The sequence below is a fragment of the Malania oleifera genome, chromosome 6 (assembly GCF_029873635.1).
Source record: "Malania oleifera isolate guangnan ecotype guangnan chromosome 6, ASM2987363v1, whole genome shotgun sequence".
In the NCBI taxonomy this organism is placed as follows: Eukaryota; Viridiplantae; Streptophyta; class Magnoliopsida; order Santalales; family Ximeniaceae; genus Malania; species Malania oleifera.
The window spans coordinates 18917522-18989610 of NC_080422.1; the positions used below are offsets into that span (position 1 = coordinate 18917522).

General features: G+C 35.9%; 2 protein-coding genes across 2 annotated transcripts; both read right to left on the reverse strand.

Annotated features, from left to right (window-relative positions):
• Window positions 1-25234: 25234 nt before the first annotated feature.
• LOC131158417 (putative disease resistance protein RGA3) lies at window positions 25235-28254 on the reverse strand. Its single transcript, XM_058113271.1, has one exon. It carries the CDS (start codon window positions 28175-28177, stop codon window positions 26177-26179), a length of 2001 nt encoding a protein of 666 aa, XP_057969254.1. The 5' UTR covers window positions 28178-28254; the 3' UTR covers window positions 25235-26176.
• A 3454-nt stretch (window positions 28255-31708) lies between these two features.
• LOC131157254 (uncharacterized) lies at window positions 31709-57499 on the reverse strand. The gene is made up of 7 exons (XM_058111246.1): window positions 56881-57499; window positions 46551-46686; window positions 44948-45029; window positions 44055-44230; window positions 32981-33118; window positions 32758-32897; window positions 31709-32159 (listed from the first exon to the last, which is right to left on the reverse strand). The coding sequence occupies exons 1-7, from the start codon at window positions 56996-56998 to the stop codon at window positions 31897-31899; spliced, it is 1053 nt and encodes a 350-aa protein (XP_057967229.1). The 5' UTR covers window positions 56999-57499; the 3' UTR covers window positions 31709-31896.
• Between the last annotated feature and the right edge of the window lie 14590 nt (window positions 57500-72089).

Below are 72089 nucleotides of genomic sequence, written 5' to 3' on the forward strand. Positions count from 1 at the left end.
TGGAAAACTAAACCTCTAAAAAACTAGTTTATGTTATTATGTATGATTTAAATGCTTATTTGTGAAATTCTACCGAATAGAAATGCCGGTTTGACGATTTTACGATTTTTGGTAAAAACGAGGATTTCGACGTATGATCTCCAAATTTTACAAACATCTTTATTTGTGTTTATACTATAGTAGGAGAGGCTCGATTCCTTTATTTATTTAGTTAAACTATGTATATTGAATTTCTATCATTTAGCGGGTTTTTATATTAAACTTGTGTGATATATGTTGAAACGGAAATGAATGTATTTTCTATACTACTGATATAGAATATGGGAATGTAATTCCAATTTGTTATGCTGACAATGTGATAAACAGAGGCTGGTGATACACCGAGCCGCATCAGTAAACAAAGAGGGGAAACTGAGTGGAAAGACGCCGGTTTGAACCCGATGGAATTATTTCTATACTATTGATATAGATTATGGGAGATAAAATCATATTTGTATAAATTGAATTTATGATACACAGAACCACAGCTTGAGAGTCCCGGGAGGGTTGAAAAATACTTTCTTTGCAGGGTGAAATGAAACCACTATTATATGATACGGCACGATATCGTAGCTAGATGTACACGTGCAACCACACGTACTAAACGATGTGGGTACCAAGATGGTCGGCTAGCAGGGTGAAACCATTGGCTGATATTGGGCCAATGGAGGCAGTCGGATCGTATGTAGGTACTCGGCAGTGTCTGCACGAACAGGGCGTTGGACGAGTACTAGTGCACAACCCAAGCCACGAGGTAAAACTAGTTATAGGGATATTTTGCTGTTGGTCATCTGATAAATCATTAAATGGTCGAAAGACAGATGTGGGAATTTTGTAATATGAATAATGATATACCTGATGCATTACTGTATTGAAAATATTTGATTTATATTCCAGATGTTGAATGAAAATATGCATGTATGCAGTCACACACTGTTGTAACTCCTTCTTCCTTACTAAGAGGTGTCTCACCCTATCTTACAACCTTTGTTTTCAGGTCCATCCATGCGTCGGTCCTAGTAGATAAAAGAACTAGGGAGGTTATTTTGGTTAGCTTACGTAAGCATCTAAATTTTTGTACTAAACTTGATGAAAGCCCTTTTTGGAGGGTTGTAATATGACGATTACTCTAAGTCCGAATGTATGTAAATTATGGATGTATTAGTGAACTCTGGTATAAGGCTAGTAGTAATCCCAATGGATGTTTATGTTTTTCCGCGACATTTACATCATGATTACGTATGTTTTACACCCGTATGTCCCTGTTTAGGGCGGGTTGTTTCCATATCTTGAACAGGTATAGGTATTTGATGTATGTGAGTGACACCTGAGTCCGTGTAAAGGGCCGGGTCGTTACAATCTAAGTATCCATTTTACAGCTTCCTAATGCCGCCTTCCTGGATTAGAGAGAAACTTACTTACCACGCTCATCGCATGAGCCAAATCTGGCCTCGTACACACCATGACATACATTAAACTTCCCACAGCACTAGCATAGGGGATCTTTGACATAACCCAGATTTCCTCATCTGTACTTGGAAAACCTGTAATAGACAACTTAAAATGATTCACTAAAGGTGTACATACCGGTCTTGCATCAATCATGCTAAACCTCTCCAACACATTCCGTATATAATCGCCCTGAGATTGCCATAATCTCCCTGCAATTCTATCACGGTGAATCTCCATCCCAAGTATTTTCTTGGTCGAGCCAAGATCCTTCATGTCAAATTCCTAATACAACAGGTCCTTTAACTAATTCACCTTAGTTAAGTCTTTTGCAGCTATCAACATATCATCGACGTATAGTAACAAGAAAATAAGAGAGTCATCTTCAAGTTTGTTCACATATACGCAGTAGTCATACTCACACCTCTTGTAGCCAATCTTGATCATGTAAGGATCAAACTATTTATACCATTGCCTTGGAGACTGTTTCAGCCCATAAAGAGATTTCTTCAACCTGCTAACAAAATTTTCTTTTCTTAGTTTAATGAATCCCTCCGACTATACCATGTAGATTTGTTCCTCCAAGTCACCATGAAGAAATGTCGTCTTCACATCCATTTGTTCCAAATGAAGATCATAATGGGCTACCAACCCCAACACAATTCTAATAGAAGTATGTCAGACCACTGGAGAAAAGATCTGATCATAATCTATCCCCTTCTTTTGTGAGTATCCTTTTGCCACCGACCGTGCCTTGAATTTCTCTCCTTCCTTTTCTAAAATTGCTTCCTTCTTCCTGTATACCCATTTGCAACCTATCGATCTCTTCCCATCAGGAAGCTTCACCAAATCCCAAGTTTGGTCCTTATGTAATGATTCCATCTCCCCAATCATCGCACCCATCCAGCTGTCTTTTTCCTGGCCGTGCACTGCCTCTTGAAATGTAATTGGATCGTTGCAACTAGTAAGGAAAGAAAAAGATACTAACTCTTCAAATCCATACCTTGGTGAAGGTCTAATAGTACGTCTGGATCTCCATATAGGAATATCGTCGACTTGCTAGTTTCTCGAGCTAGAGCTCCCTACAACCATAGGACCATGATCATTTCCATTGTCCTAAGCTTCCAACTCCACCTACATAACAAGTTCATCACTATCCTAACTTTCTAGCTTCTATTTCTATTCATCACACTCTTGAGTACACTTCACCATAGCCTTCTCATCAAAAACAACATCCCTACTTATCACCACCTTGTTTGCCACTAGGTCCCATAACTTGTACCCCTTTACACCCTCTGGATATCCCAAAAAGTTGCAATGACAAGACTTTGGGTCAAGTTTAGACCTCTCCTCACTAGATACGTGAACATAGGCTGGACACCCGAATACCTTCAATCTGGAGTAGTGTACTGCATTTCCAGTCCAAACCTCTTCTACCACTTTACCCTCTAGTGACGCCCTTGGTGATCGTTTTATTAGAAAAAATTCATACTTACTGTCTTGGCCTAGAAGTTCTTCGATAGCCCTGCATTTAATCTGAGACACCGAGCCCTTTCAGAAAAAGTCCAGTTCATCCATTTTGCCACACCATTTTATTAAGGTGTCCGGTGAACTGTAAAGTGTCTCTTGATGCCCTACTCTGCACAAAACTCCATAAATTGAGAATCAGCTTGCTCGGTTCCATTATCTGACCTTAAGTATTTGATTCTCCTCCCTGTCAGGTTTTCCACTTCAACCTTCCAAATCTTAAACTTGGCAAATGTATCTGATTTGTGATGCATGAAGTAAACTCAAACCTTCCGTGAGTAATCATCAATGAAACTCACATAATACACATGTCAAGCCTTTGATGCAACTCTAACTGGGCCCCAAACATCTGAATGCACACAATGAATAATACATTTTGTCTTGTGCATAGCTGATTTGAACCTTACCCTGTTCTGTTTTCCAAGAACACAAATCCTAAAAATTCCAGATGACATGATTTCAAGCCTTTCAACAATTTCATTTCATGTAGTTCTTTCATTCTGTGTTCCTCTATATGCCCAGAGCATATATGCCACAAGACGGTCTCATCTAATTCAGCATCTATAGCTGTAGCTCCACCTACAACGGTAGTTTCCTGCAATGTGTATGTTGACTTTTTGAGTCTGATCCCTGATTTTGATAATGACAAACTACAAGTTACTTATGTATGCATTCAGTACTTGAATAGATCTTTAATTCAAACAAACATATAAGGCAAGGCAATGGTAGCTAGAAAGGACGTAAAGCGCTCATATTCCTAGCATATTCTATAAAGTTTCAGAAGAGCAAAGAAGAAGAAGACTTGTTGTTTATTTTGTATAATGCATTTTGTTTCATTATTTGGTCTGTAATATTGTGGTCTCTAATAATTGCATCTTGTGCATGATAGGCTTTTGCTCAAAGGCCATAGTATGACCACAAGGAACTCAATGACCATAGAAAGTCGACCGACACAAGGTTTTTAGGCTAAATTAAAAAGCCTTGGTCGTAGACTGACCCTAGGTCCTTACACATCACTTGGAAAATCCCTTCTATCTTACAAATCATAACCATACAAACAGGGATAAAACTACACTCAAAATCAAGACCTAAATAAATAATTGAAAGTCACTCGATCAACTAACCATAGCTGGTTATATTCAGCTTAGTCAACCGAACCATTCAGAGGTCAACAGTTTAACCAAGTTTCAGTCGACCAAACATATTATGAACGTATCTTCCATAGTCGACCAAACTGGCTCATGTCTGACACCCAACTGTTTAGTCAACCGAACCTCATATTCATTTATGATTGAGTCGACTAAACCATATGAATAGCAGACTAAACTTAAAATATAGTTGATCGAATCTCGAACGCTTTCAAAATCACCTTAATTCAGTTGACTATATCTTTAGTTCAAAAGTGCCTCGATCGACCGAACCTGGCAATTGGGTCGACCGAACTTAAAATATAGTCTACCGAAACTCTCAGGTTGTCTTTTTTTTAACTGCGGTAATTGAGGTTAATTAAGGGTAATTGAGGTTAAAAATTAATTAAACGTTTTTAATAATTCCCTTTGTGTCCTAACGGTTATATTTTTTGTGAAAACTATATATACCTTTCATTTGCCCTGATTAAACAGAGTTCTAGCAATTTGATTAGGAAAATTTCTCTCGAAGATTTTTATACCCTTATTGCTTACATACTCCTAAATTTCAAGCATATTTTACATACTTTCATTCATTTGTGTTTGCGTGATTATTTAAGAAAAAAAAAAATAGAGCATCATCTTCACTCTCCTTAATTTGCAAATCAATTGCAACTTGAAAGGAGTTTAGATATTCATTATTGGGCATATTCATATATCATCTCTTGGCATATACTCTCACATAAACATACACATTTGAAAAACTTTCTTGAGAGTTTGCTATTGTGATTCTTCCCATATTATTTGATATAGATAAATATTGATTGGGAAAATATCATCCTTGCTTCTGATTCTTAGCATCTTTATTGCAAGAGTCAAAAGCTTGCATATTATTCTTTTGATAAAATCTTTTGCATGCTTAAACCCTAAGATCTTTTGTGCTTGATACTTGAAAAACATTTCTAAGATATTTGCTTAGGGTTTCTGAAGGTCCTTTGATTATTCATTTGTTGAATATATTACATTGAATCAAAGGTATCACTCTCACGTATATTCAAATATATATAGACACATTGGTTGAGAGCTGACATATAGTTTGACCTAATCTCACTTTAGCATAAATCCTATCATACTTGAGTGCATTGATCATACTATGTGTATTGGTACAAATTTGCTTGTGTTAAAATCATTGAAATTGTACACAAAATTGTATTGATTATCGGTTGTATTTCAGGCGCGACCAGAGGGGGTGTTAATTCAGGTCGTAAGGATTGGTTGTAAAGGTTGAGGTCAGCCCTGGTAATTTGACCTGGTATTGTAACCAGTGCTGCTCCACCCATTAACTGAGCATTAGTGGAATCCTCGGGCTTGCGAGATAGAGGCGGGAACGTAGGCAGTATTGTTCAAACCCCGACAACACATTATGTGTACACTGTTTTAAATTTTTGCACATTATATTTATTTGTGCATTTGGAATTTGCTTAGAAAGACCCTATGTTGTAAAATACTGTTGTTTATATAAATTGACCTAGGAAATTTTAAATTTCCAATTCACCCCCATCTTGGGAATACACCAATTCTGACAGTGTAGATATTCCCATCTAGTTTCTGCCCTTTCATTATAGTCAGATTACCTTTCCATACAGTCAAAACTCCACCTTTGGACTTGTAATTAAAGTCATTACAATCCAAAGTACCGAGTGATATCAAACTCTTCCTCAGCTCTGGTATATGTCTTATATTACACAACGTTCTTACAGCACCATCAAACATTTTTATCATTACATTTCCTATGCCAATGATCTTGCAAGAAACATCATTACCCATAAGAACCGAGCCAAAATTCACTAACTTGTAAGTGCTAAACCACTCCTTGTTCAGAGTCATATGATGAGAACATGCCAAGTCAAGTATCCAAGAGTCCATTAGATTATCCGACCCCGCTAAAACTAATAGAACATCACTATCACTACATGTTGAACCTCTTTCTTAAACAACATTCATAAATTTTGAAGTACCCTCGTGTTTCTTAGAATTTTCCTTTTTCCAATCTGGACACTCTGGTTTCATATGCCCTTTTTTACCACATTTGTAACAACGGATTTCTTTCTTCTTCTTAGATTGATTTTGGGATTTCTGACTTGATCCATGCTTGGATTTTCCTTTGCCTTGCTCATTATTACCCTTTACCACAAGTTCTTCTCTTTCATCACATATTTTCAATCTTTGATAAAAATTTAGCAAAACACTTGTTACATCTTCTAGATCAAGAGTTTCTTTTCCACATGTAAGAGTGGTCACAAGATTTTCATAGGTATGAGTCGAGGGCAAAGAGTTTGACAACATCAATATTTTATCATCCTCATTAAACTTAACATCAACTCTCATCAACTCACTAATAATTTGATTGAAAGCATTAATACGTTGATCTAAATTTGATCCTTCAACCATCTTAATCCAATACAAACGTTGCTTAAGAAAAAGTTTATTATTGAGAGATTTGAACATGTACTGGCTCTCTAACTTTCACCGTATAGCCGCTGGAGAATCCTCCCCCATCACTCGATAGGGTACTTCATCGGCCAAACACAAGTGTGTTGTACAAGCAACCTTTGCTTGCAAATCTCCCCATGTTACCTCATTTATTCCATTCGGTTGAACACCAAGTAATGTCTTTCTCATTCCTTGTTGTACAAAAATGTCTTTCACTCTCCTCTGCCATAAACCAAAGTTTCCGATTCTATCAAATTTGACAATGTCAAATCTTGCAGAAGACAATCCCGATGGCATAACAACAATCACTCTGATACCAATTTGTTGTGATATGGAAGGGATAATTAAGATGTACAGCGGAATAAATATAACAAGTAAATGAAACACAACTAAAAAGTGATAAACAACAAGAACAACAACAAGATTTATGTGGTTCAGCAAAGTTTACATTCACAGAAGTAATGACACAAGAATTTCACTAAGGAAATCACAAAGTACACAATATACTTCTCATATGATCACACATACTCTCAATACATGCCCAGAATGACATATATAATAGTCTGTCAGAAGTTTCCCTCCGATTACCCAACCACCCCAACGTTCAAATTCAAAATTCAAAAAAATTGCTCACAGCCCAGGCGCATTCATCGATGAGTACAGGGGATTCATCGACGATCCATAGAAGGTTACTCTTCAATGAGAATAGGGCATTCGTTTTGAATTAGAAAAAAATATATTTTTTTAATATTTTTTAATTAAAGGTTATGTGTGTGTGTGTGTGGTGTGTGTGTGTGTGTGTGTATAGTAACTATATCAAATTTAAACAAATTTTGCATGAGAAGAAAAGAATCATATGAATTCTTAGATAAAAACATTTACAAAGAAGAAAATTATGATAATTCATTAAATTATATTACGAGATATAAGTTGCTAACATAGAACACTTTAATTAAAGAAACTTGGAAGGACATCAAAAAACTTATCGCTAAATATATATATATATATATATATATATAATAAAATTTAATGTATATATATTAGTATTAATAGCTTAAATCATTTTATAGATCAAAATAGATATTTCTTTTAAAAGATCAAACTTTTAAAATAATAAAATCTAAACAAATTTAGATAAATTAGTATTTAAATAAATAATAAACCTAGCTTCTAAATAGTAAATATGAATAATGTCATAATTTTTTAAGTACATATTAAAATAAAAAAAAAATGAAATTAGTTTTGAATTAGAAAAAAAAAATAAACTCACTATTCAACCATCAAGTAAAAAAAATAATGTCATAAATTTATAAGTATATTTTAGATAAAAAAATAAATTTAGTTTTAAATTAGAAAACATTAACTAACTAACCATCAAATAAAAAATTAGTTCTAAAGTTGTTAGTTAACGAGTCACAACAAACTTAAATATTTAATTGTTGATACATTAAAAAAAAGTTGGTTATCAAAATTATTGTACTAATCATTGGTTGATGGGTATCTTCATCTAGTAATCATGTATAAACCAAGTAACACTTATATTTTATAAATCAAAAAAGTATAATTCATAGAATGAAAAAGAAAGAATGAAAGAAAAAATGTTCGACATAAGGATATGATAAGGCAGAGATACCAAGGATACTTTAAGGTTAGATTGGCCTCTTTTTTGCCTTCACTTCTACTTTTTAAGAGTAAAAGTTTAGTCTATCGTGTTTGGTAAATAATTTTTTTACATTTTAAAAGTATGCTTTTTAACCTTTTTAGAGATATTTTAAAATTTAGGAATTTAAAGCTTCTAAAAGCAATAGGCCGACTTTGTTTTGGAAAATAATTATATTCCATGGATGTTCTTAATAATTTTTTAATATTAAAAAATTACCCACTCATCCCTTCCTCCCTCTCCTGCTCACATTTTTTTTCCTTTCTTTTTTCAAAGCTCAAATAAAAACTTAGGGCTCATATTGGTAATGATACTGTTTTATACAAATAAATTTTTGATAAATAATTTAATAACCATTTAAAATCATATTATTAGTATATGTTAATTTCTAAAATTTATGTTATTAATGTCAAAATTAGTTTTTGTCAAATAATTATACTCATAAATTAACATACATATTTTAGTCACTTTAAACATTTCAGTCAGCTAAGGTATTTTTCATTCACTCATCCTCACCGTCCGGTTCAAGTATGTAGGCAATAGGCCATTTTTTCATAATACATTGTTCACTAATACAATCATAAATCCAAAAAAGAAATGATAAATACATGCAAAAAATAATTAAAAAAAAAAGGGGGGAAGCCACAATCAAAATTCGTGTGCCTTTTACTTTTTTCAATTTTAATTTTAGGCATAATTAAGTTATTTTTGTTTTGAAAAAAGTGTAAATGCCATCTAAGGTCTTGTCTTTGCCTAGGAACGATCTCTCGTTTCCATTCACTCATCTCACCGTCCAAGTTCAAGTAGGTAGGCAATAAACTTTTTTTTTTTTTACCATAATACATTGTTCACTAATACAAGTATGTAGGAAATGTTAAGGGCTGTTGGGGAAGGTAAAGGGAGTTCTTTTTTCTTATTTTTTTCAACAAAAAAAAAGTGTTTTTAAGAAAAATAGAATATCAAAATAGGACTATTTTGAAACATTATTATTATTATTATTATGTAGAACTAGGCATAATTGCATTTTTTTTTAAAAACGATTTTAAAAATTAAACAAGTAAATATGTATCAAGACGCAGAAATAGGCATATGCCTATATATTTTGCCCAGATTTTTAATATCTTTAAAGTGAGTAAAATTCTAATGTCGAAAATATAGATTCAAAAAAATGAAAAAAAAAATAATAAAAAATGTAGCCCTCTGTTTGGAGGGTCTTGGATTTGAAAGTGTATTAAATTTGGATAAGATGTAATACAAAATTGCATTGAAATTTATCCAAATTCACCCAAACTCAAATCTAAGGCCTGAAATTCATGCATCGAAACACAATGTAAAGGTTCCCAAGACCATCGATAAAGTTTGACGCAGTTAGTACTTAATGCACTAGTAGTCTTGTTAGCATTGAAAATATATATTTAATAAAATGGCAAAATGAAAAAGAGAAAGTTTTAGGACCACGCGGTTAGCAACTTAATGCAATGACTGTCTTTTTAATATCGAAAATTTGAATTGACCAAAACAACAAAATAAAAAAAGAAAAGGTTTTCAAGACCAATTAGTTTAAGTTTCATGCGGCTAGCACTTAATGCACTGTCTTATCTTTTAACCGACCAAGCTGACTCAGCTCTCGCTCAATGCACTGACAGACTTAACTTTTAAACGATCAGGCTAATGCGACCAACACTTAATGCTGCCTTTAATCGGTCGATGCGCAGCTACCTTCACCCTTCCTTTTTTGACAAAAAATTAAATATTAGATTTGACATCTTTTCAGAAACTTTAAGTCATCATCTTTCTTTGTGTTTTTATTAGTTTATTTGCACCCAAAAATTTGTTCACTATTTTCAAATTTTCTTTTTCAAATAATGCAAAAAACTTATTTGATAGGGCAATCTTAAAATTATTTTTCAACAAGAATTGTCAAAAATTGGATATTTAAATAAAAAATTATTTTATTAATTTTTAAATAAAATTATCCCCTCACTAATTTAAAACAATCAAAATATGACAATATTTTGAGTGTTCTCTATATTATTAATATTGCCATCACTCCATCATTAGGCATCAAAAAAGTTTTAAAGTTTTGTACATTCAAAATGAAAAGAACAATATGGGATACATGGTGAGTTTGGCCATGATAGATGTTTAGCCTTAAAATATGATATTTAATGCAATTTAATTTAATTTTTAACAACTAAATAAGTAATTCAAGAACAATAAAACTCCCCATTAGCTAATTGCTACTATTTTTTATTTAATTCTCAAAATTTATGCAAACACAACCTTATCCGAAAAAAAAAAAAAAAAACATTTTCATTCCCCTAAACAATTAATCCATTAGGCATCTCAAAAGTTAAAGTTTACAATTTTTATGTTGATGTTTTCATTTCTAACCTTAAAAGGAAGCGAGAAGAGATATATGTTGGGCAAGTAACAAGACAATTAGCGTAACTGATAAATCTTTCCCAAAAATTAAATTTAGGACAAGCAAAAATAACCAACCAACAATAATAATAAATCACACACCAAAATAGGAATACCACGATTTTAACATGAAAAAACTCATCCAATGTGAAGGGTAAAAATCACAGGGCCTATTAGACCCAATAAAATCTCCACTATAATAGAGACAAAAATTACAACAGTACAATTATTAAAAATACTCTCAAACTTATAGCAAAAAGATTCTCAAAGAAATCGCGATAAAATAAGAATGAGCGGAAAGAAGTCACCCGAACGTAGTTACTGTCAGTACTACAAAATCAGGTCCTCCAAAGCTCTTCTCCACCGTCCAGATCATAGGTCGACTAATCCTGAACATGCTCTCCAAATTTCAGCAAAATCAGATCACAAAAGACCTTCCGATATCGAGTTGATAAAGATTGCACTCTGCCTCACACACTGCCACACAAAGGAGATGGCTACCCACTTTTTGTTTCTTGTGCGGCACAACTCCCCAAAGAAAACACACTATGTGGCTACCCTACAAAGCACACATTGCACAACCTTTTTTTTTTCTTTTGTTTCTAGCGGCAGCTCCACACACTACCGCCTTATCCTTTAATTTGCCCTAATGGGCTTTACTCATATGGGCCCCTTCTTTATTATTATTATTATTATTATTATTATTATTATTATTATTATTATTATTATTATTATTATTATATGGGTTCGACCCACCAAATCTCCCCCTCCAGCCCATAAGAGGAAGGAGACATTCATTAAGATTATCAAACAATTTTGATATCGGCTGCCTCGACACACAACTCAAGCTTCGCACAAGGCACCACCTTTGTCATCATATCAACAACATTCTTATCAGTGTGGATCTTCTCAAGTTCAAGCAACTTAGAATCCAAAACATCTCGAATCCAATGATATCTCGCATCAATATGCTTTAATTTACCATGAAATGTTGAATTCTTACTGAGATGAATAGCACTTTGGTTATCAAAAAATAACATATACCTCTTCTAAGTGATCCAAGTTCATGAACCAATTTCTTCATCCACAATAACTCTTTACATGCCTCAATAGCTGCAATGAACTCAATTTATGTAGTAGACAAAGCAACATTGATTACGCATTTAAACTGCGTAATTAGGTATTTTAATTCATGCATTGAGGCTTCTATTTTTAATTAAATACCTAATTATTTTCAATATTTTAGCATGGCGTCCTATTTATAATATTTGGGTTTTATTGAGTAATTTATGAATTTTTGGCATTTTTTTATCGCGGGGCAATTATCGGTAGCTAAAACCAGCACTACTTCGTAATTCACAGATAATTTTTTCGTCCAAGTTCTGATCAAGACGATTCAAAATTTTAGAGAAAGATGAGAAAATTATCTACAACTTTCGTGTTTTAAGCTTTGAGTGATGTGAGCTCAAAGATGGTCAAACTCAGGCTTGAAGAAAAAGAAGAAATATATATATCACTTACCTTGATGTGACCCGACCATGCAGCCGGGTTCGGATCCTCCACGCGTGCGTAGGGCAGCTTCCCCCTCTCCCTATATAATTTCTTTTTTTTTTCCTTACACAATATGCACCCGCCCCCTCTCTCTTGGCTCCCCCTCTCCTATCCTTTCCTCTCTTCTCTTCCCTTCTCTTTTCTCCCAAATTCCCTTTTCCTCCCAGCTCATTCCCTTGGCCACAAAGCAACCTGACCCCCTCCTTCTCTAATTCTTTCTAACTCTCTCTTCTCCCTCTTCTCTTCTCTTCCCTATTCTCTCTTTTTTCCCCCTCTCTTCCTCTCGGTTCCACGGCTGCCAAGCTCTGAGGACAAGGTACCATAGTTTGGTACTCCTTATTAGTCTCAGCCTCCTCATTAACTGACTTCTTCACTTCTAAGCCCGCTTTCTCTGATTTTTCTTTGACTTCATCTGTCTCAGCCATAACTTCAGGTGTCAGGACAACTGGTTGTCTATCAATGAGCATCTCAAGTTGAGAAACTTCTTTCCCACTTCTCAAAATAATAACGGCATTCACTGTCTCAAGAGAAACATTATGTATTTTTTGCTGTTGTTGCTGGTATTCTTAAGGACTAGGCTGAGGTTCTATCGAAAATTCCTTTTTTTCTAAGATATCCAACAACGTGCTCATCACATTAGCTGTCCTGCAATTCATTTATGGCCTGAGTATACTGATTGTTAGTTGTGATTTGAATCTGCATGAACTGCTGGAAAGCATCCTCAAGAGACATCTCTGGTGGAGCAGGTGCTGCGTTAGATTGAAATTCTAACGGTGCAAAGCTCTGAGGGATCTTTTGTGACTGATACTGAGGCGAAAGAGTGTTTGGATAATATGTTGGCTCATATTTATCTCCACCATTGTTTGCCCTGATAAGTTGTACTGCCATGGTTACCTGATCGCATCGTTTATTCCATTGTTGGACACTTTCAACTAAGTAATCAAAGAATGATAATGTCTGATCTGGTTCCTTGTTAAAGAGTTCTCCATTACACATGGTCTAGATAAAGTGTTTGCAATCAGGAGTAAGAGCTATATAGAAACAATAAACTAACATCCATGATTCAAACCCATGATGTGGACAAGTACTTAGTAGATCCTTGAACCTCTCCTAGCAAGCCCAAAAAGTCTTATCACCCTTCTGCAAAAACTGAATGATTAGTTCCTACAAAAATTGAGTTCTCTGTAAGGGACAAAACTTACGCAGAAATTCACGCTTCATATCAGCCCAATTAGAGATAGAGTGAGGTCTCAAAGAATTAAACCACATCTTCACCCTATCCTTCAAAGAGACAAGAAATAAACAAAATCTAGTAAATTCATCAGTTCTAACACGAGAAAAAAAAATATTGCAAGTCAACTCAAACTCCGTCAGGTACCGATAAGGACACTCAAATTCCGTCTCGTAGAATTGAGGTATCAATGACGTCCTCTCGCGTTGCATCATAAAGTTAAGTTCGTCATTAGGTAAAACAGTGAAAGATGGTGCAGTGGTGTGTGTAAGTTGCAAAAAATCCATAACCGTGCGTGGTGCAGGTGCAGCCATATTTTTTTCAAAAGTCAATTTTTTTTTCATGAGAACAATGAAAATAATGAAAAAAAAAAAACACTAATTTGAAACTAAGACTAACATTCCCTGACAACGGCGCTAAAAACTTGACTCACTTGAAACATGAGCAGTTCGGAAGCTATCCCAAGTATAAGAATTATGTCATATAATATTTAGTCCAAGGGTCAGATCGACTCCTTAGAGAATGCATTTTAATTCCAAACTCGTGTAATTCCAAAAGAAATTAAGAAAAGAAAAATTTACTGAACATAGTTCAGATTTAGTTTCCTAAGATTTTTGAGATTTTGTAATGAAATTTAAACTCTAACTAAAAATTAAGCACGCACAAAATAACTGTTTAAATAGTAGATTTAAATACCGGAATAACAAAATAAGTAAACCCTGAAATCATCCAACTAAATAAAAATATTAACTTTAAACGTAAACTCAAGTAAGAATACACTCTAAATAAAAACATCAACTTTAATAATAAAAACATTCAAAGAAAATAATTAAATCGCTATAAAAACTTTAAATAAGAAGACAAATTGAAATTAACAATAATAATGCTCAAACAAGAATTTAAATGCAAGAAGAGAGAAAATAAGAGAGATAGAGCAAAAATTTATCTAATAATAATATTCTTAAATTAAAGAACTAACTTAAACAAAAATTTAATCCCAAATTAGAATTGAAATAAACTAAATTCTTAACAAAAATTAATTCTACGCTATTGAATTCAAAGAGAGAGAGAGTAAAAAAGAGCCGGCCGTGAGAAGCTTCTTCCGTATGGATCCAGCTGCTGCCCCCCTCAGCCCCCCCTCAGCAAAACTACTCCCCTTTGAAAAATATCCAACCCTACTTTTTTACCTTGACTTTTCCCTTCCCCTTCTTTCTTTCCTTTCTTTTCTTTTTTCTTTCTTTCCTTTCTTTGCCTCACCCAGCATATCAACCACGCCCACTAAGAGGACTCGGCTGCATACCCGAGTCGCATCACCTTTTATATATTTTTTTTTATTTTATTTTCTTTTTTTTTTTCAAAAGCACCCGATCTGTCCTCCACTTTCAAGTCTGATTTCGACCATACTAAAGCCCATATCTATCAAAGTTCAAAACACAAAAGTTGTAGAGTTCTTTCTCAGATTTCCCTATAATTTTGAATCATTTCAATCGGAGCTCAGATGAGAACATTACGCCCAGATTACGGAATAATGCTGAAATAGTCCATAAAAACAACGTATAGTAACTTCAAGTCTAATTTAGACCTTGATGCAATTAGTATTTCTTAAAATGTAAAACATAAAAATTGTATATTCTTTCCTTAGCTTTCTATAGCATCTTGAATCATCTAAATCAGAGATCGTATGAAAGAGTTACGCACAGATTACGAAGTACTATTGGTTTTTGGCTTCCAATAGTTGCCCTACAATAAAAAATACCAAAAATTCATAAATTATTCAATAAAACTCAAATATCATAAATAGGACACAATGGTAATCTATTGAGAGTAATTAGATATTTAATTAAAAATATAATTCGTAATGCATGAATTAAAACACCTAACTATGCAATTTAAACGCATAATCATCTAGAGAGAGTCAAAGAACCATATTATCCCAATCCAACAAGAATCAAAAGTAGAAAAATGGTATGGGTTGCCAAAAAGGGAAACTCCTTAGGACTTAAGGATGAACAGATTCAAATTGGAATTACATAAATGCTTTCCTTAGGTTCTAGGTTTTGGGGGAGTGATGTCTATTGGCCTACGAAGTGGTCTATGCTTAAAATGTTAAATCTTAGTATGTGCATTCATTATACACTTTCACTATATGCTAAGAACATTAGAAAATATAGCCATTATGCAATCTCAGATAAAATATCCAATTTAATCTTAACACACACACACACACACACACACACACACACACACACATATATATATATATATATATATATATATATATATATATATATCATAATGATTGGATAAAATATGAAAACATTGGCTATAACATACTTGAATGAAAAACCACTTCCAAATGGACAAGGCAATTGTGCCTAGCATATTATTCTCAATGCTTAATTCATTCTTGAATATACAAATCTTAAGTTAAGAACATCATGTCCACTCATAATGAAGACTCTTTGAACATAGCATAAATTTTAATCTTTCAAGAGTAATCCAAAATTCATTTTATAAGCTCTCATACATTAAATCAAATCCATTAGAGCTTCAACTTTTGGAATTAAGTTAAATGGCTAATATTATTGCTATTGGTTTCAACATATATAAAATGCAATAACTGAGAAACCTATGCATGAACAATAAGAAAGACAAGTCATTTGAACTTAGGTCTCTTATGTATTGTAAATCATAAGAAAAGAGGCAAATATAGGCTTAGAACTCTCAAAGAAATATTCATTGTGACTTTTTGGTCTGTTAAGCTTAAGAACTCAAAGCCAAGCTAGAATCACTGAAAATATTACAACTCTTGGTTATTAAACTTGAAGATGGAAAAAAAAGGCATAAAATGAGTTGAGCGCATAACTCAGGGGGAGCATATATTCTTTCATGATTATATACATTAAAATGCTCTCAATTTTTATTTATGCTTATATGTCTATATGCTCTTGTGAGAACAACTCTGCACTAATCTTATAACTATCCATTGTTAGTTACTGGTCATGTCAGATGTTGGATAGTTCATTTCTTTTATGAGTTGTTGATTGAATTACTAGAAAGCATGCTTGTGTTGAAAGCCTCCTACATGGCGTATGCAATGATATAATTTGCATGCTAGTTGTGGATATTAGGTTGTGGCTTGTTTTATATGATTTATATGTTGAAAACAACCCACTATCAGGTACAAGTTTTATAGGAAAATGTCCGATTTATGGACAGTATGTTGCCGAAATTTCGATAGGAATTTTCCCAACATAAAACTTTGTCCAAAGATGATTATAATAAAACTAAATATAAAATATTTTTTGAAAGGATGAATGAAAATCAATTAAATAATTAAACTTCATCCTAACATAATCATCAAACATTTAGAGGAGCTCAGCTCCATCCCTATAGAAAAGGCTCAAAGAACTTATACGCATCATTTCACTTTTTGAATATTGAAGCTTTTTTGATATCCTTGAACATTGTATCATGCACTTAAAGTTCTATGATTTGATATGAAATGTTCTTAAGTCATGAATTGCATAGAATATCTTAATATCTATTTCTGATGCACTTGTTGTCTATAGGGATGACTATACTGATTAGAGATAAATATTGTTAATAAATATCTACTATAGTTATTGAAGAATGGTTCGTGTGCTCACTTATACTTTGGCATATTCAATGAAATCAATCCCTTGCAAAGTATAAGTAATTTATTTCATCTAAGCTATGGTTCAAATTGATAGGGGGAGCATCTAAATTTAAATATTTGCCCTATTATGCTCACTACCTTTTAACTTAGATATGCTTTAAATATAGTGTGGCATGTGCTTAAATGAAATGATATTTGTGAAAATCTTAAATTGATATTTATTGCTTTGTCACAAGTTGTTTGTGTTTGTCATATGATATTGCATGTGATTGTTAAATCTTTAGGATCATCATGGTTGTGATTTTCTGATTATATTTTTGTATGTGCTTAATTGACAAACCAAAAAATTGGTATTTGCTTGATCTTTAAAGCTTCTTTTTCAGCATGCAACCCCCAGTATTTATTAAAAATTTAAGGGGATGCATCTTTATACATACATATATTTATATATATTTTTTTAAGCAAGAATTGAATTCATATAGAGTATATCTTTTGTCTTGCTTGTGTGCTGAAACGTCTTCATGACTGTGCTTGTATTGTCTTGAAATTTTATGTCATGAAATTATATTATTTATAATTTTATTTGGGGTGTTGTATAACTGGTTCATTGATCTAACATGAAATGCATGTAAACTAGTTAGATCATGTTTATGTTCAAACCTATTTTTTTTATGCCATGTGTCTTCAAATTCTAATTTTCTGTGGGTCTTATGAAATGTTTTATTTGTCATGGTTTGAGGATATTCTTGGTTTAACTAAAATTTTCTTGTCATTTAAACCATTTTAATAACCAATTATATAGTTTGTGTGCTCAATTGCCATATTTCATACTTTGTCATTCATTGTGCATTGTATGATTATATTATCTTTTTGGATGTTGAAAGTAATCATACTTGATCATACTGGATTGTTTAAGTTGGTAGTTGTGAATAAACTATTAATATAAAACTCAATCAAGTCATTTTTATACAGATATTCTTCTGGAAAATGTTCTAATATCAAACGGCATGCTACCGAAATTTTTAAAGATTTCCCAAAACCATAATTGTATTTAAATGATAATTATCTTTTGTTTGCCTATATACTAAAATGATTTATATAGGCTCTTTTTGCTATTGCCAAAAGGGGGAGAAGTAGGCAAGTATTTGTCATCATCAAAAAGAGGGAGATTGATGACCTTATAGGTCATTTCCCATTTTGATTATGACAAATACTCTAGTATTTAATGGTTGATGAGTTTGTGTGTGGGACTAATCTGAAGTATCATATGGTGCATGCACATAAGCTAAAAGAAGACAAAGACCCAGAATGTTTATTCATTGTAATTTAGTTAAATTGTTATTCAGGTCTGTAATAATTAAAACTCAATGGTTTGTAATAATTAATGCATTACATGCATGATAGGATAGATAAGCTCAAATGACCATAGGGAAACTAAATGATGATAGGGCACCCTTCGATCGACCGACATTGGATTTTTTCGATCAGCTCTCAATGACCTTAGACTGGCCATAGGGCATTATTATGCATGAAAATGTTCTCTGTTACCTTAAAATTAATCATTATATATATAGGGACAACATTATAAGTGGAATAGGACCGAAATGCCCAAGGATGGCATGTTCGGTCGATTGAACTTCGTTACACTGAGATTTTTGGTCGACCGAACCCTCACGGGTCAACAAGTTGACCACCCAATCTACCGATCAAAAGTATATAAGTTAGCCCTGGTCGGTTGAACCTGACCGGGTCAACAAGTTGACCTCTCGGTCGATCGACCAAATTTATATAAGCAACGCCTTAGTCGACCAAACCCCCACGAGGGAATTTCCAACCGCCCGGTCAACCGAACCACCTAGTTCAAATTGACCCAATCGATCGAACCGCGCAGATTTGAAAAATCGCCTTTGAACCACTCATGTACAGTCGACCATCCTTCTAGTTTAAAATGCTCCCGATCGACCAAACCCAGCCCGATAAGGATTGGTTGTAAAGGTTGAGGTCAGTCTTATGTTAATTGACTTGGTTGTCAAGGTTAAGGTTAGCCCTGTGCTAATTGACCTGATTGTTTAGGTGCTGCTCCACCCGTTAAGTGAGCTTATAGTGATAATCATTGTACTTGTTAGCCAAGGCGGGGACGTAGGCAGTTTGCCGAATCTCGATAACATTTTTGGGTGTCATCTCTATTTACTGCTTTGTTGTACATACTTAGCTAAATTATTTGTGCAGTTTAATTTTCGCTGTATATTTATATTCATTTACTTATCTGCACTAGATCGACCCTAGGCTTTTGTAATACTATTGTTAAGGGATTGACCTAGGGGATAAAATTTGAAAATACCAATTCATCCCCCCCCCCCTCTTGGGATTGCACCAAAGCTAACAACAACCAAACAGTATTCACCACCAAGCAGTGTTCACAGCCAAACAGTATTCCTAACCATACAATATTCACAAGTAAACAGTATTCACAACCGAACTAGTATGTACAACCCGTTAATTATGAAAATTTATTCTCATCATGCCACACAAATTTTCCCTAATTATAAATTATATTCAAAACCATTATTTTTCAAATGCCTAAACCATTTAGAAAATCATACTTATATATATAAATCTACATACTCGAATTTAACCGGTTCAAAATTATTAAAAGCTGTTATAACTTATTCCCCTTACCTTTTTTTTTTTTTTTTTAACGACCCGAAACGAATAGAAAAACTAAAACCCTAGCCGCTCAAATTTGCTGAGGATTGATGACCTACGTGCCAAGAAGAGGGAGAAGGAATCGTGGAGCACCCGGGAGCTACCAAGAGGCTTAAAGGAGAGAGAGAGAGAGAGAGAGAGAGAGAGAGAGAGAGAGAGAGAGAGAGAGAGAGAGAGAATGAATTCTCTAAAAAATGACCTAAAATCTATTTATAAGTAGGTTGTCCCCACAGAAAACTGTCGACAGTTTTTCTGGCCACCCTGAAACCGTTGATGGAAAACCTGTGCTAAAGAATCCCGAGAGTCTTTCTGGAGAAAACCGACGACGGTTTTGTTTGGAGTTCCCTAAACCGTTGACGGTTTTGTCCTGTCCTTCACCAATTTCTTATTTTTCCTTTCCTTTATTTATTTCCATTTTCTTTTATTTGTTTGTTTTTTATTTTCTAGGTTTGGGTTATTACAGTAGAGCCCCCTTTTAGTGATGAACGACGTTTTCTCCACGTCTCCAGGGTGCATACGGATTTGATTATATCCTGAGTATGCATCCATGAAACTTCGGAGCTTGTGTCTGGATGTGGAGTCTAGCAGCTGGTCAATCTGTGGGAGGGGGAAGCTATCCTTTGGACACACCTTGTTCAAATCTGTGAAGTCGATGCAGGTCTACCACTTTCCGTTTGGCAACTTCACCAAGACCACATTACTGAGCCACTCTAGATAACTAACTTCCCTAACAAAATCGGCTTTCACTAGCTTTGTTACCTCTTCGCCTATCACTTTGACCCGCTCTAAAGCGAAGCTCCTCTTCTTCTATTTCACTGACTTATGGTTTGGGTCCACCTATAATATGTGCTCTATGATTGTAGGGTCAATCCCTAGCATGTCACCAGCCGACTAGGAAAATACATATGCATACTCGTTTAGTAGCCGCCTCATCTCTGTTTTCAAAACCTAATCTTTGATAGTCAAGGTCTCCCGTGCCTATTTTTTACCTTTCAACGCCATCACGTAGCAATTCCTAGTAGCCATCTGGTCTCCTTTGGCTATTCCAACCCCGTGAGGTTAGAGAATTTCACCTTCAAGTGATAGGTGGAGATTATGGCCCTGGCTGTATTGAGCGTTAGGAAGCCCAATATGATATTGTAAACTGATGGTTGATCGACCACCAGGAAATTCGTCATCAAGGTGACTTGTTGCAAAGATGTCCCCATTGTCACTAGGAGCATTATTGTACCCACTAGATGGACCACATCTCCCTCAAACCCTACCGATGGGGTGGAAATGGATTTTAGGCATTCTTTCCCCACTTTCATCTCTTGTAGCATCGACCAAAATATTATGTCGGTCAAGCTCCCATTGTCTATCAACACTACTTATTTTATAGTTGGCCACCAATAGTGACACCACTAGGGCATCATCATGAGGCTACTGCACACCCTCCTCGTCTTCTCTATTGAAGGTGATAGCCTCCTCTTGCCTTTGTTTCTTATAGTTCGACTCCTTTCCTTACCTTAAGAGCACCTATTTGGCATACCTTTTTCAGGCACTTCTGCTATCCCCTTCGCTGGCAAGTTCACCGAAGATTACAATGATCTCTCCAACAATTTGTTCTCCCTTCTGTCCTTTCTCAAGTTTTCTTTGTTTACGAACCTCCATTCGACGGTCTCCTCTTTTCACGAAACCTAACAAATGCCCTCTTTTTATCAGGGCCTTGATTTCTTTTTTTAGGTGAATGCACTCCTCTGTATCATGCTCGTGATCCCTATGGAACTGAAAAAATTTCAACATATTTCGCTTATATGAGGGTGTACGCATAGGCTCAGGCCATGAGACATATCCCTTCTCTCTTATATGCATTAGCACATTAGTTAAAGGTGCGTTTAGGGGAGTATAGGACTGAAACTTACTTGTCTGTCCTGACCCCTTGGAGCTATTCTCTAATTTGCTACTCTCCTGCCTTTTCCCTGTTCTAGAAGCTTCGTTGATGTCTCTTAAACTCTTTCTTTTCAACTCGGATTAGTCTCTCCTTGTGTCCATCACCTCCTCCAGGTTGATATAATTCTGTTCCCTTACCATTAGCTCTCCCATGTCAGTCAGAGGCCTCTTTTCCAAAGAGTGTAGGAAATCTCCAAATTGGAGGATCGTGGTTAAGGCTGTCAACGCCACCCCGTGATCCAAGTTGCGAATCTCTAAGGTTTCCGTGACCAAGCGATGTATAAACTTTTTCGATGTCTCCCTTTTCTCTTGAACCAGGCTCATTAGATGGGCCGAGGCTTTGGCGATCCTACGGATGCTGATGAAATTCCCGATAAATTGTTGTTCCATCTCAGAGAAGGAGTTGATAGATCCTAGCTTTAAGGTCCAATACCATGCCCTTGCATTCCCTTTAAAGGTTGCAGCAAATGGACGACACATGATGGCATTAAGTGTGCCTTGCAATTGCATCAACACTTTGAAGGTATCCAGGTGATCAATTGGGTTGATCAAGCCTTCGTACCTTTCAAAGGTTAGCATTTTGAACTTACCTGGCAGCAGGACCTCCATCACTTCTTTGGTGAAGGGAGGATCTGAAGATTTCAACGAAGTATCTCCACAAGATGAGTTGGTTCGAGCCTCCTTCATCATCTTTTATATTTGGTCAATCTTCTTGATCCTCTCCTCTAGCTCGTTCGATTGTTGCTCATTGATCCCCACATTGTTTGCGCCTTCCACCTTATTTGCGGGGTTGGTTTTTCCATTGCTCTCGTTTGGGTTCGAAATTTTTTCTTGTGATTCAAGATCTCTAGGTTGATGGTGGGGAACAAGCTCTCCATGACCCCTTTGTTGTAGGATCAAATTGAACATGTCATCCATCTTCTTCTGGGAAGCTTCCATGTCCTCCATTCCTTTTTGGAAGGCAAGGAACTCCCCTTAGTCACTCCCGAATGGTCTCCAAGTGTGGAGTGAATGGATTGGGGTGATTGATCACCCGCAGCAGGCTTTGACCATGAATTGTTGGTTGTTGTCATGATTCAAGGATCGAAAACTAAGAATAAGATGAAAACTTCTCATAAGTGTTTCCCACAAACGGCGCCAACTGTTGCAGGATAAAATGTGGAATGGTCTCTGATAAGCTTTCCGATCTCGATCACCTGAAAAAGGATAAAATAAGAGTGGCTTGGAGGACCCGGGTGTAATCCATGGGATCACTCCAATGCCTTTGTAAGGGATTGCTCCAGAGAGGTTATAAGTAACAATAAAGATGGGTTAGAATGAGATACCTTTGCCTCTTCGCAATACTCTCTTTTATATTGGCAAGATTTGACCCTTGGGGGATTTGCCATTATGGCTCCCGGCGTGGATCACTCTGGTCATTATTGGGTTGGCGCCAATTACTCTGTTTCGAGCAATTGACTTGGGCGGTAACTGCTTTCATCAATGCTGGGCTTTAATCTCCCTTTGACTCTTGGTAACTAATATTTTTGGGGGTATATCAATATTAAAATTCATCCAAATCCAAAATTTAAAATTCGATACTTCAAAACACTACCTATGTGGGTTCAATGGCTACTATGTAGACTCAAGCTTCTTGCAATTTGATTGTCCGCTTTTTATGCCCTAAAATGCTCTTATTAATTAATTAGTTAAATGGTAAAAGTAATTTACTGTACAAAGATATTAAATATAATATGACTAATTCATAACTAACCTTCTTTAGTGTCTATTTCTTAATATTTTAAAATACTAACACACAAATTTTAATTTGATAGATAACTTAAAAGTCCATTTCCATTTGGGTTAAGGATTTTACTAAGGGGAAGAAAAAAGAAACGGCAGGAAGGAAATTTATTTTTCTTTATTATTTTTTTCCATACTAAGGCTCGTTTGGAACTCAAAAAATATTAGGAAAAGGAAAAAAAAAATATTAAAGAATCCACATTTTCATGTTTAGCTATCAAGGAAAGTGAGAAAGAAAATAAACAATATATCAAATCTACGAACAAAAAAATAATTTTACACGTCATTGATATTTAGTTTTTCCTAATTTTTAGTTATAGTAAAACAACTTTTTTTTTTAATAGTATTTTATATAGAAGGAAAATATAAGAAAAAATAAGTTTTCTCCTTATCTTCCTTTTCTTTCCTTTTCCGAAACAAAATTCTTAATCCAAAAGGATCCTAAATATGATTGAAAATGAAAGTTTGTTTCAATATGATTAAAAATAGAAAAAAATTAAATATTAATGACAAGTAGAATCAAAATTTCTTAATATTTTCCTTTTCTTAGTATTTTCCGAGTTCCAAACTGAGCCTAAATAAAGACATATTACACGTTATGATGTCAATCAATTTTCTAATTTTCATCAAGTATCACTGTAAAAATTTTGGTTAAATATAAAATCTAAAAGATTTCTAAAGTGCATGCATCCAATTCTAATTGAAGAGTAACAATATCGAGTTATTAAAATTAAATATTATTTTTAATCAATCAAAGTTTATCACTTAGACTAATTTTTTTGTTGTTCAATTATCATTTTACGATTGAAAATTTTCTTCGATTAGAGTACATTTGAATCAATAATTTTAGTAGAGAAAGGAAAATGAGGACTCTCATTTTTCATTGTATATTTCTCTCCATATCAAATATTACTAAAAATTAAAGTTTGTTCTAATATAATTAAATATTAAGTAAAAGTAAATTTAACTGGCGTATAGAATTATTTTTTTTATGGATTTGATCTATTTTTTATTTTATCTTTTATTTTCTTTAATAACCAAATAAGAGAACTAAATGAAACAAAATAAAGGGAGCACGTCTGGATCATGTTCGTTTTTCTTATTAATGCTATAAAAACAAAATTTTGTTTCAATATGATTAAAAATTATGTATAAAATTAAATTTATGTTTATAAAAACGAAATTTGAATTAAATAAACTTTATTTATACATTTACTTGGAAAGATTATAAATTTAATGGTGTACCAAATTCTTTGGGGGTTCAAAAAATAGTAGCTATATGGTAGTTTTTCTATGTGAAATAAACTAAATTACACTGCTATCATAAGAAAATAATAGTATAAAACTTTGTACAAGTTCGGAATAACTATTTTTAAATTTCACAATGATGATGTCTTTTTTTTTTCTTTTCTTTTTTTTTCTTGTTATATGCTACATGAAATAACAAAGAAAATATAGGTCGGTTTGAATTAAAGATTTTGATTGGAAAATAAAAGGAATGGAAATATTCCATAGGAAAGAAACTCACTTTTCATTTTACGATTGAAGAATAGTCATTTCAAGGAGAATATTTATCCCCTTTGTAAATTAGATGAAGCTGAGAAAAAAGGTAAATGCAATCTTGTAAATTAGTGTAGTGAGAGGGAATGGTTTCATGCAATTCATGCAAAAGGTAAACCAAACAAGGCTCCATTTGATTTTGAGCAAGTGGTTTTGTTTCATTAGCAGACTGATACTCAGTAGACAATTTTTTCGCAATGGCCAGTAATCAACAGTCAAGTTTCTTGATTTGGCGACGCTTCGCACGGATTCCACCAGATGCTTCATTGTCTTCGCAGCGCTCAAGATATAGACGTCAAAGATTTTTCGGAAGCAACTCCGGCAGAGCTTCCAAACCACCAGAACTCCACAATCACGAGAAATTGTAGTGAAGGGAAGAGAGGCGGGGAAGAAGAAGTTGTTCCTGTTTATGGTTGGGCAGAGACTTGAGCTTAGGCCAACCCCACAGACGTAGTTCTTCAGGCTGGGATCGGTGGTGACAGTGGCTAGTGCTGCAGAGAAGTGAGGGGAAACTATCCAGCTCCTCATTAAACCCTCCGATCACTAGTCTCTTCAAGTCGGGGAGGCAGCACAATAGCCCTTCCGGCAAACTACTCAATCTTTTGCACTGCCAAATTCTTAAATCTGAGAGGGAGTGCAATTTTAGTAAATCAGCCGGCATAGATTCCAGATTTGGGCAATTTCATACGTTTAATGTCATGGGCGACGTACAGAATTGCAGAGTAGTCAATTCTTTACAGCTGTGGACTACCAGCTGCTGACGAGAGGACGGGAAGCCCTCTAAATTCGGGGGAAGAATGGTTTTCAATATAGGGCAATCCTCTATCTCCAACACCTGAAGATTCAACAACTTCGCCATCCACGATGGTGACACAGCAATACCCCCAAATCTTTCAATTTTAAACCGCTTCAGATCCAAGTGTGGTTGCAGCCCTTCCAGCACCCCATCATCATTATCACCATGACCACCATCATCATTACACCTTGGAAGCACCAATGTTTCAATGTTTTTCTTTCCCTTCAAATTTGCAAAATTTGCCTTCTTAGCTTCTTCCTTACCCCTCACATGCTGTAGACCGGTTCAAGGGCTCCAGCTCTTCAATTCGGCATCCCCTGCTCCGACCCACCACAAATGCTGGTAATGTCCGCAAATGAATTAACCGCCTCATCTCAATCTGTCCATCCTTCATTATTCCCTCTGCATTGTAAAGGTCAAGTCCCAAATGTCTCAAGTTGATTAATGTTCTCATTTCTTTTGGTAGCTCCTGCATCATACGACAGTACTCCATATTCAACGTCTGCAGATGGTATAGCTTGGTAATTGAATCCGGCAACCTTACAATTTTAGTATCGGAGACATCGAGGTACTTTAAATGTTTCAACTTCCCAACAGAATCTGGCAGCACCTCAAGTCCACTACTAATTTTACTCCCGCTTAAATCTAAAACTCTCAAGCATTTTGTGTAAACACGCACCTCATCAGAAACATTAACAACCCTTGATAAAATTAAGGTGCGTAATTTCTTAACATTGTCCTTCCCAACTATGTGCTTCCCTTCTCCATAGCGTGTCAATGATAAATGCCGTACTGCAGGGATTTCATTCCCCTGATATCCATCCTCCAAAACCAGGATTTCAGATTTGGAAACAGATTGTGCAAGTTCATGCACAAGATCATGCATCTTGCATGTTTTGATATCCCCATATTTATCCCTTTCAACATCTTGAAACAAGGAATTCTGCAACAGGACATTGAAGTACTCATTACCTTTGTCTTCCATCTCCAAACTGCACTCTTGAGATGACTGAAGAAATCCTTGAGCCATCCATAGTTGGATTAGCTTTACTTTCTTAATGCGAGAATTCTTGGGGAAAATTGCAGTGTATGCGAAGCATTGTTTCAAAGAAGCCGATGGCAAATTGTCAAAGCTCAACTTCAATGCTGGTATGATCCCATCCTCACTTCCTGGTAAATTCCATGTTTCACTTTCCAAAATGGACAACCACTCTTGCTTCTCCCTCTTAAAATGCATGATCCCTCCCAGCACCTTTGCTGCTAGTGGCACGCCCCCACATTTTTTCACAATACCCCTTCCTATATCAATAAAATCTTGAGTCTTCAGTGCTCCACCATCTACAAATGCCTTTCGCTCAAATATCGCCCAACAATTTTTTTCCGATAGACCATTTCGTAAATTTTCCCACCTACTTGGATCTTCATTCCAAACATCATCTAGTAGGAGAAGATACATTTTCCCTTCCAACTTATCCTTAATGTTTTCAAGGATGGTACCCAAATTTTCAATCCCACAAGTATCCTTGGTAAGAGATTCCAAAATCTCTTTTAGAATCCTTTTGACATCAAAATTTTGAGATACACATACCCAAATTCTTACCACAAAATGTTCTTTTACTCGCTCATTTTTGTAGATTAGTTGAGCAAGAGTAGTCTTTCCCATGCCTCCCATACCCACTATTGGAATTACAGAGATAACATTACTGCATGAGCTAGTCACCTCGTTTACTATGGTTAATACATCATTTTCCCTTCCAAATTTTGAATCATCTACGGAGGAGTCGGTCTCTCGACTCACTCTTGTTTGAGAAATTGGATCTATAGATAACATCGGTCTAAGCCCAAAGCTAATCGCTCTGTTCATAGATTTTTCCAGTGAGATATTGAAATTCCTCACTCTGTGACCCATCTTGATTCGGAACACAATGGGGCTAGAGAGCGAACAGAAGTTGCATACCTTCCTCATAAATCGGTTTTGAATCTCTACCTGACGTCGGAGCATCTCGTACGAGAACTCATCCAGCACATCCTCCGCATCATAAGCTATCCCTTCAAGATCCTGGAGCCAAATTTGAACAGTCTCTTCCCTCACTTGCCGTTTCTGGGCATCACGCAGTACAGCTTGAATCATTTTCAGCGATCCTTCAAGATTTTTGAGCTCGCCCTTGAAACCCCACGCAAGCTTCATTTCTTCAGACGCCAGTGAACCCACCTTCTTCAATACTTCCTCTGTTGCAAAACTGAGAACCATTTCAGCCATATTAGTTTCCTTGCTTTGAATGCAACAGCTAGAGAAGACTGATCCTCAGAAGCGCCCAGCGAGGGCGAAAAATTGTCGGTGTGAACGATTGCGAAGTGAGGATTGAGTATTCAAACACTTGTTGGTGTGAACGATTGGAAAGTGAGGACGAAAATGTGGGCCAGCGTGTCAGAATTAGATTTTACCTTGTGCCTGCCATGATTAGAAATACCTTATCTTTTTCATTTGTTTAATGGTGGGTTTGCCTTTCTCTATAAGCCTCCGGCTCTGTAAAACATGGCAAGCCTCTGGAGTCCACAATTAAAGTAAATCAAAAAACCAAACAACTAAATAACGTAGCCCAACCAAAAATAAAAGGAAAAAGAACGCACGATTTTATTTTATTTTTATTCTAAAATAAAATGGTCTCCATGTTACTTTAAATTTATATTTAATTATTTAATTACTTAAGTTAATGTTTGAAAGGTTCAAAGTACTTGGTGTGCTTGCATTAAGAATCCCTTACTTTTTCATCATTTTCCTCATTTGGACAGAGTTTTATTACTCAACACACTGGCCATAATTCATGGAAGATCACTACCACAGGTTCAGGAACTACGTCACATGCCATTAAGATAGATTTGAAAATCGACTCCTTAGATTTGAAAAATAATAGCACATGCTCTAAAACAATCAAAACAACAATTTCAATTTATTCAATCCCAATATGGTAATGTATAAACTGAATTAACAAAATTTCTATGTAAATTTACCTAATCGAATTGGAATATCGGTAAAATCAAATTAGTCAAAATCAAAATAGGATGTTTTGTTGTGGAAATTAATTTTATTTTTAGTTTTAATTTTCCAAATAATTACAAACAAACAAAAAATGCAGCCTATTATTAGGTTTTGCAATAGTTGTGTTAAATAACTGGAAAATAATAAGAAATCGTGGTAGAAAATAGTCTTATCTTTTATTTTTCAATTTTTTTAAAGTAATTACAAGATGCTACAATTAATTTTTAAATTTCTAAATTTGCATATGAAAAACTGGAAAACACCCTTTTATAATTTTTTATATTTTTTAATTTGTTATGTAAATTTTGGAAAAAATTAAAAAGATATATAGACTTTTATTTAGTTGGTTGTAGAATGGAAGACTTTCAAAGCATGATTTTGCATCGTACTCGTTATGTGACCATTTCTTGGATGCATTTGAAAAATTATTTGTGTGAAGAACCACGCCATTGGTACTTTTTTATCTTTCCCTTACAAAGATAAAAAAAAAAATATATATCAAAAATCCACATTTTCATGTTTGGTCACCAAGGAAAAAAATTCAAAAATATATCAATTCCATAAATAAAATTTCGATTTTACACGTCATTCATATTTAGTTTTTCTTAATTTTTAATCGTATTAAGACAAATTTTTATTTTTGAGAGGTACATCTTATTTGGGTCTATTCTACTCATTTGATTTCAAATCTCAATTAATAGGATATGCAGATATTGGATATCTATCTGATATTCACAATGCTAAATCTCAAACTAGATATGTATTTCTTTATGAAAAAATTGTCATATCTTAGAAATCAGTAAACAAACGATTACAGTAACATCCTTCAATCATTATAAAATATTAGTTGTCTATGAAGTTATTAGAGAATGCGTATGGCTTAAATCAATGACTTCTCATATATAAACAAATTATGGCCTTCAATCAATCAAGAATATTCCAATAGTTTTATATGAAGACAACGCTATACGTATAGTTCAATTAAGAGAAGGATACATAAAGGGTGACAGAACAAAACATATCTCTCCAAAATTCTTCTATATACATGAATTCTAAAAAAATTGTGATATAAATATTCAACAGATCTAATCAAGTGACAATCTAATAGATTTGTTCACCAAAGTTTTGCTTATTACAAAATTCAAAAAATTGATTCATCTTATCGGAATATGGCATCTTAAAGATCTTAACAAAAAGAGTTAATCAATAAGTGATAGCCAAGGAGAGGAGTGTTATGAATAATTAGTATGTCACTCCCCATGCACCTATCCCTTCATGTTCCCCATGCCATCATTATGATGGATGTGCATCCACATGCCCCATTAAATAAGAAACTCCTTATCTGCTGCTCCTCCCACGGTTATATAAGAAGCAGATGATGGAAAAGGTGCGTAGAAAAAAGAAGGAAAAAAGAAAAGAGATTAGAAAGAAAGTAGAGAAAAAAAAAAAGAAAGGAATAAAAAAAAGAAAGGAATAGAGAGAAATATAAAAAAAAATGGGAGAGATATTTTTGTTTAAGGCCAAATCCATATTATAATTCCTCCCGTGATAATAAAGTTTCGATCTCATCCGTCCATGAAATAAGTATAGTCTAAGCACATAAAATTCAATCTTATCTTCATATATTTTTCTACTTGTTTCTAATATTTTATTTTTAATTTCTGTATTATTTTATATACTAAGAAAGGAGTGGGTCAGCCTTCAGGGCCGACTGATATTGTCGTTTTAGGCCCTCCGAATTTTAAAATGCTAGGATAGAGGACCAACCATATTAAATGGCAGACCTCCCCCAACCTCCCAGCAACGTGGGATTGCTTTCACAACATTTATTAATTAATAACACATGTTAGGAAGTGTCATAGGACATTGACACTTCCAGCTTCCAAAAATGTCACTATTTTTCCTAGAGCAATACTAAATAACTATATAACAAATTAAATAATAATAATAATAATAATAATAAGATTTAATAATTTTGGATAAAAATATTCCGTCCTATATTTTTTCTGTATGTTTGTTTTACCATGCATTCAATACTTTGTGGAAATATCCTCAATTTTAAAAGTATATTTTCTAATATTGGGAACTTTTTTGACACTTACAGGCACTCCCACAGCATGTTTATCAATTTAATTTAAAAAACTTAACCGTATCTTAATTTAAATATTATTTAACATTACTGAAGTGCAATCAAATGCAATACACCTGATATAATTAGTTAGACATTCTAATTCTTTATTATTATTACTCGTACCAAAAAAAAAAGTTGGTCTTTTATTCACAGACATTCCATTTTTGTAATCGTAAACGCAATCAATAGGGAAACAGAATTGCCACAAAATAACATTCAAGAAATGCTGCATTTTGCCACTCTTCCTTTCCTTTTCTGTTCTCCAGCCCCATAAATGATAAATCAGTGTAAACCCATCAGCAGAACATAAGGTCTGCTCCCCAAATATAGCAGCAATATAGATTTTAAGTCCACTCTGCAACCCATTCGGCTATTTCACAGCCTCATTATCAAAATCTTGAAACATAACCCATCTTTTCTTCGAAAGTGCTTTGCTGCCTTAAGTGGGTTATGCAAAACCATTGAGGGATTGGCATTGCTAATAACCTCATACCACTCTTAACATGTAAATAGGTGAATCCTTATATTCTCTCCCCTAAGTTTTGGTTGACCCAAAAAGCCCCACAAATCTACATGTCAGAACCCTTGCATCCAAAACAACGCAAAAAATTCTCACCAGATTAGAAACCAACAAGATCTCCACACAAATTGGATAAAAGACGGACCAGAGATGCAAAGAACAAAAGAAAAAAAAAAAATTTGTTCTAATTTCCATAAAGATGGTTCCAAAAAAGTCGCACCCACAAGCCTACAACTTGCCAAACACACACCCAAAACACATTTAATCCTCCCGATGATCTTCGCCAAGTCAGTTGCTTGCCACCTTTTCTTTCTCCCCAGCCCTGCCTTCTTTGTTTATTTGAAAGCCCTCAATCTTGCGGGCAACCTCATCAGCTGCAACCTTCACTTTTCCAGTCGGGCCATTTGCAGTGAGAGAATCGCTCTCATCTTGAGTTAGGGGGCCCGTCTGCCATATTCTAATGGTCCCATCTTCAGATCCAGATGCATAGGATTCCCCTCCAGGTGAAAAGCGGACACAGTGGACAGGACCATGGTGACCTTTGTTGCATCCTACATGACAAGTAAAAACAAGAAACAACCACTTTTACACTATAATTCAGCGAATATCACATTTGATCTGCTAACGAGGCTGTACAAGGATTCTCTTTGATCCAAGCAACCTTCTCCCTAGGAGCTTCCCCAACACTAGACACTGAGCATTCTCCGATAAACCATATTATGTCTCTTCAATGAGCCTCGTGGCAAACACAAAAATTCACAAGTCTAATTGCTAAGTTGTCAAAAGCATCCCAGTTGTAGGAAAAAAGAACAACTGTTTCTCCCGCTCTCCACCCTCACCCCCACCACCCCCAACAAAAAAATGCACAATTATTTTACTGAACATGTTTTTACAAAAGGGTGGAAACCACCAAGGCAACATTCATCACTACCATAGAATCATAAGTTTATGGCTCGACAAGGTTGTTAAGAGACTGCAGTTATAACATATGTACACAAACCAAACTTGTAAAGGAACTGTAGTGTCAGTGCTCTGGTGCAGGAATAAAACTGATTAATTTATAACCCCAGTCAATATAATTCTGGTAAACGGTATTTTGTCAGTATTTTCTTTTTTTTACTACTAACTCCAGTACAAAAAAAAACTTACCGATCTCTTCTCCAGTATGGAAATCAAAAATGTGAACCCACATGTCCTCTCCGCCAGCAATGAACTTGTTGCCGAGCTTTGGTTCCAGTGAAGCAGACTCCACATTGCAGGGCATGTTATAGCTCTTCACCAACCCAAAACTGAAGAAATCGCAAGCAACAATGTAATAAACCATAACAGGCTAGCCATAAATAGTAAAAGACATTCCAGTTTTAAAACTTACTGATTTGCATCCCAGAACTTAACAGTGGACCCATCAGCAGTAGTTATATAACGGCCATCCTGACTGACTTCAGCACTGGTCACAGGTGACTTGGTCTCCAGCGTCTGAACAATTTTGCCACTTCTTACATCCCACAACCTGAGCAAGCACCAAAAGGATAGGGTAAGGAAAGCAAAAGAGAAGGTGGCCAAAGAACTAGCTATGCAATACCAAATGTTCAAGCAAATGAAAGTGATGGTTTAAAAAAATCTGTAAAGGTGCAAGTGATGGCAAAGTAATATATTACAAACAATTGAAAATACACACAAAGACAAAAGGATATTTTCATAAATTATGAAAATTTCATCAAAATTAGTGTTATGCACCCACTAAGTACATAAATAATGCAAACTAGACTGAAAATAGTGTTATGCACCTGCTAAGTCGCACCACGCCACGCTATTGGTGACTTACATATACTGAGTTGCAACTGGCAGTCAGCCAGTCACCGAGTCCAGGATGACAATCAGAAGGATAATAATGGCAGGTTAACAGAGCAACCCAACACAACCACTTATTTGTTTTGGCCCATTGGCTGTATGAAAGAGCCTATGATTGGTTGGGTCCAGCCCCCCAATATTTCAAAGTCCAACTGTGGTTACAATCCAACTCAGGTTCAGAGAACAGATACGGCTCTCATTACGATTTTCAGACCACTTTTTAATGTGTGTGAAGATATTTAAAACTTCAACTTCTAAGCATCTATATATTTCCATACCCTCAAAGCAGTACAAATATGTATGGCAAGGACATATTTTTGGAAAGCCTATAAACCTTTGATTAAGTAGTAACAATCAAAGTCCAGCATGGGTTTAGCAGTCCTACAGTTGGAGAGAAATAAAACACAAGTATTACAATTAATCAGGAAATAGGAATGGGCAACAGCTGCAATAGGGTAATCTACTAAAAGAATCACAATCCCAAATAAATGCAACAACCAGTACATGAGACTCCCACACCATATTGGGGCCTGGGGAAAGCATGATCTACACAGCCTTGCATTATAACATCCAGTGTTTTAAAAGGCTCAATCGAGATGAGCCTCAAGGCAAGGCATGCTTAAAATGCCTTGAGGCTCAATCTAAAATACAAAATTCCAAAAAGGCTAACACATTTCATGCTGAGGATTACGCATTTTACAAAAGACACGCTTTTTGCGCCTTTTTAGTTGAGGCTTATGCATTTTGGGTGTGTGATTCTCAAGTTAGAATTGGTTAGAAAATTTTGACTACATGTTTGTATAAAATAAATGTCAAAATATGAGTTTATTTCTAAAACTCTTGAACCTCAACCTTTCCAAAATAACTGAGAGTTGTCTCTTGCATCATGAAAATAGTTTGAACTTTATAATGGTATAGCTATCTCTTGTCATGATTTATGTCATGTATTCAAGTTAGCAATTTTTGAATGGCCAACAAGTATTTTGTGAAGTACATCTAATTTTTCTTTTCTATATTACATTTGTGATTTTCTTAATTTTTACTTTATTTTATATATACATAATTTACTTAGCAAATTTTTATCTTAAAAAATAAATTCTCCAAAAGCTTACGCCCCAACACCTTAAGGCTTACGCCTCACCTTTTAAGGATTAAAACGCCTCGTCTTACGCCTTCGTCTTTTAAAACATTGAATTAACATCACATGCATCAACTCCCCACCAAACACAACGGTGTTAAATCTCCAAAATAATACCTAATTTGCTTCAAACAAGACTAGAACATTTTAAAAAAAAACAACAGAACACTGTAAACTGCCATGAAAAGTGAGAAAATCCAGTTTAACAGTGGCATGACAAGTATGCCGTGATGCAATCCATCAAAATACAAAGAAACGCATGCAAATGCTAAATAACAGAGATTTTCTTAACCAACCATAGGACTCACTTCTAGCTGACATGTGAACAAGGAAGAAAATAGCACACAAATAAAAATGCTGACTGAGAGTGTTAGGAATCTTGGTTTGGGAGAACAATTCAAAATATTGAAGGTGAATATAATATGCATGTAAATGAAGGCTATATAGTCTGTAGAGCATTACAGTGCAAGTTCCTTTCATTTGCATGCTTGGTTGTTAAGGTTTTTCTATAACAAAAACTATATGACATTGACATATTCCATGAGTTTAATCACGCCATAATTCGTAGTTGGGATTGACAATGGAAGTAAATGAAATGGGACTGAAGGAAATGGGATTTTACTGGAAGCATCAGTATGGACCAGCATTTGTAACTGTTTGGTTTGTTGAGAGGTTAGATTGGCATAATGGTTTCCATTTGTTGAGATTGAAATGAATTCCCATCAGAAATGGAAAAAAGCATCCCCCTCCACAACACCCCCCCCCCCCCCAAAAAAAAAAGAAAAAAAAAAATTCCATTCTGCCTCTCAAGAGTTTTAGTTAAAATCAGGGTGGTGCCAATAAAAAATTTATGGCATTCATAATTCAAAACTTTTCTCACATTTTTATACAGGTAAAGTTCAATGGATTACTTAAGCCATTGGTGTTAAAGCATAACTTAATTGTTTTGGGGTAGGATTGGTTTCTTCGCATCTCTCTGGGCTCTCTGCTGGCAACTTCAAGGGGCCTCACTTCTCAATTTTCAGCAAGGTAGGAGATTTGATGTTGTTTGTACATATTCTTTTTTATTTCCTTCACATTTTTTCCTACCTTCGTTTTATGAGGATATCAAATTCTCCGCTGCGTTGCTTCTCCCTTAATGAAAATTTTTATTTTCTAAAAGAGCAAAATTAAAATTTTAATGTTAAAAAAATAGCTTAACATTTTCTTAGTTGAATAAAAATACTAAATAAAATTAAATATGATTGTAGACGGTAAACAGTTTTAAATATTTTTGTAACTATATTTCTAACTTACATTACTAATTTATCCTTTTTCCAAAATATTGGGCATTATAATAACTAAAACATTACTAGGGCTCTGCAACTGGTTGATTCAGTCGGTTCAGAACAAAATCTACAGGAATCAGACTTTTTCGGCTCAGCAAAGAACAGGACCAACTTGCCCCCAGAAATTAAACACTGACCAAACCCAATTTTTCAGTTGAGCACCATGAAAACCGAACCACACTGATTATTACAATTCAATTCCCCTCACAAAATATCATCCTCTGATCCTCCATTCTCCATTATAATATCAGCCCATGCCTGCATATCTAAAGATTTTTCATACAGATCATTCTGCAATTATCACTCAAGAAATATAATTTTAATTTTGAGGAGCATAGCTAGAAATTTCAAGGAACACCCACCCCCCCCCCCCAGGCCCAAAAAAAGAAAACCCATGTTTAACCTATACTTAGTTTGATTCGGTGGTTAAAAAAAAGGACCCAATGATAAGATTATCAAGAACAAATTTTAGAAATCAAACCTCTTGATCCCCAGTACCATTCCCATGATGGCAACATAGCAATCCTTCACAAATTCAGAAACTTGTCAAAAAATATCTTCTGTCCAATTCTCTCATATAAAAAATGTACTTATGCCCTGTGATCAAGAGGACTGGGTTCACAGACTTGAGAGCCAAGTGCTACGATCCAAAAGGCAAGAGCCTTGAGAAATTTTGAGAGCTGAGTCTTGAAAGTTGGTCATGTGGAACACTAGAACTGAGACTAAGAGGGCTGAGAATGGAGCTGAGACTCAAGATTCTGGAACTAGAGAGCAGAAACTCTAGAGATCTCAAAGCATGGAAGTAAGCTGTGTGAAATCAGCAGCACTGCTGCAGCACCATAGTGACCAAGTGGCAACAAAATTGAAGCACTAGGGGTATCGAGGGCTTGAGGTGAGGAAGATGAGGAGGCAGAAGAGAGGATTAGAGGAAGAGAAAAAGACTTAATTGAGGAAAATAATAACTGAGTGGAAAGAGAGATTTCTGGAATTTAGGCCTTATGAAACTGCTGGAGGATCGAATGCTGGAACCATTTTACTTTTAAGTATACAAAACCACCACCGGCCCGAATATATTTTGGCTTTATCAATTTGAAACTAAACTGAACCATTTTAAGCATGTAATCAAACCGTTTGAACTGAAATCATTTGGTTCGGTTGGTTTCAAAACCTATGTGTGCACAGCCCTAGACAAACCAAAGTACTAAAATAATTAATATTTCACAATAGAACTTTAAACGAAAAATAAATAAAAGAATTAAGGGAATAAAAATGAACCAAAAATAATCTTTTATGATTGGAGGAGTCTGGGTAATGTATCGAGTATCTAGTATCTACAGTGTAAAATTTATGGGGAAAAAATAACAAAGATTGAGATACATTTCCTGAACTTCTTAAAGAAATTTTAATTTAATTATTACCCTATAATCTTGTAAAAAATTTACTTAGTCTCCCAATCTCACAATCCAAGCTTGTCCAAGGCCTTATGCTTGCCTAAGGCCGCTTGTATTGTGCCCATTTAATGGATAACCATTACGCAAATAGTAGTGCATGGTATACCCTTTAGTTAAGTGATGCCAAAAAATAACTGCGCCCCGGTGAATCCTCTCGTAGGGTGATGTTTCCTTGTGCTAGAGTAGGAGTTGCATAGAAAGCTCTTTAGGGAAGAGTGACTGTTCATCCATCATTATATAACTCACTGGCTATTGTAATCATGTTTAGCATAATTAGCTTCCTCACTAGACATATGTTGCCTATGAAGGTGTAATTAGGTTAACTACATTGTGTTGCTATTCACCAAAGGACTCTGGTTTAATTCATGCTTGCTTACCGCTTGCTGCTATACTTTGTGTTCAATGCCTGTGAGCATGTTCATGTGGTGTGTTGGCAGTTAACTCAGTTGACTAGGCAAAGCTCGTGTTCGACAACTAGTGCTGCACAGCTAGAGGTGGCAAATAGAACCAGTGTTTTAAAAGGCGTTTGTAAGGTGCGCCTCAAGGCGTTTTGAGCATAAAAAGCCCCAAGGCGTAATTAGAAAGGCATAAAGCCTCAAATGCGTAAGCCTCAGGGAAAAAAACTCGCATTTTATGCCTCAATTTGGAACGCATACGCATTTCTGGATGATCTGATTTAAAATATTAAAAAAAAAAAAAAGCATAGAAGCTCTCGTCAAACCCCCTCGACGAAGCTTCTTTCCTCCCTCTTTTGATGAAGCTTCCATAGCTCTCCGACAATTCCTCCAGCTCCTTCTCCCTCTCTGATGACTCGACAAAACTTCCGTAGCTCCAACGATTCCTCCAGCTCCTTCTCCCTCTCTGACGACTCAACGACTACTTCCAACGATTCCTCCAAGCTTCTCATCCCTCTCCGACGACTCAATGACTGCTTCTGACAATTCCTCCAAGCTTCTCATTGACAAGTCAAGGATCCCTTCCAAGCTTTGATCTGCCTCCGACGACTCCTTTGATCCTTTGAACCTCTCATCTCTCTGCAGCGACCCTCAACAACCTTTTTGCTTCGAGATTTCATCTCTGCAGCACTTTTGGTTTGTTAGCTAAAATTGGCCTATATGATACTTAAGAATTATGTTTTTATTTTTTTCTCCATTATTCTAAATTTTTTTTTCTCATTTTTATACTATAGATGAATTTATTTTATTTATTAATTATTTTAAAAAATACAGTCCCAAAATGCTTACGTTTCAACGCCTAGAGGCTAACGCCTCTCCTTATGCCTTATGCCTTTTAAAACATTGATTAGAACCCATAACTATTAAGTCATCCGTATCCACTATTAAGTAAATGGTTTAGGTTAGGATACAGTCTATAACTAATGTTGGGCAGGGTGCTAATGATTGCTGGGGAGGACTGTTCGGGCAGTCATTTGTGCTAATACGAGTTTACAAGGAGTAGTGTTATTTCAACATCATCAACAAAAAGATCCCAATGGATTTGATAACAAAGATGAGGTTGATAACCAGAGATCTCCTTGACCTTCCAGCAGAAATAAAATGGCAGAAAGGTGATGTGATAGCTCCCAAGCACCAGCGGTTACATAAACTAAACCAATTAATATGTAAATGAAGTACATAATTAATTAAATAATTATGCATGTGTGTGTGCACATGCCTTTGTAAGGCCTCTAATTCGAAATTAAACTACATAATTATGTAAACGTAATTAATTACTTTATTAAAACACTAATTTGGATATCTATGTACATAAACGTACGTAGTTACACAATTGTATATGTACATTATTGTTAATAAATTACGTAATTATGTATATATGACACAAATTAGGTGAAAGAAAAACACCCAAAAATGAAAGAACTTAATATATGCAAATATATAATTTTAGCCAAAGAAAAGTTGAATTTATTTAAGAAATAGTTATTGAAGAAATAAATGCAAAATACCAAAGAAAACAAACTCAAAATGAATTTTTTTTTAATAAGAAAAAAGTTATTTATTTGAACCAACCTATAATTGAGTTTCTAAGCTTCAATATAGGGAAAAGAGTGAAAAAATGAAGGGGGGGAAAATAGAAGATGAAGACTTAAATACCCATTTCAATCATTCACCACCATTCTGACTGTAAAGGCCTGTCACAGCATGTAAGTATGTGACAGCCAGTAGCAGTCTTCATAGTACCATAACAGACTCTTATCAGCTGATATGATTGTGAATCAGCTGACCTCTGAGATTGTTGTATACTGATCTCAAAGCTACTAATACACTTACAAAACGGACGTTACAACATTAGGCACCGATTTTTAAAACTATGCAAATAAGGAAATCCGCACATTGTTAATGAGCTGAATCAGCCACCTCCATATTCAGTCACATCAAAAACCCAGGCTAGTGTTTCAGCAGAACTTTCTTACCCAAGCCTTCCCAGCCCAAAAATCCCCTTGTCTTCATCTTTCCGTTGCAAGTTAGGAGCAGGAAGACCTATCTAGCTCAAATCAGCCTCCTCTTGGATCAAAAAGAGAACATGACTCACATGGGGAAATATATCTACCCACATGGGGTTCTTATAATTTAACTTAAGCCCTGAAGGCTTGGCAATTTTAATGACCCACTTGTGATGTATACACTTGCAAGTTCCCAGGCTCAATATCCTTAAGCCCCCTACTGTAAGTCTGTAACAACTAAAGCAATCAATCATGGCATATTTAAAATTCAATTTTGATTCAGATTTTCCAAAATGCTTTTAATAATCCACTTGTGATGCCTATGCTGCAAGGTCCAAAAGCCTCAGGCCCACTACTGTAAGACCCAGCACAATTACTCCCAGGATATTTAAATTTCAAATTTGAATCAGATTTTCCCAAAGCAGTTAGCAATCCCAAATCTTTCCTTGCATATCCTGAAACAACTGGAGCCCTTCCCAGCTGATTCCTGAATGGATGGATCCCCACAATTATGGAGCCTAGCCAAGCCAGTGAGGATTGCATCCTTCATCAGAGAATAACGAAGAACCTTGGTGTATGACCCTGACAAAACTAACAAATTCACAGAGGTTGTACTCATATGACCCTATAACCGATCCTTGTATCCACAACTCAGCACCAGTCCTCCTTCCCTCTGCCAGGTCTAGTCCCTAAAACCAGACATCTCCCTCAAGATCAGCACTAGCTTCCACCACTGCAAAGCGAATAGATTGGCTATCTTCTCCTCTAAGTGTGCGTTTGGTTGGGAAGAAGTAGAGAGAAGAAAAAGAAACTAGTAGGAGAGACAAGTAGATCAACTAGTAGCTCTCCTGCATGGTTGGTTCAACAGGAGATAAACGGGAAGAAATCTATCTTTTCCTGTTTGGTTCAACTAATGGGAGAGAATAAAAAAAACCACATATGGTCAATTTACAATATTAGTATATTACCCATGTAAGAAGTGCAGGATAATAAATGCAACGAGTATATAAAATAAAATTAAAAAAATCGTCATTAAAAACAAAAAGATATACATTTTGCTTTAGATTAGTCCAATTGCACAAGGCCCCATTAAGTGCAGAACAGACCTGCACATTGCACTCCATGATCACAATATTTTCTTCGTTCATGTTTTTAGAAATAATCAAACCATATCAAAATAATAAAATAACATACATAAGATATCCGGTTTTAGGATTTTTTTTTTTTTTTACAGAGCATAATTGTCTTTTTGCAAATATGTGAGTTAGTTTCTCCTCTCAAAATCACTCCAATTTGGGAAGGGGCAAAAAAGTGGGCCTTTTTCTTCCCCTTTTTTTTTTTTTTCTCTTCCCTTCCTTTCTTCTCTCTCTTCTCCCCAACCAAGTGCATCTAATTCTTAACAGGCACAGAAAACGACCCCATTCTTTTGCAACCAACTTCATGTGCATGAAGGCTCCTACCACCCTCAAAAGCAGACCCCAGAGCCCTTTTCAAATTGACAAGGAGACCAAACAAGATCATTAGACACAAACTACATGCTAGTTCTTCATCGTTCAACAAAAAGAAAAATATGGAAAACAAGATGCAAGTTTCCCAGCAAATTCAGAGATTCAAAGAGCCCCATTATCAATCTACCAAAACTGAACATTTTCTATCAGTCCAATAAGAATGACGAAACCCTATCTCACCAGTGAAGATGTATGACCGTCAGCTGAACAGAGAAAGATGAGACTCAGTGCATCTCACCAATTAGGGTTTCACCAGTTCCCTTGCCATCATGTGTTCCTCTTCTTAACATCCCTGCCCTGCTAGCCAAAGCAGATGTATGGTCTGCTCTAATTTTCCAAGAGATTTGAAAGTCTAGTGGGTGTATCAAAAGATACTAGCTAGTCTAGCAGATTGTTGGTGTTAACTTCACTAAGAACCACCAGCCGAATGAAAGCTTTAATCTCAGAAGGAACTTTGGCCTTCCAAATAAGATGAAGTGAAAAAGACAATTAGATTTAATGAGGTGGTCAAAGAAAGATTTACAAGTGAAAAAGTCTGAAGAATCCACACCCCAAACCTGGACAACCTACCTGTTAGAAGCCTGACAATTCCACCAACAGAGAAATTAATGAAGTAAGCTCCTCTACCTCCCAATTATTTAGATTTCCTTAAAAAAAATGAAAAAGACAATTAGATTTAATGAGGTGGTCAAAGAAAGATTTACAAGTGAAAAAGTCTGAAGAATCCACACCTCAAACCTGGACATCCTACCTGTTAAAAGCCTGACAATTCCACCAACAGAGAAATTAATGAAGAAAGCTCCTCTACCTCCCAATTATTTAGATTTCCTTAAAAAAATGAAAAATTAAAAAAAGCACAAACATTATCCATAGGCCACATAGCCTTAAATTTTGGACATTCAAATTTTTCAGGATTTGAAAGGAAATCAAGTTTCAGTTTCCATTTTGCAAAATTGGTCTGCCTAGATCGAGGATTTCGTTTGGGAAAAGGAAAGGAAATAAGGACACTCATTTTCCATTGAATTCTCCTTCCATATTAAATATTACTAAAATGAATGTTTGTTTTAATAGGAAAAATCAAATATTAATGATGTGTAAAATCAAAAATTTGTTCATGGATTTGGTATATTTATTTTTTCTCACTTTCCTTGATAACTAAATAAGAAAATGTGGATTCCTTAATTTCATTTCTTTTCCCTAATATTTTCTGTGTTCCAAACAGGGCCTAAAAGAAAAACTGGGAAAAAAAAAGGAAAAAGTTTTGGGGTTGTTTATTTTGTTCTAAACTATTCATAATCATCTGTTTTAATGTTTTCCAAAACTTCATTCATAAATTCCATAAATTGATTTGAAGTTTCAGCCGTTTATTCAAATCGTAATCAAATTTTACATAAATTGATACCCTCAAAATTTGTGTCAGATAGAAATTTCAGTCCTTGGTATTACCACAACATGACAAAACAAAAGAGACAACAACATTAGATAAGACAAATCCCCCAACTAGATACCCTCCCAAGAAGTGAGTATGAGATCACCACCACCCCCACCCCCCACCCCCCACGCAAAAAAAAAATAATATTTTAGTGCAAGGAATGAATAAATGTTAAACTTGTTAAATAAACCTCTTAAGGACTCTCAAAAGGAACGTCTCTGGCCTCCAAGCCAAATTCACTTTCACTTATTTTAACTATGTACCACATGGAATTCACCTCCAAGGGAAACTGCCATAATCATTTACCCAAGAGAGCCACGTTTTAATTACCTTTTACCAAACATGGCCTTAAATTATAGCATGAACTTCTCAACGGGAGCATTTTTTTTTAATTGATGACCTCTGATGAGGCTGTGTCTAAACCAGTTCAGTAAGTGAACCAGTCAAACATAAGATTAAATTGATTAATTGGTAGCTGCTCTGAATTTTCTTAAAATTTGTCTAATTGAATCAAATTCAGTATGAGGTAAATTCAGGGGTTTCTTTTCAAATTTTAAACCTCATAAAAAATGAAAATGACAAATTTAAAAAATAATAAAAATAAAAACAAAACCTAAGTACTTAATTGAATTGATAAAATTTATTTTCATCTAGCAATAAATTATATTACTTTTATTTATAATTATTAACTAAATATATGACAAAAAGGTATTATTTATATTAAATAATTTTTTTTTATTTATGTAATCATTTTTTAATCTTATCTAACATTTATGCTCTTGCGATTTGATAAGGTAAAAGTTGAAAAACAACACATATAGAAATATTAGATATCAAACAATTAAAATAATCCAGAATTTAGATTTACTAGCCGGATCAAGTTCAATTCAGAACTAATTCAATAAATTAGATTTGAATTCAACGTTCAGCAACACTTTTTTTCCAGGTGGCACCAAACCGGGGGAAGAAATGACCAGCCCCCGCAGCTCCCTCATCACTCCCTCAAAACACCAATTATTTTAAACCATACATTTACAACTTCATTTGAATTTTGTCATATGTGCTAATCTTGTATCCATATTACAAAATCTGCTACACATTACGAACTTCAAATATTTGAATTGTTTAGCACATACAACATGTTGTCCATTCAACAAGGAACAGCATGTTAACTTGCCTTACCAAACATAAAAGGAACCCATAAATACAAATGAAGACCAACAATAAAACTAACGGGCAGGATAACCAACATCAATCAAATAAACAGTTGCACATACCTCACACCCCCAATATCAGTGCATGAACTCAATATTGTTTGGTCACTGTGGAGCCATGCAACAGTTCTAATTGAACCAGGAGAATTATCAACTTCTCTTGGAGGTGCATCTGGACGATTCAAATCAAATATACGAAGTATTTTTTCAAATCCACCAGTGAGAAGAAGGTGTGTATCCTGCAAAAAGATTGACAAACTTAACGACAAGGAAAAACAGGCACAAATGCATATAACATATGTAAGATGGTGTGATATACAAAAGTAAAGGATGTGATAAAATCAAACAATTGAGCATGTTTTCAATAAGAAAAATAATCAGAGAGAGGGAATAGAAAAAAAAAAAAAAAAAAAAAGAAAAATATCATCTTCAAAACAAATACAAAACAAATTTACTTGGAAAAGGGAGTACAGGAGTAGCATAAGGCGGTGAAGCAAGGAATACACAACTTGTGTTCACAAAGAATTGTGCACTACCATCTTACAGGTGCTCCTAGCATTTACTTCCCTACAAGGCATATCAAGTGCACAATAACAAATTAATTGAATGATTTTAACCCTTCAATTATTCAGCAAATTTGGGCAGTAAACCAGCATGAAAATTTTTTCACACACAAAAGTTTGCAGATGATTGAAGCTGATCTATGTGGCCTGCAAATATGTTAGCGTGCATGAGTGATTGATTATGCTGATTTGGCTAAAATAGTTATCTTGAATTGGACCCACTAATGGTGGGGCATATTTGAAATAACAAGCCATAACCCTATTGCAACAATGTTCACAGTTAATTTAAAACCCAAAAAAAATAAAAAAAACTATAGAAAACCGCCAAAGGAACAAAACCTACACAAATGTCTATAACAAATACCAGAAAGGAATAGTCATCAAAAAATATACCTCTGAAAAGGCACATGCCCTAACAATGTGCTTGTGCTCAAAACAATGCAATTCATCCCCAGTCAATGCATCCCACAATTTCCTGCAAATGAATGAGACTTTATTTCAACTTCAAAAATACACAAGCGCTGTCTATATTAACAAAACCATCTTCATGTTTTAACATAAACAATAGAGCCAGCCTGCCAACAATAAAAATGATATGAAAACTGGACGCAACCTCTGACAACAGTTGGCCTTCTAAATAGTTTCATTAAGCAAATCAAAACTAAATAATAGAAAAATGACTGCTTCTTGATGAAAAAAAGAAAAAGAAAAAGAAAATAAATAAAAAAACATACAAACAACTAATCATCTCAAGAATCTCAGCATACCAGGTATAGCACAGACTTAACCCTGCAAGACTGGTACCCCACTGAAATATGATAACTGACATTCCATATATAGTGCATAATGCACATGGCATTTTTAGGAACATTTCTCCACCTTTTTCTTTTGTTAATAAAAGAACACTTCATTTGCCTTTCTCCAGTTCAAAATATGCTCAAAAATACTGAACCATATTCCCTTGATGACTCATAACTACCCTGAGAAAGTATGTACAAGCCTAATTTAGCCCCAAACCTATAAATGACCTCTTGTTGCACAAAAAAGACTCAAAAGGCAGAAGCCCATATTCACATTCTTGCCTGTGTTGTAGTGAAAGCATTCTACATTTAGGTAGCTTGAGCCGAAAAGAAGAGTTGACTGGAGAATCCAATCAGTCTTACAGCATTCAAAATATTTTTTTTTTATTGCACTAGTGCGCCACTCTTAGACAAATGAAAATTTGTAACAAAAATTACAACTTTAACTAAATAAAATTAAATTTTTAATAACCACCAGAACCCCAGAATTCGGATAAAACCTGGACAACAATAAATAAGAAATTTAATGATGGATTAAAAATACTAATCAATTAGCACGGTTGAAAGAAAAGGGCAAGATTTAAACTAGCCCATGTTTAATAATTTAAGTAGGTAAAACAACTTACATGACAATCTATATGTCAATCATGTAACTAATCAAGTACACATAAGTTATAACATGTGTGATGTGTTGTGTATTTTTCAGATTTTAAATTCAAGCTTCTACTCCAATTATTAACCCATTTCTATGCTTTCAGTTATTCAGATTTTAATTTGTTCTTCAATACTCTAAAACTACCAGAGCACAATTTAAAATAATGTAATCTTAAACACAGGAAAAAAAAAAAAAGTTTGAAACCTGCCTGGTCAAATAAATCACATGTATATCCGTACTACGACCAAGATGGTAATAAGTATGTGAATAAACCATAACACCCTGAAGATAACAAGTATGCAACATAGCAGGAGTAAAAAAAAAAAAATTGCTGTGATCAAGATGCAATATATACCAGCACTTGTATATTTTTGTGCTCATGACATAAATGGTACCATAACATCAGTAAGATAATAAATATGCAAAGCAAAAGGCGAAAAACAAATACTCCACATATTTCAAAAGACAAAGAAACAGAAATTATCAATCATTCAAATTTTGCATAAAACAAATATTAAGTAGTTATCAGCTTGAAACATACGCAGTAAAATCTGCAGAGCCAGATGCAGCACGTAAAGCATTAGTATCCAGGCAACAACTCCAAACTGCACCTTTGTGCCCTTCAAAGGTTCCTATCCAATCACCAGTTTCTCCATTTCTAAGCATTGGACTAGAATCTGTGTGACAAAATAACATAAAACCATTTTAAAGATTTTAATTTTTGCAACAGAACAAATTTATGCACACTAGACTCATATTGAAAAATTGAAAAATACCAGGCCTACCGTGTAAATGGTATTTTAACATATCTAGAAACAAAATTTGCTCATCTTGCATTAAATTAAATTTGCATACAGTGCAGCAAATAGTATATTTGTGCATGCACAAATGACATAAGCTTTGCTAAGTGAGCACGCATGCAAGCACAGACATAGGCCACCCTGATTCTTTCTACTTTTTAAACACACAGGATTGCAAAAATGTGCACCACAAATTGAGATCATGAACGTAAACTGCATTCAGTCATAACAAATCCTTAGATCGTGCCTTTCTTGACTCTTCATGTTTAAATCCCTTTGCTACACCTAGTCAAGTCTATATGTTCCAGAAAGTGACATGAACTACAAGAATTGAGATTTTACCCAAAAAAAAAAAACATTAAGTCTATAGTTGCATTGCTCCAGAGGCATCAAAGGCCCCTTTGCAACGTTTTCTTAAGTAGTACATAAAATAAAAGGTAGGTAGAGAAGGGTCATTCTAAGGAATCAAACAGCCACTGGCAATATGAGAGAAACTTAACTCTATAATTGCAATGCTCCTGAGGCATCAAAGGCCCCTTTGCAATGCTTACTATAGTAATACTAAAAGAAAAGGTGGGTCATTCTAAATAATCAAACAGCCACTGGCAATATGAAATAGACATATGCTAAAGGTAATATCGAAGGCATTAACAATTAACATCAACGTACTTAAGACTGGAAAACTAAACAAATTTCATACCTTTATATGTTTCTATAAGAGGAATCATTTAAAACCATCTTACATCAAGAAACTAGACAAATCAATTCAAGTAGTGATATATTAATGTGGAAAAAAAAAAAGAGGAGAAAATGAGCGTAACTGACACATTCTTGCAAAGAATTCACAGCTAATGAACTTAAGGTATAGTTTTTTATGTTCTGATTTTATGCACAAGCCTGATACCATCCAACAACAGGTCCCTTCTTTTTAAAATTATATAATGTACCAGAAACTTATAATAGTAGTCTTAATTATAAAATAGATTTGGCAATTTGTCAATTATTTCCTCCGTACTTACGCATGGCATCTTCTAGCTTTTTATAAGTTCTACATAAAGGCTATTTGCGAAGAGGTACACACACACTTGAATAATCCATTTATTATCTTCTCTTCATGTCATCTTCTACCTATAAACAACGATCAGTAAGGTTATTAATTGAGGAGGTGAGTACGCAGATATAGCCTATAGGCTACTTGGTACAGTCCAGACCCTATGTGCATTGTCAAAATTAGGGCAGCTTTATGTGCCTTGAAGCCCAATGAGTCATCTTCTTCAAAGAGTGCAGAAGAAGAAACAGATAACATGTTTGTCTGCATCACTAGCTTTCAGTTTCCATTGTAAGTTTTGTACCATCAGAAAACAACCTTCTTGTGGTAAGGTGTGCCCGAATTCATTTTTTATTTTCCTTGGATTAAATAATTCTGAACACAATTATTTAGTCAAAAATTTAAAAATAAAAATATCATGCAAATTTGAAATAAAAAAAAATAAAATATCCATAAAATTTCTAAAACTTATTTTGAATAATAATCACCTAAAAAAAAGATATATCAAGAGAGAAAGAGAATACAACCTTAAAAATGAAAATTAATAAGAGAACAAAAAAAGCAAACCAAACAGTACTGCCAGTCATCCAAAAGAGACCTAACAGAAGTCACCTAAGAAAACCCCTTTTCAATGTCTTTCCATCATGATTAATAGAGTATGCAAATTCTCCAACTCCCGTTGTCCTGTCTTTCCCTTACTTTACTGCCATCCAAATGAGCTTCCTTGCCTACCAGATCAAGTAACCACAAACCCATTTTATCCAGCAAATGTTGAACATGAGACTTGGGGTTGGGCAAAGCACCAGCCTTGATCTACTCAATTTTCTCTCTTTCCTTGCCAATTTAAATCATCCTCAAAAAATAGGAACCCTCTAAAGCATCTATTGGAGATGGATGGTTATAGGAAATATCACCTAATGGATCAGAGAAATCAGATCCATGCCCTAATTGATCACAAACCTCATCCATAAGTAACCTGCCATCACAATCAAAATCACTATCCAACACACACTCAATATGAAATACATCACCCCATTTCTTCTTCACCTTAATGAGGTTTTCCTCATCAACCTTCTTTACTGAATCTATCTTTGACCCGTATGAAAGATCCATGAAATAAAAACTGCCATCAGTATTTCTTTTCTAAACCTAATTTCCCTTTGCATTCGCACCATTATGCCTCTCAAATGATGAGTTCCTTTTCTCCATTTCCTTCTACGTGTGACGAGTACATAACTTTGACATTGCTGACTTTCCTTCAATCAGAGATTTTGTCACCCAGTCCCACCCCTGCCATTGCATTATTAGAACTCAGAGCATCTTGATTACCAACCTGATCAGCAACAAAATAATCCTCACTGCACTTCCTTCTTCCTTGAGACCTTTGTCTGACACCCATTCTCCATAGAAACACCTTCGGAAAATTTATCAATTTTCCAAAACCTTCCTTCCCCTCCTCTCAGCCCACTAGAAAAATGCTCACGATTTCACTCGCACTTACATCTCTTGCCAAATAAGACATGCCACAAATCTGTTTCTCCTGCATCAGCACACTTTGCCTGAAACCAGACCTGCTGAACCGTTCCTTTTAAACCCTCCTCCTCACAATCTTCACTTACACTCCCACTTTTCTGCAATATTTGATGGCTTGAGAGGTACCCAGCACGCACCCTCCACTTGTATAGTGGACCCTCAAATTCTGTTGGGCATCAACTTAGGCCTGCGAAGATAATGCAGCAGAACTCCCTGTCTGCAAAGAAGCAGCAGCAAATCTCCTTGGCACCTGCAAAGAAGAAGCATCCAGTCTCCCAGGCATCTGTGAAGAAGCAGCAGCCAATCTCTCATTCTCCAGTGCCATAGCAGTCCTGCTCAGGCCAAAAGATTTCCTATGTGTGTTTGAGATCTTTATCTAAGCCTGATCACATATATTACCACACGTGATTGCAAATGGACCATCACACCTTAAAAGCCCCAGGACTCCTTGACCCATCGCCATCCTTGAGACCCTTAATATGGACTGATGAGAACAATCAGGAGAATGGGCCTAAACCTGACAAGCATGGATAATGGGCTTGCCCAGAGACCTAAAAAATGTGTTTATTTCCCAACAACTGGGTCAAGTGCACTGTCATTTTAAGAATCCCTTACCCAACCCACTCCAAACCAACAAACTACCAGTATCAGCTGCAGACACTGCAACCCCCTCCCTCCCACAACCCTAGCTTCCCCGAAACCTCCTGAACCACCAGCTGCCGCCATTCTAACGGGCACCAATTCATAGACTCCGTAGTTCCCGCAGCGTCGCTCGCCCTTCGCTGATTTGAACTACCAGAGGTTATATCCTTCCAACTCTGGCAAACATCAATCCCTGCAGAGTGGGCCACGACCTACGCTTATGACTTGCTCCTCTCCTCTGTGCACACAACCACCTGCAACTCTTGCATATAGCTTTGCCAACCCTCCCCAGTCAGACTTCCAGGGATAAAGATTGAATAACCCTTACCATTCAAATGCAGAGTTAACGAACAGCTGCAGACACTACAACCTCCTCCCTCTTACAATCTCTAGCTTCCCTGAAACCTCCAGAACCACTAGAAGCTGCCATTCTAACAGCCACCAATTCACAACCTCCGTAGTTCCTGCAGTGCCACTTGCCCTCCACTGCTTTGAACTACAGGAGGTTACATCCTTCCAACTCAGGCAAACATGAATCCCTGTAGAGTGAGCCATAACCTTGGCTTGCGACTTGCTCCTCTACTGTGAACAGGCAATCACCTGCAACACTAGCATATACCTTTGCAACCCTCCCCAGCTTCCAGGGATAAAGATTGAATAACCCTTACCATTCAAATGCAGACTCAATTCCAGAAATTTACTATTATGATTTAATTTAATTGTCGCCCAACTCTGAACTACCTATAACAAATGAACTCCAATCTCAAGATAACTGACGACAAGCACTCGCATACCCATCTTGTAGCTGATTAAAATAGTCTAAATCCATTAGTCATGATCCTAAGATTTCTCCTCTAGATGTACAAAACCCCACCACTCCCCACCTTTTTCCAGTTGCAAATCAGAAGTTTTCCTTTCAATCTGATACAATTTGTGGAATTCTCCTCATACCTAGTTTTAAACAAACCTATTACCTATCAAAGCAAACAAAGAAACCTTGAAGAGAGAGCAAGAGCAAGACATATACCACCTCCATTACTATGCAATGATGTTCATAAATTTTAACCTCCATATATAATTGCTCAAGGAACGAGAGCACTAAAAAACAAGTGAAATTTAAAATATAATAATTAAATAAATTTTTCTAATAACAAAACAAATTCATTAGAAAAATGAAAAATTACAAGAGAAGAAGAATAAGACATACTCCATAAAAAAGGATAAAAAAAAAACAGAATTACATCAATGCTGCCTTCCAAATCCAATCCCACAAGCCCCCAAAAACCCCACAGGAATGTAGGTAAAAAGAAGCAAGAAAAGAAACTTTCTCCTAAAGAAAAATCAAAGAAGTCTTCTGATCTTTAAGAATTTTTGCATTCTTTTCCAGCCAAAGAACCCACAAAATAGCAAATAGTACGCAATATTAATCAAACAATTTATCAGTTCTCAATTTTTAGTTTCAGCTTTTGTTTTTAATTTTTTGCTTAACTTTTTCAAAAATATTTTAATCCATAAAATATGTTTCTATGCATTTTGTTAATGCTCAAACAGGACAAAGTTACACCTTTACGAATGGATGTTTAATGTAGCAACGCAGTTCCTCAACTTTTACACATTCGAGTTGTGGGACACTGATATTTTATTTTTCCTATTGGAGGGATTAAACTTTGAATTTTTTGCAATATGGGACAAGCATCACACAAGCACCAGGGACCAAATGGAAATCTAAGGCATCAAGTTATTAAATTACTGGGGACCAAAGCTCTTACCCCATTTTTTTTTCTTTTGATAAACAAAGAATTGTATTAAAAGAGAGAAGAATCTACATCAGAAAATTAGAAAGAGAAAGGAAAAGAAAAAAGAAACAACACGGATAATAAGAAATAGTCTCTTTACATCAATAGAAACTAGTTACAAAGAATGCAACCTAAACAAAGTACCAAACTCAATGTAACAGGGCTAACCAATCCCACTGCCAGTTCCAGAGAAACATTACTGCAGCAAACCAGAGTTCCCTCAGTAGGGGAGAAAAAACCATTTGCTGACACCCACAATGGCACAAGATAACCCACTCTACTTCAAATCAAATTGTTAGCAGTAGCCACACACTTGAATATTCTAGCATTCCTTCCCAACCAAACACACCAAATAATAGCCATAACAGTGCAACCCCATAGAGCCTTCCTATCCTTTCCTTTGCCAAAACCCCTAAAAGTAACGGTATAAAAGGCCTTCAAAGTGAATGGACAGACCCAATTTTCACCAAATATACCAAATAACTTATTCCAAATAGCCAATGTGAAAGGGCAATGAAGAAAGAGATGTGTGCAAGTCTCTTCACTCCTCATACAAAGTACACGAATGTTCAGTGACAGGGCCTTATTAGGTCTTCTTTTTTTAAGCAAATCATTGCAATCCAAATAAAAGCTTTTATTTTTTAGGGAGCTTTAGCTTTCCAAATCAAAGGATACAAAGCAAAAGGATCCGCAGTAGAATCACAAGTCAAGTAGGTGAAAAAAGATTTACAGGAGAATTCCCCAGGACCTAAACTCCAAACCCTATTATCACTCCCCAAATGAACACAAAAAGAATCAACTAACACAGTCAAAAGAACCATCTCATTAATCTCTCTCTCATTTAGATTTCTCCCAAAATGGAAGTTCCAAGAATACCAATCTTCTTGCAAAAAAAAAAAAAGCAGAAATCAGAGTGTCATAAACATTTGGTAAACAAAAAAGACAAGGAAAGGTACCAGCCAAAGGCATCTCCCCCAATCCAATGATCCTCCCAAAAGTGAATACGCTCCCCATTACCCACTGTATAATGGACTTTAGGAAGTAATCATAAATCAGAGATACAAACTTCAAAGGACTAGAATAAGTAGTGTTAATTCTCACTTCAGCATCCAAGCCATTTTGCAGCACTCCAAATTTACTGCAAATTACCTTATGCCAAAGAAAATTAGGCTCCGAAGGTAAGGACCATAACCATTTCCCCACTAAAGCGATGTTTTTGGCCACCAAGTTACCAAGACCCAAGTATCCCTCCCTTTTAGGCCTACAAACAGTCTGCCAACCACAAGATGATCTCTACTACCCTCTACCTCGCTCGACCATAAGAAATTCCTCAATAATTTCTCAAGCCTCCATGCCAATCTCACAAGGATTCTAAAAAGAGAAAGGTATTACAAGGAATGGAAGATATACAAGCATGGATAAGGGTAGTAGAAACCCCTAAAGTGAAGCACACCCCTTTCCATCCATCGAGTCTCCTAGCCACTCTCTCAGAAACGGGGTCCCCAGAACAGTCCACAATGAGATTACCACCAAGGGGGACACCTAAAAAGTAATAAGCCAAGTCAAAACGACACAACTGAATTATTGTCAATTCTTTGTTAAAAAAAAAACTTAAATTAAAAAATAAAAAAGAATTATGTTCAGACCCTAAAATAGGAACCAAGTAAAATCTCGGACTCACTACTTTAATTGCTTTTTGCTGAAGTGTCATCCACATCAAGTTTTTGTTAGTTCTCCATTGTTTGTGTGGCAACAATCACCACAATTGCAAAAGTTTTGAAGTTTAATACCTCCAGTCGGAAAATAAAAACCAGTCCCAAAAAAAAGGAATGGGATAGTAATTTAATCCCCTCTCGTGTAATTTATCCAACAAGTTAATGTATAATATTTCAATGTACCAAAAACTGCTTACTTTTTTTCTCCTAAAGCAAGCTGTTCCATACTGCTCCCTCTCCACATCCAGTTCCATCCTTAGTGAATCCATCCCTGAAGTAAATCCCATATTTCGTCCAAATGCAAATTAAAGGTGAGAGTCATGCCCCTGGGATGCACCATGATGCATCTAAAGAGTAGGAAATAATTGCCATTTGATTATTCTATGATTATTAGATACCGACAAAAAAAAAACACTTACTCACAATTCCACTTTATAAACCTCAAGATGCACCCCTAGTCATGCCAATGTGGTTCCTCAGTGCCAATCACAAGCCACATAAGAAAATATGAGTCAAAGTATGTAACATTTTGACTGTGAGGCAACCTGATTGTGGTCCAATATTAAGGACCACGATTAGTATTGCCCAATACATACAAGTGTAAACAATAGAGCAAGTACCTATAAATTTAGAACTATTTAATTTTTTTTTTTTTTTTACCATGTCCCTCCTTACTCTAAGCCTCAAAAATGAAAGAAAGTTTTTTCCTACTTCTCACATTAATTCCCATACAAGCATTTTTTTATAGCAAAAAGAAATATATTAAGGAAGAAGAAATGATAAATCACCAACATGAAACTATTGGAAAAAAAAGACATCCAAAGAAAGAAAAATAAAACAAAAGAGGAAGGAAAAAGACTAACAAAACCTAATTAAGAGAACCCCTCCTGAATCCCTTGCTACTATAATTTATAGAAGGTCACAAGTTGGCTAATTCCTGCTGACTGCTGCAACATTCCCATTAATTTCCTCATACGCCACCACAATCTTTTGCCAGACCATTTTCCTCAAAAATAGGAAATCCCCCCAAGCTCTCAATTCGAGATGGTGGTCCAAATGATAGATAGCCGAGTAAATCAGATGGTTCAAACATATACTCCTGTTGTTCCCAAATTTCATCCGATGACAGACCATCATCACATGCAAATACGCAAGCGACGTCATTTGCATCCTCCAACATATCTCCCCATTTCTTTTTCTCCTTACCTTTAATATCCTTTTCTCTCAAGTCCCTTTTTTGACTGTTTACATCCACCTGCCCCACTGCCCTACAAAGATCAAAACTTACTGCCCTTACAATTATCATTGTTAATTCACTCATCTCTACTTTGTTCCTGCACAAAATCAAGTTTAACTGGAACATCATCCTCAGAAACTGCCTGAGCTTTCATATCCCTACTCCCATCTATAGCAGGTGAAGAGTTCTCGTTCACCAACCTCTCACCATACCCACTTCTCTCTGCCACTAAAGAAGCAGAAACAACATTTGAATTCCAAATTAACCTGGGCCATTCCTGACTTTTACTGAAGCATCCCTAACAAATCTCTTGCATAGATGTACCCACCTTCTACTCCAATTGCAGATCAACTTTTTTAGGAAGATTAGAAATTCCCTTCGTCTGCAAAGCTTGAGAGAGAATGCATCTACCACTGGTTTACAGATTTTTATTCAGCACGTTGCTCATATTATGGACCTGACCAGTGCGGGATTTATTGGGCCCATATGCTCTAAGCTAGCTGAAGAATGACCATTGTTCATAGCATGGCCTTTTTGAATATCCAAAATGTGGTCCAATTCCCAAATGCAAAGTAATATTCAAAACGCCTGGCCCAACCCATTCCAACCTGCACCATTTCCGTTTAACTCAATAGGCCCACTTTTGGCAAGGCCCAACCTCAACAATCCCCCTCCCCCCTCAACAACAACAGATTTGATTCTTCCTTGCTGTCACAACCTCGCTCCACGATCGAACATTGTTCTAAACTCCCTTCCCAACCTCACCTTTACCAGAATCAATTGCCATCACATGAAATTCTTTAGCCAACACATGGAATCCTACATAAACCCTCTCCACCATCTCCTTTAAGTGCATTGGGAACAAAAACGAAATAAATCTTTTTTCTCATCATTCCAACCCTACCTCCAAAATATTCCACATCTTCATTGAGTGAAACATTGGCCAATACCTTCCAATTTGCATGCTTCAATTACCCCTTCCCAATCTTCCAAATACCAACACCACCCCCTCCAAAAACCACTTGACTGATAACAAAAATAGCCTCATCCATTGATTTCAAGTTGGGTTAAACTCGAGCACGAATTAAATCTCACCCTTTCCCACTCTATCCAGTCTCAAGTTGAAGGTTTTCCATTCAATCTGGACTGATCTTCTAGAACCCCCTTCCTTCATGGCATACGATTGCCATAGCAATAGGCTGAAGCTTTGATGAATATAGGGAGGAAAAGGGAAGGTTTCCCAATACACCTGAACCTTTTAAAATGCTTATTTGTTTAAAGTTCTTTGTGGTCCATAACCTTTAAATGGCTCTTTTTGAACATTTTCAGTTTATTAACCACATTTAAGAGAACGTTCAGTGAAGATGCCCTGGTGTTATGATTCCAGTAAATTTCATAGCACATTTTGTGAATACTGCTCAACACTCTTCTATGGAATACATAAATAGTTTCGGTACCAATTCACGTATTAAACTGTAACAGTATGATATATTCAAAACCAATATATTATGCAATAGTTTGACAAAACAGTAGCAACACATGAGCAACAGCTAATAATTTAGCATCAGAATAAATATGGAATAAGGTGATAATATAGCCCAGCCTATGTCTTCAATGTTCCTTATCACCCTCCAAATTTCTCAAAATTGAAACTTCACTTTTTAAATTTTATTTGTTTATCTTGATCATGAATCATATGACACCAAATTATCTAAGAATCTTGTAAGAACTATCACCCAAAAAAATGATTTCATTCTTGTGCCCTGAACATGAATCATATCATCTGACACCAAATTATCAGAGAATCTAGCAAAACCATCGACCAAAAAAAAAAAAAAAAATTGAATGATGATCTTAGTCAAATTTCCAGCACCAGAGCAGTTCCGGAAATTTCAGCTACTCGTCCTCTGTTCTTTCACAGTTTTGTAGAGTATTTCAGGACAATTGCACACTCTGCAACTCATCACATGCGATCATCAGCATAAGCATAATCATCATAATCATGAAAAAATATCACACAAGCAACAGGTTGGTAAAAATGCATAATAATAACTACGCCGCTCAATGCAGACATTGACAGATTTGAACAGTAATTCATACCCTTGCTGGCACTGATAAGGAAGAATCCATCGGGTGTGACCGGACTGTAGAACAAATCGACGACCGGCCGCGAATGCCCGTGGCATACCAGCGGCACCGCCACCTTCTTCTTGTCCATGGACCCAATTTAAAAATTAAAAAAGGATTAAAAAAAGAAAACCGTAGAGGTGACCCTCCGATATGCAAGAAGGAACAATTCAAACATTCAAACCCTAAACTAGCATACTACAGCCTCGTACTAAGAAATCACCAAACAAAAAAACACGGATGAATCAGAACCGATTGTCAAAATAACTAAAATCTAGGGTTTGTTTGTGTAAAAAATTACAATTTTTTTTTTTTTTTTTACAGAAGAGTTTGACGGATCTGGTTTTCAAATTTCGAGGACTATGAAAACGCCTACGAAAGATCTACAGTATAAGGAAAATATGAAGAAGAAACAAACTACAAAATAGATTACAAATGGGCTACAGAGGCTGGGAAGGGCCAGAAGGATGTTGCGGACTGAGCGTTATTTATAGTCTGAAAGTTCAGGGAGTGAATTTTTGGGGGAATATACGACACTAACGACCCGCACCTTCCCCTCCCTTAAGAAATGTCTCATTCAATTTTTCATAACAACATTTCCATGGTTGCAAAAAGTATATATTATACTTCTCAGTTATTATATTATAATTTTTGATATGTTCGCATAACGATTGACTACAAAATTGACTTTTAGGATATCAATATAATTTTTATCTATATATGAACATGTTTTACAACCAAAATGAAAAAAAAAAATTGATTAGTAATATCTAATTTCTGAATAACTAAACTGCAAAATTTTTATTATAAGAACCCGAACCATGATATACGGGTTTAAATAAATAAGAGAGGAACAAATTGGGAATTTAACAGATTTCATCGATGAAGCCAGTATTCGTCAACGAAGTCCATGTAAGTCTCGTCGACAAAGTTCAAAAGCTCATCAACGGGAAGCCGAGAGGTTTCGAAAAATCGGAGATCTCAGACTCGTCGACAAGGTCTTGGTCTCGTCAACGAAAAGACTATAGAGTCTCATCGACGAGGACGCAATTCGTCTACAATAAGTGATCGGGTCAAAGGGCTATAAATAGAAGTTTCATTACTTCAAAGTTAAGAAAACTCAAATATCTTCTCTCTATCTCTCTAGAACTCTCCCTACTCTCCATCTTTCTAGATTTCTTCGTTGGTCGTCACAAGAATCGTAAATCTGAAGTTACCACGAGAATCGTGGAAGGATTCTCTACAAGTTCTACGGATCAGAATTTTGTTTTAGAGATTTCAAGGTTGACATAAAAATGAGGTAAGGCTCGATTTTCAATTCTGATCCGGTAGTTTTGTAAAGAACGGTGTTATGAGTATACTCTGTACTGTTGGTTGTAGGTTTTGGAACTCGGTTCACTGTTTAGGGACCTTAGAGTTCAGGATTCGATATTTGGGGTAAAGGTAAGGGAAATTGTATTTATATCGGTTATTTTTTAAATCAGACTCAGTAGAACTGTGGTTCACAGTACTGTGTGTGTGTTTTGGCTACTCATTTGGGAGGATCTAATGGGGAAAATTATGGGTTTTTCATGAATACAGTTTTGGGGAAAAGGGGGCGATGGGTTGCATCCCTGGTTTTGTTGAAAACTAAATGTATATGTTGATTTATACTGTGTTATAGGGATGGTCGTGCCTTGACTTGTTTAAACTATACGTGTTTGGAAAACCATGATTTTAGATTACCAAATGGGTGTGGTTTGTTTGGTTATATGAGCATGCATATGTATGTGATTGGTTGAAATGCTAGTAGGAACGCAGTTCCGAATTATTTTAGGTACTGAGAGTGTCCGGCTCTATATCCGAGGGCGTATGAAATCGCTGGCCATAGATTAGCTGAGTGTCCGACTCTATATGCAAGGGCGTGAACCTATTCCGGCATATCAGGCCAAAGGGTGTGGATCCACCAGTGTAGCGTTAGTACGATGTCATGGGAGTCGGGGACTAGCCATGGGTCGGTGGCGCCGTGTTAGCCGGGTGTGACGACACTGGGATTTCTGATCATGTGTGCGTGTGCGTGTATGCACTGTTGTGAATTAGTACTAGAACTGTATTTAATTGCGTGTATATTGCATCATGATAACACTCAAATGCCACACACCGATATAACCTGTGTTCTTCCTTATTGAAAGGTGTCTCACCCCTACTGTACGTACATTTTTATAGGTCCTTCATGTAACTAAAACTAGCGTCCTTATGTCGAGAGCGTAGTGGTCGGTGTACTGCGGATAGCGCTTGGGTAAGTATTAGGACTTGTATTTTGTGGGTTGCCATTTTGGGATATGTTGGGCACCCGTTTGTACGTTATTGATGGAACCTTGATTCTGTCCTTGTATAAACTCTGGTGCGGTACTGTATGTATGTAGAATGACCATATTTTCACTACGTATATTCTGTTATATTTGGATGTGTATAGGATGCCTGGAAACTCCACGGGGTCAAACCCTCATCCTTGTTCTGTATCTTGGATGTTTTGTGTGATACAGGAACTGGTTGGTTTACATTTTCACCCCTGGGTCCTATTTCCGGGTTCGAGGTGTGACAGTTTAGTATCAGAGCTAACCAGGTTGTTAGGTCTTGTAGACTTGGTTAGGCTTAGCTGTGAGTACATACCAGAGTATAGGATGTTGGATATGGGTAGAGTTGGTTGAGGGTTGTTCAGTTGCTAGACTGGGATTTATCGACTGTATTTCGTGTTTTTCCTATGATGACGATTGCAGTAAAAGCAGGGCAGATCATTGATGACTTTCGTGTTGGTGCGATGGGGCAGACCTGGACCTGGTAGGGAATAGTTAACACAATTAGTTGTTGATCACTATGTTAATAGTACGTGTTGTAGGGGTATTGATAGATTTCTATTGTGCTACAAAACGGAGCCCAAGGATAATGACCTAGGAAGTGGCTCCGAGGAGACTGCGAGTGATGAGTCTCCTTCTATGCCTCGAGGTTTGACGAGGCAAGTGTTACGGGAGATTGGGCGGAGTGTGAGGAGACGTGAGCACTCTCCTATTGCAGCGGGGTGCACCATTGAGAGGTTCATGCGCGTGCATCCTCCGACGTTCTCTAGAGGACTTGATCCAACGATAGCAGAGGACTCAGTGGAGAATACTAAGAGGATCTTGGAGGTCCTGCATTGCACGGATAGGCAACGAGTCCTCTATGCTACCTTCTAGCTATCCGGGGAGGTGGGTCGATGGTGGACTGTAGTGAATTTGCTGGAGAAGCAGAGGGGTAGTCCTGAGGAGATGTCATGGAGCCATTTCAAGGAGGTATTCTTAGACAAATACTTCCCAGCTTCTGTACGTGATGTGAAGGCGGATGAGTTTTCTGCTCTGAATCAATGGAGTATGATGGTGCAGGGGTATGCGGCTTGGTATATAGAGTTGTCCCAGTTTGCGTCGTGTTTAATCTCGAACGAGTACGAGAAGACTCGAAGGTTCAAGAAGGGCTTGAGGAAGGATATCAGCAGACTAGTGGGTATGCTTCAGATCCGCGAGTTCTTGGTGTTGGTGGATAAAGTCACGGTGATTGAGACTGGTATCTGAGAGGACGAGGTGGATCAGGAATCGAGGAAGAGGATAGTACCTTCTGGTTTTCAGACAGGATCTTGTCAGGGATCGTGGACGAAGAGGAACAAGGGCTCGGGCTACCGTTAGAATACCGAACGCCAGGATTCTTAGATGAGCTAGACTAGTGGTCGTTGTACCAGATGCCACAGGTGGCACGAGGGTGAGTGTCGGTCATTTGAGGGTAACTGTTACAATTGTGGCCAGCCAGGTCACATATTTCATGATTGTCGTGCATTGAAGCGAGACGTGCCTACATCTAGTGTGAACCGAGGGAGCAATCAGATACCTCGGGAAACCGTTCAGACGAATACGGCTTCAGCCAAAGTATACTCTTTTACTCCATCGGACGCTGAGCATGCAGGGAACGTAGTAACAGGTACCTTATTATTGCTTTCAAATAAGGCTTCTGTTTTGTTTGATTCAGGTGCAACCCATTCTTTTATATCAGTAAATTTTGTTGGATAGTGTGGGGTTGAGACCCAAGTCATGAACGAGGTGTTATCTGTTACTACGCCATCTGGGGACATATTTTTCTTTGGGAAGATGTTGGTAGATTGCCCAGTAGTAATTCAGGGGAAGCTACTACTGGCGAATCTTGTTGTTTACGACATGTCGGGGTTCAATGTTATACTAGGGATGGATTGGTTATTCTCCAATTATGCAATGATCTACTGTCGTAGGAAGGTGGTAGTTTTCAGACCTCCTAGGGAGTAGGAGTATGAATTCTTGGGATCATGTGTGCGTTCGGTGCCACAGATTCTATCAGCATTGTAGGCGAGGAGACTACTCTTGGACGGATGTTAGGGGTACCTAGCTTGTGTGAAGGAACCGTTATGGGATGAGTTGGGGCTCAAGGACATTCAAGTAGTCAGTGAGTTCCCGGATGTGTTTCTAGATGATTTACCCGGTCTACCTCTGGATCGAGAGGTAGAGTTTGCTATAGAGTTGTTACCTAACAAGGCACCGATCTCTAAAACTCCGTACTGGATGGCTCCAGTAGAACTTTGAGAGTTGAAGGAGCAGTTGCAGGAATTACTGGACAGGGATTTCAATCAACTTAGTGTTTCGCCCTGGGGAGCTCTAGTATTGTTTGTGAAGAAGAAGGATGGGTCGATGCGGATGTGCATTGATTACCGTAAGATTAACAAGGTGACTATGAGGAATCACTATCCTTTGCCTCGTATAAATGATCTTTTTGACTAGTTGCAGGGGACGCAGGTCTTTTCGAAGATTGACTTGCAATCAAGACATCATCAGGTGAGGGTCAAATCAGAGGATGTAGCAAAGATAGCTTTTCGAACCAGATACAGCCACTACGAATTCTTGGTCATGCCATTTGGGTTAATGAATGCTCTGGTGGTATTCATGGATTTGATGAACAGAGTTTTCCATGAGTACCTGGATCGATTTGTGGTGGTATTCATTGATGACATTCTGGTATGCTCGAGGATTTCGGAAGAGCATGAGGACCATTTGAGGTTAGTATTACAGACTTTATGGGAGAAGAAGTTGTATGCTAAATTAAAGAAGTGTGAATTCTGGTTGAGTCAGATTGTATTCTTAGGCCACGTGCTTAATGGTGATGGTATATTAGTTGATCCTAACAAGATTGAAGCTGTGATTGATTGGGTGAGGCTGAAGAATGTGTAGGAGGTTTGGAGTTTTCTAAGACTGGCGAGTTATTATCGTCAGTTCGTGGAGGGTTTCTCTAAACTATTTGGGCCTCTGACTCGATTGACTAGAAAGGGCGTACAGTTTGAGTAGACCAGTGATTGCGAGCAGTATTTTCAGGAGTTGAAGTACCGGCTGGTTACCGCTCCAGTTTTGACCATTTCTTCGGGAGATGGTGGGTTTGTGATTTATAGTGACGCGTCTTTGAAGGGTTTGGGATGTGTGCTTATGCAATAGGGTAAGGTAGTAGTATATGCTTCTTGGCAACTGAAAGAGTATAAGAAGAATTACCCTACGCATAATCTGGAGTTGGCTGCTGTTGTATATGCACTGAAGATCTGGCGACACTAGATGTATGGTGTGCAATGCGAGATCTTTACTAACCACAAAAGTCTCAGGTATTTCTTCACGCAGAAGGAGTTGAATATGAGGCAGATACGGTGGCTTGAGTTGATAAGGACTACGATTACACGATCAGTTCTCACCCGGGGAAGGCTAATGTGGTAGCTAATGCATTGAGTCGGAAGTCGGGACTTGTGGTTGTATCTGCGGTTGTAACTCAGTGTCACATCAGATGAGATTTTGAGAGCTCATGTATAGAGTTGGTGTTTGGTGATCATCAGGCTTTCTTTTCTAGTCTGGTGGTCTAGCCGACTTTGTTCGAGTGTATTAAGGCCGCGCAGGCTAGTGATGCGGAGTTAGTAGAGGATATGGAAAAGGTACGGCAGGGATTAGCTATAGAGTTTAACATCTTTGAGGGAGGTGTGTTGAGGTTTGGGACTAGGTTATGTGTTCCGAACAACGACGAGATCAGAAGGAAGATTTTGGAGGAGATGCATCATTCTCTATATACTCTGTATACGAAACATCCTAGTAGTACAAAGATGTATCGGGACTTGCGTGAGACCTTCTGGTGGTCTGGTATAAAGAGGCAGATTGCTCAGTTTGTGGAGTAGTGTCTGACGTTTCAGTAGGTGAAAGCTGAACATTAGAAGCCGGAAGGGTCGCTGCAGCCTTTGCCTATTCCGGTGTGGAAATGGGAGCATATTTCCATGAATTTTGTGACCGGATTGCCACTAGCGCTTCACGGGCAGAATGCTATTTGGGTAATTGTGGACAAGTTGACGAAATCTACTCATTTCATATCGATGAAGGTTGGCTATCCTTTGAGTAGGCTAGCAGAAATGTACGTGCTTGAGATTGTGAGAATGCACAGAGTACTGGTGTCCATTGTATCAGATTGGGATCCAAGGTTTACTTCTCGATTCTAGATGAGCTTGCAGGAGGCGTTGGGGATGAAGCTTACTTTCAGTACAACGTTCCACCCCCAGACTGATGGACAGTCGGAGAGGACAATACAAATTTTGGAGGATATGTTGCGAGCTTGCGTGTTAGACTTTTTTGGTAGCTGGATACAATTTACAAGAGTTCGCTTATAATAACAGCTTCTAGACTAGTATCGGGATGGCACCGTTCGAGGCTTTGTATGGTCGGAGGTGTCGATCTCCTTTGTGTTGGGATGAGGGTGGTGAACATCAAGTGTTAGGACCTGAACTTGTGCAGTAGGCATCTGAGAAGGTGGGTTTGATCTGAGAGAGGATTAGATCAACTCAGAGTAGGCAGAAAAGTTACGCAAATGTTTGTCGTCGTGATTTAGAGTTCGAGGTAGGGGGTAAGGTATTTCTGCGCATCGCTCCGATGAAAGGGGTGATGAGATTTGGGAGGAAGGGCAAGCTAAGCCCGAGGTATATCGGACCATTCGAGGTACTTGAGCAAGTGGGTCCGGTAGCCTACAAGATTGCACTACCCCCAGCACTCTCGAGGGTCCATGATGTGTTTCACGTATCCATGTTAAGAAGGTAGGTGTTGGACCTATCGCATGTTATTAGCTATGATAAGTTGGAAATTGGGGATACTTTAGCGTATGAGGAGATACCTGTTCAAGTTTTGGACCGTAAAGTTTAGAGGCTTTGTATTAAAGAGATACCGTTAGTGAAGGTATTGTAGTGAAACCACGAGATTGAGGAAGCTTCTTGGGAACTGGAAACGAAAATACGCCGGAAGTATCCATAGTTATTTTGAGTACTTGTACGTCATCCTACTATGGGTTGGGATAGGTGGTTGGTCTTCGGGAGTGTGTATATTGTGAACTCCAAAGACAGTTTATGTTGTAACCACGGTATTCCTCCATCATAAGTGAGGGTGTATATGTATGTGTATGATGGGGGCTATGTTATAGTAGTCGCCAATTTTTCTCTGGAGTTGCATGTATGTATTCAGTTGTATGAGTTTGTGAATGAGAGATGACAAATTTCGAGGATGAAATTTTTGTAAGGAGGGGAGACTATAAGAACCCAAACCATGATATATGGGTTTAAATAAATATGAGAGGGGCAAATTGGGAATTTAGTAGATTTTGTCGACGAAGCCAGTATTCGTTGACAAAGTCCATATAAGTCTCATCAACGAAGTTTAGAGGCTCATTGACGAGGAGAAGCCGAGGGGTTTCGAAAAATTGGAGACCCCAGACTCATCGACGAAGTCTTGGTCTCGTCGACGAGAAGACTATAAAGCCACGTCGATGAGGATGCAATTCGTCGACGAGAAGTGGCCGGGTCAAAGGGCTATAAATATAAGTTTCATTACTTTCAAGCTAAGAAAACTCAAATATCTTCTCTCTATCTCTCTAAAACTCTCCCTACTCTCCATCTCTCTAGATTTCTTCGCCGATCGTCGTGAGAATCATAAATATGAAGTTACCACGAGGATCGTGGAAGGATTCTCTACAAGTTCTACGGATCAGAATTCTGTTTCAGAGACTTTGAGTTTGGCATAAAATCGAGATAAGGCTCGATTTTCAATTTTGATCCGGTAGTTTTGTAGAGAACGATGTTATGAGTATATTCTGTACTATTGGTTGTAGGTTTTGGAACTCAGTTCGCTGTTTAGGGACCTTAGAGTTCGGGATTTGCTATTTGGGGTAAAGGTAAGGAGAATTGTGTTTATATTGGTTATTTTTGAAATCGGACTCGGTAGAACTGTGGTTCACGGTCCCGTGTGTGTGTTTTGGCTACTCATTTGGGGGGAGCTAACGGGGAAAACTATGGGTTTTTCATGAATACAGTTTTGGGGAAAAAGGGGCGACGGGCTGCATCCCTGGTTTTGTTGCAAACCAAATGTATATGTTGATTTATACTGTGTTATACGGATGGTCGTGCCTTGACTTGTTTAAACTGTATGTATTTGGAAAACCATGATTTTAGATTACCAAATGGGTGTGGTTTGTTTGGTTATATGAGCATGCATGCGTGTGTGATTGGTTGAAATGCTAGTAGGAACATGGTTCCGAATTGTTCTAGGTATTGAGAGTGTCCGGATCTATATCCGAGGGTGTATGAAATCACTGGCCATAGATTAGCAGAGTGTCCGACTGTATATCCTAGGGCGTGAGCCTATTCCGGCATATTAGGCCGAAGGGTGTGGATCCACTAGTTTGGCGTCAGTACGATGTCATGGGAGTCGGGAACTAGCCATGTTTCGATGGCGCCGTGTTACGCGGGTTGGCTACGAGCCAACACCGTATGTTGTGGGTCAGCTTCGGGCTGATGGGTGTGACGACCTCGGGATTGTTGATCATGCGTGCATGTGCATGTATGCACTGTTGTGAATTAGTACTGAAACTGCATTTAACTGCGTTTATGTTGCATCATGATAACACTCAAATGCCACACACCAATATAAACTCAGTTCTTCCTTACTGAGAGGTGTCTCACCCCTACTGTACGTACATTTTTACAGGTCCTTCGAGTAACTAGAACTTGCGTCCTTGTGTCGAGAGCATAGTCGCCGGTGTACTGTGGATAGCGCTTGGGTAAGTGCTAAGACTTGTATTTTGTGGGTTGCCATTTTGGGATATGTTTGGCACCTGTTTGTACGTTATTGATGGAACATTGATTCTGTCCTTGTATAGACTCTGGTGTGGTACTGTATGTATATAGACTGACCGTATTTCCGCTGCATATATTATGTTGTGTTTGGATGTGTATAGGGTGCCTAGGAACCCCACGAGGTCGGACCCTTATCCTTGTTCTGTATTTTGGATGTTTTGTATGATACAGGAACTAGTTGGTTTACATTTTCACTCCTAGGTCCCATTTCCGGGTTCTGGGCGTGACATTTATAGTTCCAAATTTTTTTACTTTAATTTTTCTAAATTTCTTTCTTTATTTCATTTACAATACGTTATCAGTACGATCAAGTCCCTAATGGTATAACAGAGTCTTTTAAGTTTCATTGGTATTATTCAAAGGTAAGAATCTTGTTTGTTTTTTTTTTTTAACATTTGTTATCTATATATATAATTTAATTTTCTTTTTTATCAAACTATATTTATGTGTTAACTATATCTCTTATCTTGAATATGAGTTCTTAAAAATGTTTTTATGTTAAAATATATGTGAGAATAACATTTTCATTTTAATATTTACCTAACTTTGAATTTTTATTTGTTTTTCAAAATGACTTTTTGATGTCAAACCTCATGAAGCTTGAATTCATTGTCCTTGATATTTCTGGAAGAAGTTATCTACCATGGGTACTTGATGCTGAGATTCACCTTAATGCTATGAATCTTGGTAGTACAATTGAAGAAATAAATCAAGCATCCCTGCAGAATAGCGCAAAGGTAATGATTTTCCTTCGACACCATTTACACGAAGAATTGAAAATTGAGTACCTTACTATTAAGGATTCATTAGTCCTTTGGAACAACTTAAAAGAGATATATGAACACCAAAAAAAAAAAAAAAAATGGTAATTCTTCAAAAAAAAACTCAACATGATTGGATACGCTTGCGATTGCAAGATTTTAAAACTGCAAGTGAATATAATTTAGCCTTATTTAAAATTAGCTCTCAATTGAAGTTATGTGAAAAAAAAAATTACTGATGATGATATGTTAGAAAAAAACATATTTGACTTTTCATGCCTCGAATGTGCTTCTTCAGCAGTAATATCGAGAGCATAGATTTACAAAATATTATGAACTAATTTCTTATTTACTGATGGCTGAACAACATAAAGAGCTTTTGTTGAAAAATCATCAATATCGTCAAACTGGCTCAACACCATTCCCTAAAGTGAATGTGGTTTTTTCTCAAGGTCGTGGATGAGGTCGTGGTGGTAAAAAGGGTCATGGTAGGAAAAATTGTTGGACCTGTGATGATCATCCTTCAAAGTTTGAAAGTAAAGGTGCTGAAAAGACTCAAAGTAAAAGGATAGAAAATAAAGAAAGTTCTGAACAAAATAACGAAGTGCAAAATAATGACAATATTTGCTATAGGTGTGGAACAAAAGGTCATTGGTCTCGAATATGTTGCACTCCTAAACACCTAGTTGATCTTTACAAGGCGCGTCTTGTAACACAAGGTTTCTCACAAAGGCCTAATATAGATTATAATGAGACATATTCCCTTGTTATGGATGCAGTTACTTTCAGATTTCTGATTAATTTAACTATTGCTAAAGGACTTGTCATTCGCCTCATAGACATAGTAATAACTTACTTGTATGGCTCATTGGATAATGACATATATATGAAAATCCCTTAAGGATTTAAAATGTTTGAAGCATATAATCCAAAATAACAGCAAATGTATTTTGTTAAATTACAAAGATCCTTGTATGAACTGAAGCAATCTAGACGAATATGGTACAATCGTCTAAGTGAATATTTTTTAAAAATTGGATATGAAAATAATCTTATTTGTCCTTGTGTTTTTATCAAGAAGATAAATTTTGGATTTGCTATAGTCGCAATTTATGTTGATGACATAAATATAGTAGGAACTCTAGAAGAAATCTCAACGACTGCTCACTACTTAATGAAAGAATTTGAAATGAAGGATTTTTAGAAGACAAAATTTTGTCCTGGTTTTTAAGTTAAACATTTAACAAGTGGAATTCTTAGTCATCAATAATCTTACATTCTTGAAATAATTTTATATGGATAAATCTTATCCATTAAACTCCCCGATGGTTGTTCGTTCACTTGATGTAAAAAATGATCTTTTTCATCCTTGAGAAGATGATGAAGAAATCCTTGGTCCTAAAGTACCCTATCTTAGTGCAATTGGAGTACTCTTGTATCATGCAAATTGCACTAGACCAGATATTGCTTTTGCAATAAATTTGCTGGTAAAGTTTAGTTTTACACCAACTCAAAGACATTGGAATAGAGTAAAACATTTTTTTCATTATCTTCGCGGCATATCTGATATGGGTTTGTTTTACCCAAAGGGAGTAAAGTTTGTGTTGAAAGGATATGCTAATGTTGGATATCTTTTTGATCCTCATAAAGCTCGATCACAAACAGACTATATTTTTACATGTGGTGATAATGTTATCTCATGATGATCTGTAAATCAAACGATCACTACTACCTCTTCAAACCATCTAGAAATATTGGCAATTCACGAAGCAAGTTGCGAATGTGTATGGTTAAGAACTATAATACAACACATTAAAGGGACAAGTGGATTATCATTGGAGAATGACAAGCCAATAATATTGTATGAGGACAATGCAGCATGTATTGTACAAATCAAATGTGGGTACATAAAAGGTGATAGAACTAAACATATTTCACCAAAGTTCTTTTACACTCGTGAACTTTTGAATAAAGGAGATGTTGACATTTGCAAAATTCGTTCAAATGACAACTCAGCAGATTTATTCACAAGAGCATTGTCAACTTCAATTTTTCAAAAAACATGTACATAATATTGGAATACGACAACTTAAGGACATTTCTTAATTGATTGTATTTTTTAGGGGAAGTATGAATACTGTACTCTTCTTTTTTTTCGTTAAGGTTTTGTCCCACGGGGTTTTCCTTAGCGAAGGTTTTAGCGAGACATATTCATAATGTATAGTCATCAAAGGGGAAGTGTTGTAAAACGTGTATATTATACATGTGGATGACTATCTTGAAAATATGTTATAACTTTTGGTATGCCCACATAATGGTTCATTATAGAATTGACTTTTGGGATGCCAATATAATCTTTGCTTATATAAAGACATGTTTTACAGCCAAAATGGAAAAAAGAAGATGATTAACAACATTTAGTTCCTGAATAACTAGACTACTGAATTTCTATAACTCCAAATTTCTTTACTTTAATTTTTCTATGATTCTCTCTTTATTTCATTATAACATCCATTACATTTTGTTTATAAATGAAATATTGTATGCATGAAATACAAATTATAGAGTATGAAATAGTTTTTTTGAAGTTATTTTTGTGAAGATTTATATTATTATGAAATAAGGCAAAAATTACATATGAATTATTATTTGGATAAGCAAGAAAAAATATACTTTTGTTTTTTCTTAACAATACCTTCTTTAGAATAAAAAAAGTTATTAGTTAATACCCCCAACAGTTACTCAAGTGGTAAGGTGGCATGTTTTCTCCTAGCAGGTCCAGGGTTCGAGTGCCATGGATGGATGCGACTCCTATTGCTAAAGACATGGTGGACTCGGTCTGTGTTGGATGGCTACTACTGAATTATGCGAGATTAAACCCTGACTTTACCTGGCAAAGAGGACTAGGGGTCTCCTTTAGCTTCCAGAATTGGTGCTGCTTAAGAAGGTCCGAAGGATCGGCTTGAGGCAAGAGTCTTTGGGCTATAAAAAAGAAAAAGAAAAGAGTTATTAGTTAATGTATGTATGTATATGTGTATGGTTTGTCTTATTAGTTATCAAGTTCATGTTTTATGTATTAATTGGCTTTTTATTTTTGCCCTCTCTTCTTTTGTTTTTTTTTTTAAGGGTTTGGTTTTGATTACAAAAAATAATTCTTCATTTTTTGCTACCAATTTACCAAATAGTTTTTAAAAAATACCACTTATGTTCCTTCCGAATTTATATAACAAAATTTTAAATAAATGGTTTGTCACTCTTTCTTATATATAAACTTGTGAAACTATAAAACAAAATGTATTTTATAGGTGTTTGGAAAATTATAAATGGAAAATAAAATTATTTTTCTACAAGTAAAACAGCTAAATAAGGTTAAATCTCTCTCAAGTCTCCTCTCAGTCTCTACGTCTTTTAGATTTTTACTAGCAAAGCACGAGTATGATTTCAAAAAATCACTATAAAATAACGTCATTAGATTATAAAGTTACAAATAATATGGAATATCAACTTTGTACATTAATCACAAATTTTAACTATATAATTGGATATAAGTTTCAAAATTTTAGTAACATTCTTATATATTTCAAATACTTCCCTTAAACCCAAATTTGGTTTAAAAAAAAATCATAGGTATTGAGGTTTTTATTTATTTATTTATTTTAATGTTTTTAATAATTTGAATATATCTTATAAATTTATAGCTTAATAAACTTTTTTAAAATTTGAAACTCGTCCATAAATAAAATTATCCATCTCTTGAAGCTTACCATAAATATCTCTCAAACATCCTCTCATTCTCTACCATTTCTTATGAGTTGCTTGCACGTTGAACAAGTCATTGAATTCACATGATGGCTTACAACATTTTGGAAGCTTAAATTGAAACCTTAAGTTTAAATAGTATGCAACACCAAAATTGTACAGAGTTTTATCAAATCCACATAATTCAAATCTAAGACTTGAAATTCATACTCTTAAATAAATTATTGAGGGTGTGTTCTGTATTATTTCTATTTTATGCCTTATGTTTTCGTTTGTGCATAGTGAAGAAACAGATTGTGACAATGAGTTTGTTTATACTAGCAGTTGTCTATTTCTATAATTGATTTTTTGACCACTTATGGAAAAATTGAAAGTCAAAATTTAATACTTTCACTTATTTTGGCAACATATTATCAAAATATTTTAATACTTATAATTATTTTTTTTGGAATTAAATCATTCATTTCATATATACTTTTTAAATTTTTTTTTTAAAAAAATCATCTCAAAAATTTAATCATGAATAAAATATAAATGAAATTTTCACCAAAAATAAAATTATGTCATGTACTAAAGATTTTTTTGTGAAGTGAGTTTGGAAATAAAATAATTATGCAAAAATAGTCATAATAATTTTATCTTTATTATAGTATTTTTAAAATTGTATTATTTTTTAAATTTATTGTTTTAGTCATAATTTTTTAATTGTAAAATAGTTCATGAATTAAAAATGAGCATTTATTTAATTAAGCTTTTAATTTTATTTTAGTTCTAAAAATATTATCCAAGCAAGTTGTTAGTTTACAATTTTTAAAATTTTTGTTTATGATTTTAGTTTTTATTTTTTAATTAATTTCCATAAATTTTGTTAGTAATACTGTCAATAGTCATTTTGTGATCAAACATTTCATAATCTAATTGAATAATTCAATAACTAGGTTAAAACAAAAAGAAAAAAAAATGTGCAAGGCAACCGATTGGCCACTTAAAGATGGTCAGTGAGCCATTTTCATTCCTGTTTTCGTACATGTATAAAATGATTTGGCGCCAACCTAACAGCAATTGACTGGCTCGATTAAAAATTTAAATTTTGAGATTCTTTGATTAAATTGCCTATTTATTTGGGAGATTTCATATGTGATGGTCATTGTCATGTGTCGGTCAACGAATCATAGGATTAGTGGTTTTTGGTTGGTAATGATAGAAGTTGAAATTTTGAATTAAATTTTAAATTTTAAATTCAAAAGTTGAACCTTCATTCCCCTCCATTTGCATGGCCTATTTATAGACCATGCATGAACCATTTATGGGCATGCCTTTGCAAGGAAAAGGAGACTTCTTAGCATTGAAATATAGAAATTTCATGCATCATTGGAGAGGGAATTAAAGTGTGATTGTGTTATTCTCTTATCTCATCTCCATACTTCATCTCATCA

Bases quoted from the DNA above. Each gene is read 5' to 3' on its own strand.
- LOC131157254 (XM_058111246.1), bottom strand. From the start codon at position 56,998: ATGGACAAGAAGAAGGTGGCGGTGCCGCTGGTATGCCACGGGCATTCG. The intron at 32,898-32,980 runs GTAAGTTTTAAA...CGATTTCTTCAG, and splicing joins AAGTTCTGGGATGCAAATCA to TTTTGGGTTGGTGAAGAGCT. The intron at 32,160-32,757 runs GTAAGTTTTTTT...CTTGTCATGTAG, and splicing joins CCATACTGGAGAAGAGATCG to GATGCAACAAAGGTCACCAT.
- LOC131158417 (XM_058113271.1), bottom strand. From the start codon at position 28,177: ATGGCTGAAATGGTTCTCAGTTTTGCAACAGAGGAAGTATTGAAGAAG.